The following is a 68479-nucleotide window of genomic DNA, read 5'->3' as shown; positions in this document are numbered from 1 at the left end:
CCTTTGCAATGCAAAGAAACAAGTTTTTTTTTTTGGCAACTGACCTTTTAGTTATATATATATATATATATATATATATATATATATATATATATATATATATATATATATAAAAACATCGTTATGTACATCAACATGATGATCTAGTTCATACTTTTTGGAGTCATTTAAAAATTCATTGTTTTGGTGATTTTGATTTATTTGAGTACTCTTAGTATTGTAGAGGAAGAGTATATGATTTTAAGGAAGACTAAAGTTCTCAAAATACAAGTGATATAATAGAAGAATAGTTTTGAATATATATATATATATATATATATATATATATATATATATATATATGTGTGTAAACATTTATTAAAAAGAAACATGATGTGTCGGTATGTAATGAAGACTAGAGTCCTTAAAATACAAGCAATATAATAGAAGAATAGTTTTGAAAATTGTTAGATATCATATAAGCTAATGGCTTTGATACCGGGAAGTAGGTTTTAAGCCTAATTCAACCCCACAAAATCGGCTTGTAAGTGAGACGGGATGACGAACCAAAAAGAAAAACGAGTTTGAAATGAGATTTGGAGTCATCACCATAGTTATTCTGGAAAACTATGAAAAATCATGAAAATAAAACAAGTATGCAAAAAATCAAATTTTTGGGTTCGGAAGTCGTTTACGTGAAGGGAAAGTGTTAGCACCCGCCCAAGGGCAGTGCCCTTAATTAAACACGCAAAGTTAATGTGGTTTTCAAAACATTAATTTCCCCAAAAATAATAAGACAAATAGTGCTAAAAAGAAACCAAAAAATTTGTTTGATTTTTTTGGTCCTACTTATCTCATTAAAAATGAGAAACAATGGTCTAAAGATATTTGAAAAACTATTTAGAAAATGATTTAATGTTTTTGAGGTGAACCTAATAAGGACTGACATTGCTCATACGTATCTCGTCTTGAAAAATCAAGGATCACGTACTTCTTAAGAAGCTTGTTTGTTTGGAAATGTTGATATCTTTATATTTTGAATTTTTTTTTTATGTTTTTTAATTATTTGAAAAATAGTGTCACACAACGCGAGTGGTCGGACAGACACCCAAAAATTGAAAGAGAAAACTATTTTCGATATTTTTGAAGATTGAGTATCACACGGTGCAGGCGACCGGACAGGCACAATTAGGGATGGCAACGGGGCGGGGCGGGTACGGGTATCATGATCCCATCCCCATCCCCATAATAAAAATTCATCCCCATCCCCATCCCCAAACCCAACGGGTATACAACTTTTGACCCATCCCCATCCCCACCGGGTAACGGGTATTTTCTTATACCCATACCCATACCCATTTTTTTATTGTTCCATATATCAATTAAATATTTTTTATAAAAAAAATTTAAAAATCACACCAACGGAATCATGATACTATCAAAATATTCAATATTAAAATAGCATACTCTTTTTGATTTTCATGATGTCAAATATTAAGAAAAATATTATAATAGTATAAATCTCAAATTAAAGTATCAAATAACAACTAAATAAAATTCAAATAATTATATAAAAGCTAAAAAATTACACATTACTAAAATTTTATAATAACCAAAATATTTATTAATTTTACAAATGATCAGTGGTTTCATTTGCATTCGATCCACCTACACATAGAAAAAAAATGAAAAATTAGATATGATATAATAATTGAAATTGAAAATTTTAATTACTAGAATATAATGTACCTTCTTCATCAGATTCATTTTCACTCATGAGAACATCTTTTCCTTTTAATTTTTTAACACCTACAAACACCAAATGTAGAATATTAGATGAGAATTCACAAAAAATACTAACAAAAAATATTAATAAATTTGAGTAACTTACCTAGATGGTTTGAGTTCCATATCCAACTTCTTGTACACATCAAAGCCTCTATAGTAATATGATGAAGTCGACTACGGTGAGAAGTTAATATCTGACCACCAGTACTAAAAGCAGATTCAGAAGCTACAGTTGTTATTGGAATAGCTAAAACATCCCTTGCAATTGCTTGAAGGGTTGGAAACTTTAACCCATTTGTTTTCCACCATGATAGGATATCAAATTCTTGTGTAACCGGCAAATTATCTTCTTCCAAGTAATAATCCAACTCTGTTTTCATAACTGTAGTTCTAGATTTTTTCTTTTTTGCCATAAACTCTAAAAATTCATTCGCATCATTATCAACATCCTTTCCCAACTTCAATGATGTAGCTCTATAAGAAGAAGTTTCATTCTTTTTTGATTGATATTCCAAAACCAAATCATAGCACATTTGACGAATCCTACTAAGTTTCAGATCAAAATCATTACCATACAATTTATAAAAATAATATTCTAACATGTCCATCTTGTACCTTGGATCTAAAACTGAAGCAATTGTCAATATGTTATATAACAAAAAACAAAGAGAATGAGAAATATGTTATATATATATATATATATATATATATATATATATATATATATATATATATATATATTATATTATATTATATTATATATTATATTACTATGTATATATATATTATATGTGTGGATATCTTATGTTTATATATATATATATATATATATATATATATATATATATATAATTATTTATATATATTATATTATATTATATATTATATTATTATTACTATGTATATATATTATATGTGTGGATATCTTATGTTTATATATATATATATATATATATTTATAGATATATATTTATTTTAAGTATATATTATATTATATTATATAATAATATAAATATAATAATATATATTATATTATTATGTATATATATTATATGTATATGCGTAGATATTTTATGCTTTTATATATATATATATATATATATATATATATATATATATATATATATTTCTTTTAAATTTTTATAAATTTGTAATGTTATAAATTTGTTTATAAAAGATCTCACTAGTTAAATGATTAATTTGTTTTATACGTATATATTATATATATTATATTATATTATTATGTATATATATTATATGTATATTATATTATATTATATTATATTACATGTATATGTGTAAATATATATATATATATATATATATATATAAAAGTATATTTTATTTATATGTATATATACTATATTATATTATATTATATTATATTATATTATATTATATTTTATGTGTAAATATATTATTTATTTATATATATTTTTTAGATTATTTAATAAATTATAAATAGTTTAGTAATTTAAGCGGGGACGGGTATTTGGGCGGGTATATATATATATATCCCCATCCCCATCCCCAGTTGAAAATTTCGGGTATTACCCATACCCATACCCATACCCAGTCAAAGCGGGGATTCCCCGTCAAAACGGGGACGGGTTCGGGTGATACCCACGGGCACGGGTTTATTTGCCATCTCTAGGCACAATAAGGTGGTAGAAAACATTTTTCATTTTTAGATTTTTTATTTTTGTAATTTTTGTGATTTTTAAATATTTTTTGGTTTTTTTCAGAATGAAGGTAAAAAAATACAAATAATAATAATAATAATTAAAAAAGTGCATGGAGGGTGTAGGCATAAAACATAGTGGGGTGCGATGAGTAAAAATCTAAAAATAGATTAAAAAATACAAGGAGGGTGTAAATTCTGAAAATTTGGGGTGTAGTCAGCAAATACAAATTACATCCAAAACAAGATCAATATAAACAGGGGTGCAAGGTTATCAATTATGGTGATGTGCAAAGTAAAACATGAAACAAATGTAGCACGAGTGTGAGGTTAGTAAACATCAGGAGTACTCACAGCATAAAATTAAAATAGCGGTGCGAGATAAAGAAAAGGAGTATGCAAAGTAAAACATGAAACAAGTGTGGTAGAGGTGTGAGGTCGGTAAACATCAATAGATACTCGTAACATAAAATTAAAACAGAAATGCGAGATTAAAAAAAAAAAAGATGTGTGAAAAGATAAAATTTAAGGGTGGCAGGATATTAAAGATGGGTTTAAAACCACACTAAAATATTACATGTTATATTTATATAAAAATCACGCGCTGCTCTAAAATCATTTTATAGGTTGTCACAATTTACTATGTTTGAATTCAGTACTTTGTTTAAGAAGAGTGACTGAATACTACTCGAACTAACAAAATTGGAAAATGAGAACGCTAAATCAATAAAAATAAACATATAGATAATTTTTTGTAGACTAAATCATCAATATTTATTTGCAACTTGATATGAGCTTATAATAATTATAAGGTTGAAACATGAATTGCAGTGTCTCTGGGACTGGACCAAGCCCTAGTTGAACACATGTGTGGCAGATGTAAGAAATAATAACATAGGAGAACAAATAAATGGGAAACAATTTGATTTTGTCGTATCCATTGGACCTTATTATTAAGTATATTATGTAACCCTATTTCAACTTACTATATACTATAGTATTATTGGACCATTATAATTCTTGGCCGGCGTTAAATTGATGCTGATTGCATTTCTATTTCAAATTATTTTCACCACCACACTAAATACTAAATGATCTAGAGCTACCCTTCTTAATTAATAACAATTATTTGAAAATTATGCTACTAACTCTTTTTATTAGTTTACACTGTATAAATGTCCACACTAACAATGAATGCGTGTACATTTCAATTTTTAAAAAAAGTATCACTACATATATGATTTGTTTAACAATGTAATGTATTGGATTATAATTATTAATGAAAATATTCTAGTATCATTTTGTTAATAATATTAGTCTTATCATTAACTTTATCATTTATAAAAAGAATTACATATATTAAATTATCAATTGTAATTAAAACGTTATAAAAAGTTAATAAAAATTTTGATTTTAGAATTATTTTGTCTATATTAATTTTTCTTATAATTTTAATAACGAATTTTTGTTTCAATAATCATTATAATATTTAACTTTTTAATTATCGTGGAAAAAAAAAACCATTTACATAACAAATTTAACATATGATATGAAAGAACCTTATGTAAAAAATCATTATGGTATTTTTTTGTAACTTTTTTACATTTTTTACATTAGATGTCCTATAGTACTGTTAAAACTTTGAAATTTATGTTGTATGATGTCTAATGATTCCATCTTCAAGCTTGAAATCTATGAACAAATGATGGGAGACTCCATAGAAGGATGCAATGCATGAAAGCTATATAGAATTAGGAAGAAGTAGTTCGGCTATGGTGAGGGTAAGATACTCTCAAATGAGGTTTAGCCAACGGTCAATGAAGTAGGCTAGAAAAAACTACTAAAGAAAAATCTAGCCTAATAGTGTGTTTGGTTATGCTTCAGATAATTAATTTTGAGCTGAATCGATTTATTGATGGAGAAGCAATAATTAGATGCTTTTGTTTAGACGTGAAATTTTGGCATTCAAATTAATTTTGAAACCAAACATACAATGATTATGTGGTGAAAAATTAATTTTGCATTAGAAAAAAGTGAAACCAAACACACACTAAGTTGATTTACAAAGAGAGAGTAATGTGGATGCATTTCAACAACATAACTATACTAAATTCATGAATGAGTTTACAAAACCTATAGCTATGTATTTATAGGAGAAAAGGAGAGTTAGATTGCCTAAAAAGAGAAAAAAATGGTCTAAAATGTTGTAATCAAAGTAAAAAAGAGTGCATCTGCAAGGTGTGAGTTGCCACATATGCAAGACACATGCTCCTTGCTTCGGTGCGTTACTTAGAGAAGCTTGCACACCAAGCTTGGCCCAAATTAGGGTTAAAACCCTATATGAGATGTGCACCACTCCAAGGCCCAACATGTAGCCCAACTATTCTTGGTCCAAAACTACTTCTAAGGCCCACAAATCCTCTAATGCCCAAATACATGGCCAAAGAAAGTTCTATACTACTAGGCCCCACAAGGTCCAAAATTAAATCTTATTCTAATATTTACACACATAGAGTCCTAGGTTAGGTCTTCACATCCTCTTTAGCCCACATGAATTTTCACTTGGGACTAGCATGGTCAGAGGATGACCAATCTTCTTGTATCCTCCTAGGCATAACTTTTGTTTTATGTCCCTTAACTATAGACATTTCATTAATGCCTAACGTATATTTCTTTATAAAATATGCACACATTTCTTCTTCTTCTTCACAATTTAGAGTTTTTCTTTTATTCTTCAATGACATTCTTCATTGAGGTTAGCGATATAATCTCATTTTGTTTTTGAAATTATACTGTAATTTTTTTTTAAGATTAGTTGTATAAACTTTCATTGACATCAGTGATACTATGAGTCATTCATAGAGAAAACTGAAACGCAAAAGTGAGTTGAACTGATAACACTAAGTTGATATGCACCAAATACTTTATTAGTTCATCAAAACTTCCAAACAATTTAAAAATCATTGAGACAAAAGCAAGCAAGATACAATAATTGAAAGAAAAGATCTTTAGTGATGTATGTGTGTTATAGAGACATATAGAACAATGTCTTTTAAAGAATGATCGGTGCCCCAACTTCATTAGGAACTTGTAATGCCATCTTCAGATATAGAAACATTGCTAGTTTGAGTAAAAAATCTATGTAAAAAATTGTTTAGATTCAATATAAATTTAAGAAGAGATTTATGTCCAATTTTAATTTACATTTATGGCATAGTATTATCTAACAAAAAAGCAAAAATATTCGATATAAAAATGTTCTTGTATACTAATGTATATTTTTATTTTTATCATGATAAATAAATAGATACATATGCTTATATGTGATGTATTTTCCGTATACTTTTTTATAATAATACTATAAAATTTATAATAATTATTTTTATAATTATGTACATAATACTTGTAAACTAATTTGATTTTAAAACTTAAGTGACCATACAAGAAATATAGTTATTAAAAAATAAAAAAACTAAAAAATATAACCAGGAAATCGAATGAAACAATAATATAGATTAAAGTTACGTTTTTCATATTTTTAAATACTCAATTCAACAAACTGCTACCGTAAATAGTTCAAAATAATATAAATTAATTAATTCTATCTGAAAGTAGAAAACCATATGAATTTAAATATTTTACTACTTTGATCAAATCCGAAAGTTGAAGCTAAAAAAAAACATTTACAAAGATTTTACCTTATCATTATCATATTTTTATGTATGAACACCGCCAATAAATAACTGTAATTCAAATTAAAACCATGGTGACAACCAAATTCACAACAAAAATCACATACTAATCATGATATACAATAAAAACCAGGCACATTTAAATATGTACTTCAATTCTCAAAGATTTTTTTTTTTCGAATTTAATAAAAACTTTCAGTTTGAACATTGAAAATAGAAATAAATTATCTTCCACTTTTTCACCCATATAATTTCTCATACACTTTTGTACAAGCAATATCTACAATCTTCAAAATAACAGTTAAAACATTACCCATTTTAAAGATTATATTCGGTAAAAAGTAAAGAAAACCTTACTCCATCATAAAAGTGTTAAAATTCACATAAGAAATAAAAATCTGCAATTTTTTTAAATAAAAGCTAAATCTTTTGAAAAGATAATTAGGAGAAGAAAAGTGAATAATAAAATTATTAAGAAAATTAAAAAAAGTATACACATGAGGAGCAGTGGGACATGTGTACAGGCTGCACAAACACAAATTCAAATATGCCTTTTGCATGCAAGATTTGGGTTAACAACTTAAATTAACCTCATAAAAGTTAAATTGAGTTGAGATGAGAAAAAAAAAGAAAGATATAAAATATTTAGAAGCAACACAACACAAACATAGAGCTTTGGTCCACCATCACCATTCACCACCTCAATTCATCAGCAGAGGTAGCAGGGAAGGAAGGGACAAGAGAACGCAGCGTACCCTCTAAACCCTTTACGAGCAAAACAACAAACAACACACACCCTCTGTTCCCAGGTGTTTTTTTCTATGCTTTTATTTTTATTTTTTAAATTCTCATTCATTTGCCGTTTTAATGGGACCCCATTTGCCCCTTTCGTTCCAGCAGAGCCTGGAAATTTGTTCCGGGACGTAAATGCCAGATCTCGATGGCAATTGGCAATTGGGGTTTCCTCTGAAAATTCCCACTTTGCAAAAACCTTTCTTTTTTGTTTTTATCTTCTGTTTGGTGAAAATTAGTGCTGCCCTTTTCGTTGATTGGTGCTGGGTGTTTGGGGTTTTCTGCAGTGGCTTTGGATCGGTGATTGGGAAAATCTCGATAAGCTTTGGTGTTTGCGGTATTTTCTGGGAACATCTCTCCTAGGTTTCGTTGTTTTCAAGGAACAAAAAAAGTTGACAAATTTATTGGCTTTGGTCGCTGAAGATTTTTTGTTCTGGAGGAAACAAACACTTATGCTTGCGGTTTTGTTTCGGTTTTCTATTTTATTCAGGTATAATACAAACACAAAGGTGGCATAATGCCACCACTTTGTTATGCCTGATACGAGGTAAGCTTTTCGATTTCTCTTCAACATGTTCAATTTTTTTTTTCTTTTGTTTGTTGCAGTGGAAATATGTATTGCCTTTTGTTTTTTTCGAAGTCTTTGTTTTGAATGAAAGCTCTTTTGGGTTTTGCCTTTTCTGAAGCTTTTTGTGTGTTTTTGTTTGGTGGGTTGAGTTTAGGTTGGCAGGGGCTTGATAATGGCAGACACAAATTCAGTTGAAGTGATTTTGGATTTTCTGAGGAGGAATAGGTTCACCCGAGCTGAGGCGGCTTTGCGTAGTGAGCTCAGTAACTGCACTGATGTAAATGGTTTCTTGCAAAAGCTTACATTGGAAGAAAAGGACTTGCGTGGCGGGTTGCAGAGTGATAAGGGGAAGCCTGTTGTAGAAAATCATGGGTTGAATTCTCGTGACGGGGTTGAAGTTTCTAAAGAACTGATTGTGAAGGAAATAGAATGTGGGACTGGTAGAAATGCTGCAGAAGAAAGCAAGTGGAAAACTGTTGCTCCCACAGGGGAAAGGAATAAGTCTAGTGAAGTGGTTGGAACGAGTGAAAAAAACTTTACCTTCTCAAAGAGTTCGGAGGACAGTGTTCTTGATTTGTACTCATGGAAGTTTAATCCCACCAATGGTCCTGTTGAACCTTACCAAAATGATAGTGGAAGTAGGCCTAGTAATGCTTTGAAGGCACCGGTATCTCAACAATCAAAGTATCAAACTGGTGAAGTTCCTGCTGCAACCAACAGTAATGTGAAATCTGGGGAAGGGGAGGTAAATAGTATACCTGCCGAAAAAACAGCCTTGTGGCTTGGAAGTAGTGGTAGATCCTCTACAGAACCAAAGTATGATCTTATGCATAACAAAGAACCTAAGGAACTTGATATGCAGCTCAATTATAATGCTTCATCTCTTAAAGAGAACTTGACAGATAATCACTTGTCAAGAACTGATGAGAATGTGAATTCATCTACAGATCTATGGAAAGATTGTTCCGTGAAGACTGTTTTCCCTTTCTCAAAGGGGGATATGTCAACAAGCTACAACGGTTCAACTTTTTCTGACAGACAAGAGGAGAAGAGAAGGGCAGAAAACGGTGATGTTATGACATCAATAAAAGAGCAAGTGGATGAAGTAGGAAGAGCTCTTTACTTAGGAAAGTTGCAAGGCAGTTCTGGCAGCTTAAATTTTCCTCTTGATCTGGAGAATCCAAAGGAAGAGTTTCCTAGGCTTCCTCCTGTAAAAATCAAGTCAGAAGATAAGCCCTTGACTTTTAACTGGGGAGATAAGTTTGAGTCTGACGGACTGGCTGTGAAACTCACTGGTGCAGACAACTCCTTTCTTATAGGGTCATATTTGGATGTCCCTATTGGACAGGACATTAAAACTACTGGTTAGCATTTTACATTCATTGTTAACTTATAAGTTTTCTTGGCATTTCAATTAGTTGTTTACTGAGTCAATTTTTCTGTTTCATTTGTTTGTTTATCATGCTGATAGTTTTCCATCTTCAGTGGTAATTTTCGTCTTTTTTTTGGCTTGTATATGTTCCTTTAAGAGTGTTCCTATTTGGCTTCTTTATGGTATTAAGTTTGTATGTTTGACAAGTGTTGACACATCAGGTTTTGGACTATTCCTTACCATTTTGTCTGCTGTTAAAAGAGGATAAATTTAATGTTTGGTGTGGCTATGGTCTTTGTGTTGACTTGACTTAATTCAATGGATGATTCGTCCAATTCATGCTATGGATCCTTTCTGCAAATTTAAGTTCTCTTGAATATGTTCATGTGATTTGGACTCCTATTTCAATGATATTTAGCTTGTGGAAATGATTAGTGGCCTTAATGTCAATGATTTCATTTGTTCTTGTTACAAAATGTATTGATTTGAACAAAGTAATTTAAGCATTCAATATTATCGTATTTTATCTTCTGAAACTTTTTCTTTGTCCTTTATCTGTTTAGATAGGAAGATTTTCCCTCTTTGCTAAATGGCAATGACATTAATGCTTTTGCATGGGCTGTTTTGCCAGAATTAATATCAACAATTTGTGCATATTCAAATATTTGACTTTTTCATATATTTTCAGGTGTGAGGAAGTCTATTGGGGGCAGCTGGCTGTCTGTAAGTCAAGGGATTTCTGAAGATACATCTGATCTTGTATCAGGTTTTGCAACAATTGGGGATGGGTTGAGTGAATCTGTTGATTATCCAAATGAATATTGGGACTCTGATGAATATGATGATGATGAAGATGTTGGGTACATGAGACAACCCATTGAGGATGAGGCCTGGTTTTTGGCACATGAAATTGATTACCCCAGTGATAATGAAAAGGGGACGGGGCATGGAAGTGTTCCAGATCCTCAAGAAAGAAGTCCAGCCAAAGATGAAGAGGATGATCAATCTTTTGCTGAGGAGGATTCTTATTTCTCTGGTGAGCAATATATTCTACCAAAAAATGTTGAGCCGGTCACTTCAGATGATCCGATTGGTCTAACGATTACCGAAATGTATGGAAGAACCAATGGTAACGATATAATGACTCAATATGATACACAACTGATGGACGTTGAAGAACTGAATCTGATGCATATAGAACCTGTCAGGCAGGGCTTTGTTACTCACCAAAATGATCTCATCATGCTGGGAGATGGGCGGGTTCTGAATCATGGTGCGAGGCCACGAATTGAGGACATGGAAGATGATCAGCATGGTTCAGTTAGATCAATTGGAGTGGGGATCAACAGTGATGCTGCTGATATTGGTAGTGAAGTGCATGGAAGTTTGATTGGTGGTAGTAGTGAGGGGGATTTAGAATATTTTCGTGATCATGATACTATGCACAGTGGCACCAAACACACTCATCAGGATTTGGACAAGAGTTTTTGTAACAAATCAGTTAAAAGTAACAAGAAAACTGACAAGAATGAATCAAATAAATATGTCATAGACAGTAATAAAGATGCATGCTCGCAGATAAAAACACATACTGATGGGAACTTTTCATTTCCCCAATCTCTTAGAGATGGCCAGATGATTCAGGCTGGCTCCAGTAAGTCTCCATGGACGAGTAATGGTAATGTAGATGAAACAGATGACTGTCTTAATGCCTTTGCGGGCTCTGATGACATGCTTTCATCTTGGAGGCGGAAGAGTAGTGATTCTTCACCTGTTAAGAGTTCTAGGGATGATAATAATGCTCTCGTGGTAAGATCCAGAAACTCTTCTCCAACTACAGTCTCAAATTACGGGTATACTGATGGAGAGCATGTCAAGCTAGAAAAGGATGAAAAGGTAAGTGTTGTAAGGGAAGACGATATAGGTGCATCACTAGAGGATGAAGAGGCAGCTGCTGTGCAAGAGCAGGTAAGACAAATAAAGGCTCAAGAGGAAGAATTTGAAACCTTCAATCTAAAGATCGTGCACAGGAAAAACAGGCATGTTTTAAATATATCATTCTTACTATTTTTGTTAACTCACAAAGTAGTTGAGGAAATTAGCACTATAGATTCTTTTATGATATACATTATAGAAGTTTAAAAGTATTGAAGTATGCTATTAGCTTTGTGAATCGTTCCATTTTATTTTTTAACTTGACAACTATTCATTCTATCTCTCATCACTGGTGAGTTCCTATTATATTAATTGATTTTTTTTGTCACATTACAGACATCTTTGTGAAATTTTAGACACATGGACATTCGTAATAGTAAATGCAAACAACATTTTGTGAACATTTGGTTCTGTTAACAATGGAAAATAAACATTACCATGACAACAAATCTACTATTTCCTTTTTGAAATCTCCACCACTTTGTTAAAATTTGGAACAGGATATATTTTATGATTTGTGTGAAAAAAAATGCATTATTTGTCATTTTATTTGTCGTGCACATCTCTTTGTTCCTTCATGAGTAGTCATGCAATTAACTCAGTCAAAATGTCTGTGTATAATAATGCTGTCTTCTTAGTTGGCTATGCTTGATCATTTAATTGCATGCTCTAGACTTATTGATAATTGTTGCAAATACCTGAAGTTGTTTTAATCCTGTTATGCATACAATACAACATACATGCCTTTGTCTTGATAATTCTATCAAGCATTTTGTTTAGATGGTAAGATTCTTTCCCCCTTCCCATGGAAAGTTATGTGCTGATGTATACAGAGCTTTATAAGTGATAATTTTTGTGGTATGAGGCCACAATGAGATTGTCATTTTGGATACTATTAATATGTTTCAAAGTCAGCATTCTTCTTGTCATTGTTCCATGTTCATTTTGACCTTTTGAAATGCTATCTGAACCCAATTATTATTGCTCAGAACTGGCTTCGAGGAGGACAAGAATTTCCATGTTGTTTTAAATTCCGTATTAGCTGGGCGCTATCATGTCACTGAGTATCTTGGATCTGCTGCATTTAGTAAAGCTATACAAGCTCATGACCTGCACACAGGCATGGATGTTTGTGTTAAGATTATAAAGAACAACAAAGACTTCTTTGACCAAAGCCTTGACGAGATCAAGCTTCTTAAGTATGTCAATAAGCATGATCCTTCAGACAAGTTCCACCTTCTAAGATTGTATGATTATTTCTATTATAGAGTAAGTGATTTTGGATGTGCTATTCTTTTACTTATTATCATCAAATTTTTCTTTCAATCAATAGTTGATTTATGCATATTTGCATATTTCTGGGTACTTTCTACTACTATAAAGAGTATACATCACCCATGAATAGGTTTAGTTTATAGTGGATTCTAATGGTATTTATTTGCCACTTTCTGCATATTTTTGAGCACTATGTAGCGATAACACATTTATTGATTTGTCATTTTTAACTAAAGCCTCCGAACTTAATGTTTGTAGCTTTGCTAAGTTGCATTGCTTTCCAGGATATGATGTTTAGTATAACTATCTGCTCTGTCTTCAAATTTTAATAATTTAAATCATTATGAGGGCCTAACCTTTTAATCTATAGTCAAAGTGATGTCGAGAAGTATCTTTCATCATCTGACTTTACTATCCCTTGGAATGCAGGAACATTTGTTAATAGTATGTGAGTTGCTCAAAGCCAACCTATACGAGTTTCACAAATTTAATCGAGAATCAGGGGGGGAAGTTTATTTCACGATGCCAAGGTTGCAGGTTTGTGGTGTGCTGTTTGTAATATGATCTATGGTTTTCATCCTTTCTGCTAGTATAATACTGTCATCATAAACACATTTCAACTTATGTGTGCAGTCAATCACCATTCAGTGTTTGGAGGCACTTCAGTTTTTGCATAGTCTTGGACTAATACATTGTGACTTGAAGCCAGAGAATATTTTGGTTAAAAGCTATAGCAGATGTGAAGTGAAGGTTATTGATCTCGGGAGTAGTTGTTTTGAGACAGATCACCTTTGCTCGTATGTTCAGTCCAGGTCTTATCGTGCTCCTGAGGTTATTTTGGGGCTTCCATATGACAAGAAGATTGATATCTGGTCACTTGGATGCATCTTGGCAGAACTTTGTACTGGCAACGTAAGATCAATATATGGATAATGTTACTCATTTCAAAATGCTATGAAGTTTTTCATACTTAATTAAAGTGTTCCAAATGTCCTGTGAGAAGTGCATAAAAAAGGTATAAAATGTTTTGTACTAGATTTTGACGAAGTTGAGTTTGCCCTGCAATCAACCACATTATGGTGTTTGGTTCAGCTCTTGGAGTAATAATTGATTTATTAGTTTCTTAGGAGAGCTTTTGAAAAGAAAAAGTGGTTATTTTCCCCAAAACATTATATCCCACATGTGCTCAATGCAAATAACTATACGTCTAAATCTCCCTAATGATGGGACCTTTGGAACCTGATATAAACTTTATCTCTTCTGTTGAAGTGCATTTTCTTTGCTAAATACAAATACATGCATACTACTCTCTTTCCTCACTCAACCATGTGTGATATAGGTCCTCTTCCAAAATGATTCCCCTGCAACACTACTTGCTCGGGTGATCGGGATCATTGGCCCAGTTGATCAAAGTTTACTTGCCAAAGGACGGGATACATATAAATACTTCACAAAAAATCACATGCTTTATGAACGGAATCAGGTGAGAATTTTATTTCTAATTTTCTTAGTATTTGAAACAAACTTGTGGTAAGTAATCTGAAGTCTTGATGCTTAAGGAAATGTACCTTCTCTTATGCTTGTCTTTGAAACTAGAGAGAGGTTCCTATGTTTCTACCAAAGTATTTTCTATCATCTGAAACTTTGGCTTTTAACTAAACCAAATGATATCGTGTGATCCACACCTTGGTGATCTCACCTAGTATAATACTTCTACCATACTATTTATCCTCTTCCTTTTGCATTCTACTTTCTTCAAATAACTTGACAGTACTATTTGTTTATGATACACAGGAAAGCAACAGGTTAGAATACCTGATTCCAAAAAAGACATCATTGAGGCATAGATTACCGATGGGAGACCAAGGCTTCATCGACTTTGTTGCTCATTTGCTCGAGGTTAACCCAAAGAAGCGACCGTCTGCGTCTGAGGCCCTGAAGCACCCATGGTTATCATACCCTTATGAACCAATATCATCTTAAAGAATTTGCAGGTTTTTCTGTCTTCTCGGTGATAATGTCCAATTACCCTAAGCCGGGTAAGTTAAGTTGCTGAAAGGGAAAGGCACCACCATATTCATGCTTGCCGCTTTTCATTATCTATTTTAGAGATGATATGGAAAGAGTTGTGCACTCTCACATTCCTGCATGATTGATGATGCATTGAAAGGTGTTTGATTTTGTGGCCAATACTTGTCTTTCCCATCAATGATGTAATTTAGCATGTAAGATGTAATGTTATTATGCTGTTGATTTCTTTTCCTTGTTTGGTCTTGTTGAAAAGGGAATCCTTGAAATATTGATTGTACATGACGTGGGACAATTCATTTAGTCATTAGTAGTATTTTTAGCATATTTGGTTTCACTTTGCGGATGCGATTTTTTAACGTTGATCAGAAGCTAGTTGGTTCTTATAGCTTCTACACGTGAGTTTCCAAACACGCAGTTTTTGACATAGCACTTATTAGTTTTGATTCCACAGTTGAAGCACCAGTTAAAAGAAAAGCTGGTGGCAATGTGAGACTCGAGACTCACTTGAACACTTGCTTTTGTGGCAATTGAGATGCAAATTTTCCTTTACCTTCTTGTGTTGGAAGCAACTAAAGTGTATCTTGATGGTGTTGTGAAGCTTCATTTGGTTTAATGGTAGCAAATGGGTTCAACAAAGTGTGATCTGTGAATCTCTTCTTCAGGAATGAATGTGGTGGTTAAGCATTTTTGGTGCCTTTGGGAACACAACTTCTGAATGGGAACACAACTTCTGAAGTTGCTGTTCCTTTGTTTTTGTTCCATCATTCATTCTTTTCACCGACCTACGTGTTTTTGTTTAACGTTATTTTCTTTGTAAATATTCACTTTGCTGTATAATGTTTGTTTTCTCTTGAAAAGTAACCCTTGTTCATAATATACAAAAATAAAATAAAATGAAAGAAACAATTTCAAAATTATGTGTATTTATCATTCGTCATGAATCCTAATATGTGGTGGAAACTTACCTTTTGATCCAAAACTAAAATTTCACTTTTTTTTTAATGTTTCTACAACTCATAATGACGTTAAACATGGCTATCATGTTTCATTAATCTAATTTAGAACCTCCTTTATTAATATTGAAATTAACAAGTCATTACTTCAATATCGAAAGCGAATAAAAAAACATGGAATAATAGGAGCAAGACATTAAAAAAAATGATCAGTCCCTATTTATATGGAATATGTTATATATCTTTTGAAAGCCATATAATTTTCATCCTTACATACTTATTTAAATAAATAATTGACATTAGTTTTAAATTAACATATAGATTTTTAGAATGACTTCTAAATTAAACAACCCAAAAAAAGCAAAATAGGAAAAAAAAATTGTGAGGATTAGGAAGAAAGTTGTGGAAGTGCAAGAAGAATCTCTCTTAAGAGAAAATTCTCCAACTCAATGTCTCTCCATGATAGTTTCTTTGTGCACTTCTATATATTTTCCTTGCACCTATATAAAAGTACTTCTCATTTTGCACTTTTTGGACAATGTATTTTAAATTGTACGGTTCAAAAGTTATTTTTGACTCTTGAATTGACTTCCTGCATAATCTAAAAGTTATTTAATTTATTTTTAATTTTTAAATTCTACGATTCAAAAACTAAAATTAATTTCTAAATTATATAATCTGAAAGTAAAAATGACTTCTAAGATAGGAAAAGTTAAAGAAAAACAACTTATATATTACTTAGTTAGGTTATTATTTAGCTTTCAAATTGCAATATCCGAAAGTCATTTTTTTAAAAATTTTATAAACCAAATTTTTTTTTAATTCAGATTACACAAACAATAAATCAGAATTTTATTTATATGTGAGTGTATAGAGGTGCAAGACGAAGTTATTATTTCAATAGTGGCAAGTGTAATTAAGAAAATATAGAGGTGCAGTAAAACAATTTCTGATATTCAATTCAAAATTGAGTCCGACCCATTAACCCATTTCCAGTCCAACACTCCTGCTAGTATACACTGCTTTACTTTCTATCACGTTTCGGACAGTATAATTTCTTCACATATATCCGCCGTTAAAAAATTCAAAATGGAGCAAAACCCGCCGTCGCCGGCGGCGGCGGCGCCGTCCTCCGACGAACAAAAGCCTTCTTTATTCCCTCTGTTCCCAGCCTCCTCGTCTCTCCAAACCACCACCACTTCTTCGAATCCTCAATGGCTCTGCAACTCTAGCTTCACCACCGACATCTCCGTAATAAACGACGCCGTTGCCTCACAACTCCACCGCGAAGCGACGCTATCGCCGCCACAAAATGATGAGGACGACGAAAATCGCGCTGAGGCGCATCCTCTCCCTTCTCGGTACGAGATTCTCGAATCTTCTGAGTCCGACGGTGGCGGAAGGGATAGAGAGAGGAAGAAAAAGAAGAAGAAAAAGAAGCGGAGGCGTGGTTCATCTGCGGAGAGAGGCGGGTTCGACGGTTTCGGTTCGCGGAAGTCGCGTGTTCGAGTTTGGGCGGATTCAGAGAGCAACGTTACCAAAGATTATTACTTTGATTCTCAGGGAGATCGCGATAATCTGGCGTTTGGATGCATCTATAGGTATTTTAGATGGAATATTTTGAAATGGGATTGAATTTAATGATTTAGTTGTTGTTGGACACTAATGGCTTCTCGGTTATTGCTTGGCCTGTATTTATTTATATGCATTTGTGAAGATTTGATGTTTCGTTATATTTAGCGAGTTTTTGCAGTGCCTCATTTGGGACTAAAGAGGAAGTTTGGGTAGAATTTGAGTTATTGTGGCCTAAAAATTAAAGAAAATTACTTGTTGAAGTAGAGGAAGAAACGGGGTAGGCAATTAATGTCGTTGTTGTTCTTAGACTTATAAAATTTAGGGATTTAAGTGATGTGGCAGAAAAAAGGGAGTTTAGTTCTTTTTAAACTTTGACATCTTGATCACGGGTTCTCCCTGCTTCATTGGCTTTACAAACTGATTGTGGGTTCATGGTTATTATTTTTTGTTTCATTAGCGATGAATGACAATTCTTTGTAAATACTGTGCAGAATGGATGTTGCCCGATACAAACCTTACAATCCCTTGAAACTGTCTGGGTTACACACTCGAGGTTTGTATTGGTGGAATAGGAGCGGTTCACTGTTGGATAGAGATGGTGATGTTGATGCACTAGATGCTAAATTGAAGTCTGCTGGTCGTTACTGGTCTGGAAAGTATATGGCTTTGGAGAGACATAAGAGCTTTAAGCGTATTCATCTTGTTGCTTCAAAATTGTCTCCTGTCACTATGCAAGATGAGTTTATACCTTTATCTGAATCAGATGCTGGGTCATCTCATGGAGCTGTTGACAGTGATTCTGTCTCAAAAACTTTGGCACCTCTTGAAGAATCTTGGGAAGATGAAATGTTAAACAAAACTAGGGAGTTCAACAAACTAACAAGGGAGCACCCCCATGATGAAAAAGTTTGGTTAGCTTTTGCGGAGTTCCAAGATAAGGTTGCAGGGATGCAACGGCAGAAAGCTGCTCGATTGCAAACTCTTGAGAAGAAGATTAGCATTTTGGAGAAGGCAGTCGAGCTTAATCCAGACAATGAAGAGATATTGCTTTGCCTTTTGAAATCTTATCAGATGAGAGACAGCTCGGATGTGCTAATTGCAAGATGGGAAAAGATACTTTTGCAACACTATGGTAGTTGTAAGTTATGGAGAGAATTCTTGCTCACAGTTCAGAGAAATTTCTCCAGATTCAAGGTTTCAGAGGTCAGGAAGATGTACGTTCATGCAATTGAAGCTCTATCTGCTTCATGCAGCAAGCACTCTAGGCAGGTTCTCAACATTTATGCTTTATCCTCTTTTTTTGGTTTGTCCACAGAAGTGAATCTTTTCTGTTTATATAATGTATTTTCTTGTTTGCACATGTGATGTTATTTTCTGTTTAGTGAATAATCTGATTCCGTATTTAGTTGCACTGCGAGAGAGAAAACTGAAGGAGGGATCCTGTTCACAAAGCTGCTACTTTTCTTTGACTTTTTACTTCCCTCTTAAAGTGGTTGGAATTTGAAGGCAAGGGAATTAATGGTTTGATAATAAAACTTATGTACAATCATTTTATGTGCTGTCTGTACAAAAAAAAGTTGAAAAATCCTTCCATTTTTTATTTCATTTTGAATGTGTATAAAATCATAGGTCACGTAGTTAATATGTTAGAACCGAACAACTAGACATAACTTGCGTGACTGTTTTCACTTTTCAATTTAACTTCTTGTGAGCTCCTGAGATTGTTCTAAAAGGAAGTAGAATTTGTTTTCAGCAGGTCCTTCAAGGTGCTGATTCTTCTTCATCAGATCCTGCAATTGTTCAATTAGAACTTGGTCTTGTGGATATATTTCTTAGTCTTTGCAGATTTGAGTGGCAGGCTGGTTATAGAGAATTGGCCACTGCTTTATTTCAGGCTGAAATAGAGTTTAGTTTGTTTTGTCCTCCTTTGCTGCTCACTGAACAGGGTAAACACAGACTGTTTGAGCATTTTTGGAACAGTGGTGGTGCTAGAGTTGGGGAAGAAGGGGCTCTTGGTTGGTCCACGTGGTTGGAGAAAGAGGAGGAAACTAGGCAAAAAGTTATAAACGAGGAACTCTCACGTGAAAGCGATGGGGGTGGTTGGACTGGTTGGTCAGAACCTAGGTCCAAGGATAACGAGGATGTTACTATGGTTGAAAATGAAGACAACAATGATGTGGTTATGGAGGATACTCAAGATGAAGAGGAATATAATGAAGTTGAGACAGAAGTTGATACTGAGAATTTTCTGAAGATGCTGGGTATTGATATCAATGATGGGGATGGTGGTGAAGTTAATGACGCTGCCACTTGGATCAAATGGTCAAAAGAAGAGTCTTCTAGAGATTGTGATCAGTGGATGCCTGTTCGTAGGAAATCAGGTAGGACCATCTGTTGTTGCATTAACTAATATTCTTCTCTCTAACTGTACTTTTTGTGTGTCTACGGCTTTTCTTGGATTTTGCTTTATGGCTTTGGAAGACAATTTAATTTCATTGCAAACAAGCTATTTATACAAGTGTGCTACTTAACCATGAACAGATACAACCTCTAGTGAGGCGCAGAAAACAGATGAGGATGACCAACTTTTGAGAGTTGTATTGTATGAAGATGTGAATGAATACCTATTCTCCCTACGAACAACAGAGGCTCAACTATCTTTGTTGTCCCAATTCATTGACTTCTATGGTGGGAAGATGCCTCAATTGTGAGTTTTCTAATGTAGATACCTTTTGTGCACCCTAGTTGATGGTAGGAATCAGTTTTTAAAAGTTAGGATGGATTAGTATGTGTTCTAGTATACTAATTGGCTTGGAGTCCATGTGCCATGCGGACAAAGGTTCAAAATTAGTTGGTTAACACAAATGTGTGTTGCTAGAGTCACAAATGCTTTTAGTTCTTCAATCCTTCCAATGTGATTTATGGCTTATACTTATTTGTGTTATTTGAATTGATGACATTGCTTTTGTATCTTCTTTCTTTTGTAGGTTTTCCTCCAACAGCCCAACAATTGCATACAATATCCGTAGTTTGGAGAATCTGCCAGATTCTGTGTTAGAGAAGTTGAAACGCATCCATGAAGTTTTGACTAAAACACAGAACACTCCAACTGGTTTTAGTTTTGAATTCCTATCAGACAGTTTCTCAAGGAATGCTGATATCATGAAATTTATACGGAATGCTGTTTTACTTTGTTTAACTGTTTTTCCACGTAATTACATGTTGGAAGAAGCTGTTCTTATTTCTGAAGAGCTATATGTTACAAAGATGAATTCTTCTAACAGTATGGTTACGCCGTGTCGATCTTTAGCAAAATCTCTTCTAAAAAGTGATCGCCAGGTATTGATTTTCTTTGCTCTCTCTTGCTCCTTATCTATAAGATAAATAAATGCGCTTTTAGCAACTATAACTATTGAAATGTTGTGATATAACCAAATTGATATTTTCATTTATTATATCACAATATTTCTCAAAATTTTCTTCGCAAGTGCTTTACTGACATTTCTGAAATTTTAATTGAAAATAATATACGATTTCTTTTCTGTTCCGATGGTTTAAATTGCCGAGAAGGTCTCATGGAGGGAAAAGAGAGGGCCAAATGGAATAAGTGTAGTTTGTCGTGATGATTTTACTTTATATAATATTTTAGAGTAGTTTTGGGATATAAATCCTTATAGGATAAAAGATAAGCATATTCTTATTGGAGACCCGTAATAAGTATTTATGGAGAGAATATAATGATATTGTACAGGTTTTAATGTTTAGAAGAGAAATAGGTGCCTATATAGACAACTTTTTGTGCATGAGCACAAAATACAAGTGAGGTATCTAGTGACTAGAACTAAATGGTAGCTTGCTGCTATGCTATCATTTATGAGGAAATGACGGAAGAACTATTTTTGTCGGATTAAGATTTACATATGATGCTATTAATCTTATTCTTTGTCATGATATGTTTGCTTCTCAGATTATTTTATTCTTTTTATTTGGTCACTGTAGGATGTATTGCTATGTGGTGTATATGCACGAAGAGAGGCTACTTATGGTAACATTGATCACGCAAGGAAAGTGTTTGACATGGCATTGTTGTCTGTTGAGGCACTTCCTGGGGTATGTATATATTTACTGCTTCAATGTCACTTTTTATTTTCGGAGAGAGCTTTTTTGCTAGTCTTTTTTTTTTTTTGTGGCAATTTGAAATGCATGTTACCCTTTGGTTACATAACCCTTTTAATAAGATTTATCTATCAAATATCTCTTTCCGTCTATTGTTTTCTGTTTTTTCTGTAGGATTTCCTGACTTCTTTTCCCGTTTTCATATTATGTCTATATTAACAAGTCTTTTTAAGGAAAAAAAGATACGTGAAGTGTGGATGTTTGCTTTTACATTGTGATTGGTTGGAGGGGAAAAGGGAGCAAGGTAGGGCAAGATTTTTTCTAAAATTAAATTGTTTGGTTCAAAAAGTTGGAAGGAAGGGAAACAAGGGATTCAGTACCCCTCCCCTTTTTTTCTCCTCTCCAATATTGGAAGAATTTGGAGGGGAGGGAAAATACTTGAAGTTCCTGGATTGTACTGTCTAAATTATCTTTAGTGTGAACTTTAAGTACTTCTGCTTAATGGTTTCATTCATCTATTATAACAGCATAATAATGATTTACTAATTTTTCCCCACCTTTGAAGTTTGAACTAAAACAAGAGTGGGTACAATATCCAATTAAGATATGGAGGATGCTAACCTTCACATAGAGGTGAAATAGTTAGGCATGCTGTGCATATATGTACAGTCACGTCCATTTGTGCATACAAAATTGTAGCACTAGCATTCTTATTTGTACTTGCATGTGTGTGTAGTCCCTAAGATTTTTTGTTTGTTTGTTTAACTTTACACAAAAAAATGGATCATATGATACAGTTTTTGTTGTTGTTTTTTAAGAATAAACTATTTTTAGCTTTTGAGAAAAGCATTAAGACAAGTTTTTGATCTTTTTAAAAACTTACATAACATGATTATTATAAATTTTTAAAGCAAATCTTATAATTAAACTTAAAAGAAGAGCACAAACTAGCAGTCTCTTTGTTTTTTAATTAAATAGCTTCAATACATATTTTTAATGTCACAATTCTGCCTGAGTTTTGGATCTTTTTTGATGATTGCATTTCACTTTAATGGAATAGGAACTACAGTCCAATTCTCCTCTTCTATATTTCTGGTATGCCGAGGTGGAGGTTGCAAATAACACTGCCGATGGTAGTGAATCTTCATGTCGTGCAATACATATATTATCATGCTTAGGAAGTGGTACAAAATACAGTCCCTTTAAAAGTCAAGCATCAGGTGTGCAACTGCTTAGAGCACATCAAGGATTTAAAGAAAAACTAAGAACAGTATGGTCATCTTGGGTTCGTGGCGTAATAAATGACCAGTCTGTTGCTCTAATATGTTCTGCTGCACTGTTTGAGGAGCTGACCACTGGATGGGATGCGGGTATTGAAGTTTTGAATCAAGCTTTTTCGATGGTGCTTCCAGGTTATGCCTCTTCAGTAATGGATCTTTTTAGAAAACATGAGACATTTAAGACAAGTGTGATTTATTTTAAAGTTTAAGTAGACGATCTTAACTTTTCTTAACATTATATAATTTTCCCCATGACGGTCTTTGTCATTTGTTGGCAACCGGTAGAAACTATAATTGTACTATTCAGACATCCAAAACTTCTAAGTCTACATCCTGAACATGATGTTATCTGTAAAGTTAAGTAAAAAATTTAGGTTGCTCACTTTTGGTGGTAGGATTGCATGGAATTGATATTTGCTGTATCTTGATGCTCTGTTGCATGCCTATTCCTCCTAAACGTTGTTATTTCAGTTTGACCTATAGATACATGAATAGACGTTTTTTGTATCTTCAATGGGAAAGAATTAAACATGAAGGCAATTGAAAAATGGTATTTAATAAATAATATTTCCATTGGCCGAAACGCAGAGGAAGTGCAATGCCATGTACTAAATTGCTCTGATATAGTATCCTGTAGAAGCAGTTTGTATTGTCACCTGTCTTTGCTGCTTCATAAATGGTACTTATGATGTTTATCTAATGCTTGCAACCTGCAGAAAGAAGAAGTCAAGGTTATCAGCTTGAATTTTTGTTTAACTATCATATAAAGATTCTTCAAAGACATCAGAGAGAATCAAGTCTCATGAAAGTTTGGGAAATCATCTTGCATGGCCTCCAGATATATCCCTTCAGTCCTGAACTTCTAAAAGATGTAGTAGAGATCGGCCATTATTACACCACATCTAATAAACTGCGGCGGATTCTAGATGACTGTTGTTACAAGTATGTTTCTTTCCCGTGTAACTTCACCATTTTTTCAAAGTATGTCATTATCTGATTAGACAGAAATTTCAAGATAATGGTGTTGTGGATAATGATTAGACAGAAACGTGCTCGCCCGGGTTAACAGGCACAAGTTAATTGTCATTTCTTGGGGAAGATATAGACAATTAATGAAAAATGTAACTTCTATATATCCAACCAGTGAATTTATTCTTAAAATTAGACTTATGTTAATAGTGTGATGCATGTTTACAATTTTTAATTTTTAAATAAAAATGACATTCAAAAACTATTCCAGAAACTTGATGGGAAATATAAAGCGCAGTCCTTTTACTCTCACCCTGCCTAAAACATTTGGCGAAATCAAGAAATCGGTTTGTTAGTTAAATTTTTAGTTTTTTACTTCCGAGCATTACACTATGATGTAGTAAAGAGTGCAAGTGGGGTGCTTAAAAACACTTCGAAGGTTTTTGTACATCAAAAGTCCTGTTTCTGAAAATGATTGACCCCTATCTCTTAAGCTATTATTCCCCCTCCCCTTGTTTTTGGTTTTAAGTAATCTGTTTCTCCTCTTTTAATAGCAGTAATATTTGCTTTGTACTCTCGACATACAAGTCACTTTTTTCTAGGAAATAAATATTTTATATCCTGTTATTTTAGATTCCTGTTTCCTTTTTATCGCTGTTACAGTTTTACGCGTGTTTTCTGTTTCCGCACAAGGATACGAATGGTAATTTTGAATGTTCAGTTGGTTTCTGCAGATTTTCTCGGATATCAACTAAGAAATAATTTATTCTTTTGTGTACATTCTCAGGAAACCATCTGTAGTTCTCTGGCTTTTTTCGTTGTCATTCGAAATGTTTAGAGGTGGTTCACAACACAGAATCCGTGGATTGTTCGAAAAGGCATTGAGTAATGACAGTCTTAGCAGCTCTGTTGTACTGTGGCGTTGCTACATCATGTTTGAGATGGAGATTGCAAATGATCCTTCTGCAGCTCGTCGTGCCTTCTTCCGGGCTATCCATTCCTGCCCCTGGTGAGAACTATGTTTTAAATGATTGAATGCTATTTCCTTAGTAAATTGAGTTTGCCACATTCTAAGCTGAAAACAATCCATTTGAGATTTTAGATTTGGAGTGTCGTGTACCTCAGTGGTTTAGCCCAGAAGTAGAAAACAGGGTGAAAGAAGAAAAGCATTGACCGATAAATTGTTGTTGGGAAACATTTAACAAAAGTAGGTGATTTGCATGAGAATTTTTTGGTTACGCCAAAGTACATGGCAATGTATAGGGTTGTAATCTTGTCTCTGTCCAAGCTGCCAACACGGCTTTAGAGCCTGCTGAAATGTGATAGAGAAAGTTGAAAGAGTTGGTTTTTTAGTTGGCGATTCCATAAGGAAGTTGGTAAATCTTTTAGCGACATCAAATACTCATATTTAGTTGGTTTTTAATTTGTGGTCGCCAAATAGTGATGATATTTCAGATTGGTGCTTTACGCAACATAAAATAAACAATTAATCCATTGGCAGTAATGTTAGTTTTCATGATAGTATAATTGTGTCCTGGTTTAGTTAATTTATTTTAGTTTCCTTTTTATTTGTTCTAGTGTATATCCTCCATGTCCTGTATATACACATTTGTTCCTGTTTTTACTATATTACTATTATGGCATTATTAATGTTAATATGCATACCAGGTCAAAAAGGTTATGGTTGGATGGCTTTCAGAAGCTTAATTCTGTCCTTACTGCAAAAGAGCTATCTGATCTACAGGAAGTTATGCGTGATAAGGAACTGAATCTAAGAACTGACATCTATGAGATCCTTCTGCAAGACTCATGACATCTACACTCCCAGTGCTTCTGTAATATTGTGTGAATTTGGTACATTTTTTAGATTAAGTTTACTTGCATGGTTACAGCTTGTGGAATTCATACCATTGTAGTATAAGTGTAAACTTAGGGGTATATCTGAAGTTGCAATGCACTTGTAAATAAACATTGGAATTCAAAGAAAAACTAAATATCAGGTTGCTAGCTTATGTTTGTTCAATTATATTATAAAATTAGTATAATAATACTATAAAAATTAATATTTATACTTAACATAAATTTTCGATAAGCTTTCCAATTTTTTTAGAAGGTCTTTTAACAACTTAGGTTTTTATAAAATTTGATATGATACAGGTCTGTCTCTAGACTGAATTGATAATTTACCTTTCAAAAACTATATATTATCACAATTAATAAATATTAAATCAGTTGTTGTACAGCAGAGTTAATGCACGTCACGTATTGTTTAGGATTACGCAACAATTTATTTATTAAGTTAATCATTCTTTAACACAACAATTACAAAATGATTGAATGGTCAATGACAAGGAGTTGAAAAGGAAACAATGACTAAAAATAAATTGATTCATTTTCAATGCTTACATTATCATTTATTTTTATGAATTAAAGTATCATTTAAAGAATTTAACACCAATATAATGTGGTAGGTGTATCCTAATCATACGACTAAATATAACACGTGTAAAGCTCCTAGTCGTGCTAAAATATCAAGATTTTAAAAATTAGCAACAACATTTTAAAAAAATCGAAAAGGGAGGAAAAAGGTATTAAGATATATTTTTCTAATTTCATTCAGCATTAAACATGGACAACATTATGTTTTATGTTAGAAATATGTCTCTTCTCTAAAATACATTTACTAATGTATATCCTCTTATTTGATACAAAAATACAAATTAGAACTATATTTTTAAAATAGGCCCCACACTAACAAAAATTAAAACATTACATATAAAAAATGGCGTGTTGACAAATTTTCAGACTTTACTAATATACTTGTTCTTAGAAGAGATATTTCAATAATTAAAATTTTAATTTGCTTAAAATATATGTAAAATAAATATTTCTCTCATCCATGACTTTTGTAGTCTAATTATTTTAACAGGGAATCACATGCTACATCTTATGACAACTATTTTCTGTTGAAACTATTTTTATTTTATTTTTCAAAAAAGCCATAGTTATTATGTTGTTAACTGGCTCATGACATCTGGATATGTTTGAGACTATGTGAAAGACATGAACTATGATATGAAAGTGTTATTTATTCTCTGATAATGTAATAGTACTTTTGTTTCTTCCTCTTTATGATGTTGACAATGCCAACGAGGATTTGAACCAACTAATTAAGTATCTTTACAAGAGTTCTTCAAACATTACAAGACCAGTAACATGTGATGCTAATAATTCAACCAAGAAAGATTACAAGACTTCTTTAGACATTTTTGGGTTAAATATGTTTTTGGTTCTTCAACTTTCAGTAAAAATTGGAATTAGTTTCTCTTCGAAACTTTTGACCAATTTAGTCTCTTATCTTTAAAATGCGTAGATTTAGTCATTTTAATAAAATTTTGTTAAGTTTATTTAACGTTGCAACCACTTTCTAAGTTAACATTGAAGTGAAAATATATCAAACCGTGTAAACAACTCAAATGCTATTATGAAACGTCAAATAATTTAACAAAATTTGGTTAAAAGGATTAAATTCACACATTTCTAAAATTGGACGATTAAATTAGGTCAAAGTTTTGACGAGAAACTAATTCTAGTTTTCACTAGAAGTTAAGGGACCAAAAACATATTTAACTCAACATTATTTATCAAGTATGATTTAGTCTCTTAATTTTTCTTCTTACATTGATCATCTTAACCCATCAAACATTGGTCACCACTTTTCTTGCACCATGGTTTTTTTAGTGATTATCACTTTGAAGCTGCTCTCTACATAACTTTCAACATATGATATCTAAATCATAAGTCAAATAAGAAGACACAACAAACATCAAGAAAATACCTTTTAAGTGCAAACACAACCAACAGTTGAATATCCAATAATTACTTCTCAAACTTCGCTGGCTGGTCACTACATGCATGCATATCACTAATGAAGCCATGATGGCATCATTATATATATAATCACAACATGCTTGGGCTAAACACACAACTCCACACCAGTTACCAGCTTATCCTTTTCATAAACCTCTTCTCAACCATCCATGAAAATCCCTCCAGAAAGTTTTGTTTTAGGAGTAGCACTTTGGGTGCTGTTGGTCTCAGAACCTTGTCTCACAGTGTTTGTAAGCATTGATTGTGGATCCTCACAATCTTCCACTGATGAAAACAACATAAGATGGATTGGAGATGATGACTACATTCAGCATGGTGAGTCTCATCAAGTCTATCTTGGTTCTAATCCATTGAGCACTCTGAGGGTGTTCACAGATAGAAAAAAGAATTGCTATTCCATCAGAGTTGGAAAAGGAGAGAAAATTCTTACAAGAGCAAGCTTTTACTATGGCAATTATGACGACAAATTCTCTCCACCAGTGTTTGATCTTCAGTTTGATGGCAACTACTGGGCCACTGTGAACAGCTCAAGTTACTATTATGTTGATTATGAAGCAATATATGTAGCAAAGGGAAACTTCACCAGCATATGTGTTGCTCAAACAAAGCCTAATCAGTTTCCTTTCATATCATCCCTTGAAGTACGTAGCTTGGACCCCACAATGTACAGTCACGTTGATCCCAATCATGCATTGATTTTGCAATGGAGATATGCTTTTGGTGGAAATCAAACTATAAGGTATGAGGAATTACAATACTGATACACACACCCTTAATGGTAGATTTATGAACTATGGTAAGTAGAAGTATATATTATGGTATTTAAACTCAAAGTTTGAATTTCCTCACTCTATATAGTACATAGAAGGATTTCCTTATTCTAACTACAGGGAGTTCTGAAACATTATTGTTGGGAATTCAAGTATGAGTTAGAATGAGAAAGTTGAACTTTGTATAAAGAAGAAGACCTATAAATTCATTATCTTAAGATTTTGAGTTAGGATGGTGTTAATGCCTTATGCAGGTTGGATTGTCTGGTGTTGTATCTTTTCAGTGAATTCTCCGTTGTAAGACCCATCACTCTTTCCCTTAAATAAATTTTGATGAATGGTAAACTTGAACTGTTGACTTGAAAGTTCTTTTTTCAGAGTTGAACTAACTCCAAAAGTTTTTATATAGCTTTAAGAAGAGTTTAATCTTCATATAGAGACTTTTAAATTGTAGACCGAGACCAATGCAATGTTAGTTGAGAGTTGTAATTACTATTTACAAAAGTTAACAAATACAGTATGATATTTGTAATTGAATAGTAGTATAAAAGCTCTTCACATTGGTGAATCAGATTAAATGACATTTGGGTGCATCACTTCATTTTATTTTATTGTGTAATACACTTTCCAGTAGAAAAATGTTTGCTATTGGATCTGGTGTTTGACATTGTTATTGTTGCATCAACTGGAATATGGTAGGTACCCATATGATGTTTTTGATCGAATATGGGCGCCATCATATGGTATAGGCCTTTCTGAAGTGAAAAGTGAGCCTTCAGGCATTGATACTAGTACAGCTGAAGATCATCCACCACAAGCTGCACTTGAAAATGCCATTATTTCCTCAAGCACCACACAATACATGCAGTTCATCAATAGGCTATCCACAAAGGAGCTTCCTATTTACATCACTGCTTACTTCTCAGAAGTGAATGAAAGTGCAGTTGGCAAAAGATCCATTCAGATGTACATAGACAACAAGCCCTTTTTAAGTCCAATAGTTCCTCCTTTTGGAAGTGTGAAAGAAGTGTTCATCACCAACATGACAGCTTCAGCAAAGACTTCATTTATTCTGCAGGCTTCAGAAACTTCCACCCTTCCTCCTGTTCTCAATGCTCTTGAAGTTTATACCTTAAGTGATGCATTAACAGCAGGAACTGATAGCAGAGATGGTAAGTGTGTTCTGGTGTTATAAAAATATGTACATATCTCTATAGGGAGCACATAATTTGATAACTCTATCATGAGAAATGAGAGTTATTGATACAAACCAAGTGGTTAAGATTAAACAAATGCACACTACTTTTTAAAATGATTCTGACCACTAACTTTTGTTTGATTACATACATGGTTGTTTGATACAAATTTACTAGAAGTTCTACAAGTTAGCATGAGTTATTTTAACTTGGTATTTTTTGTCTGTGTTTTCTTTTGTCAATTTAGTGGAAGGTTTGTTACAACTGCAGTTGGCATTTGAAGTGCTTGTGGAGTGGAGTGGTGACCCTTGTCTACCATATCCATATAACTGGGATTGGATACAATGCAACACTGATGTCAAACCTAGAGTAACTGCATTGTAAGTCGATAACCCTTCTTTCATACAGTGTTTAGATTTTTATTTTTTTTTTATCAAAACAATGTTTAGAAATTATACACAGCATAAATGCTAACTTTGTTGTATATATATGGTGGAAAAAAATAGGTATCTTACTGGTTATAATCTGCGAGGCACACTTCCTGATTTCAGTTCCATGAATGCACTTGAAATCATGTGAGACACAAAATCCAGAAAAAAATTTGTTGCATCTGTTACGTTGAAACATTAGCTTTCTATTCATTAGTTAAACTTCTCTATGAATTGCAGTTATTTGCAAAACAATACCATAGAAGGTCTCATTCCTGATTTCCTTGGTCTTCTCCCTAATCTCAAAACATTGTAAGTTTCATTGTTGAACACATTATGTTCCAACCAATGCATCAGTGCTTTGAACTCTATACATTGAAAGCAAATTTTTTTTCCAATTCATTGTGCAGGAATTTGTCTAACAACAGGTTCAATGGTTCCATACCCACATCTCTAAAGAATAAGAGTATTGAACTAGTGTAAGTCGATTTTTTTTATGCTTTCTTGATAGTGAGAATAAACATTAGAATGTAACTTCTTTATGGTTTTTCAAACAGCTTTTCTGCCATTTCAAATATGGTAGTGTGCATTTTCTGACTTCCATTTCCTAATTTCAGCACAACAAATAATTGCCTCTCGGGAATGTATTGTCAACCTCTAAGTGATTCTCCAAGTAAGGTTCTTCCATCACCACCACCACCACCATTAGGACTTCAATTTGTTTCAAGCGATGAACCTTTAGGAGGTGGAACTGAGAAGATTAATAACAATCTAAACATGGCATTCATAGTAGCTATGCAAACTCTGCTGTTACTAGTTAATACTGCTATGCACTTTTAGATCCATTCCCATGCATTGTTGGTATTAATATCTATTTTAGAAAAGTTCTAAATCAGTGTTTATTAGAAATTTGTTTTGAGTGTACTTTGTTTGTTATGAATATATTGTATCTTTTTGTCGTTACGAGTGAAGAAACAAGATTGTTAATTTTACATCTTTCAATGGTAGAATTATTAGGACTAGTGACAGAATAGTTATCAAGTGCAGAGCGAATGTTTATTTGGTTTATTTATAATTTAAGTTATATATATATATGTTTGATTAAAATTAAATCATGAGTGGGTTAACGAATTGGGTTCACGAGTCTAAAAATTAAAAGTCTTGACACAATATGTATGTAGGTTTTAATAGTTTTCTATGCTTATAAGTTTTTACACTATCATCCTATCGTAAACTTTCGTAGTCATAATTATCTTAATTTATAATTAGTGGATAGTATTAAGTTTTTTACGTCAGCAATACATTAAAACAAAGAATTAAATAATATAATATATTTTATGTTAGTCGTATAATATAAGTTTAACTTGAAATCGTTAAATAATATTTTTCATTCAATACTTTATTGCAATTAGAAAAAATAAATGATAGAGAATATCATGGTCAAGAACTTCAATCTTGAATTGTTGAATACAACATAAGAGAGATAATTTAAATACATTCCTATCTATAATTTACAAGTCTAAAATGCTTCAAAATATTGTTGATCATATTATTGTGAGATTACACATACACAAAATGTTTATTTGTTTTATTTTTGCTACAAGATATACAGAGAAATCTTACAAGAAAGCCATGGGTCCGAGGCTGTACTCATGTATGACTTTTAAGGTAACTGTTCTTCAAAGAACGAGGGTTAGAAGGTCCAGAATCACTTATAGGAACGCCATAGTTTATGAAGTTCATAATTTCATCTGCTTCATCCACAGTGACCATTTAACTGCTTCTAAAAAATTATCATTTCGTCGCAGTGCAGTGATAAGATTTGTGTAGGTTTTCTTGTCGGGTTCGATTCCATTTTTTCTCATTTCCTTGATCAAACCTACAGCCTCTTCAACCATTCCTGCAATCCCATAAGCCTTGATCAATGTGTTATAGCTGCACAAATCAGGTCTGAGTCCGCATTCTTTCAATTCTGCAAGCACGTTAGCTACTTCATCAATCCATCCTTGTTCTCCATAGATATTGATCATAGTGTTGTATGTGTAGTGGTCAGAGGCACAATTTGAGTCCTTCATCCTTTGCAGCACAGATCTAAATGTCTCCATTTGACCATTTTTCCCATAAGCATCAAGCATTGAATTGTATGCTTCAAGGGAAACTGAAAATCCATCAAATTCCATTTTCTGAACTGTCAATGACATGTTGTCGAAGTCTTTGTTTTTACCATATGCAGCTATGATTGTATTGTAAGTGATCACATCAACCAGGCCTTCTTTCTTAGCCATGAAGTACAGCCTTCGAACCTTCTTGAAAAGCTTGGCTTTCCCCAAGACATCAAGCATGACATTAAAGGTAATTGTGCTCGGCACAAATTCACGCTGTATCATCTCATCAAAAAGCCTAGAAAGCTCATCAACTGGCAGAGCCTGAGCACAGCAATTTATGACACAATTATATAGTTCCTGGTCAAAATCCTCTCGATTTTTCGAGATTTTGTAGTATAAATCAGACAATTTATCCACCATGTTACATCTTTGATAAATACGCAGCATGTCACATAACAAAAATTTGTCTGGAACAATATCTGATCGCTTCTGAACAGCATCCAAAACTGCGCAAGCATCATTCAAAGATCCAGCTTTGACATACATTCTTATAACAATGCTGAAAGCAATCATATCCAATACAACTCCCGAAGACTTCAACTTCAGATACAACACTTCTGCATCCTTGAAGAGGCCCATGACACTGTAAATGTCAATCATGGTGCACGCTATGTGCAAGTTTGGGTTGTCATCACATTTGGGCATTTGAGTGTATATCTTCACAGCATCGTCCAGGAAACCTGCCTCTTTGCCCGAGCAAATCAAAAGATGATAGAGGTTATCCTCATATCTAGGATCTCGCCACTTTTTGTCATTCAACACTTTCAAGGCATCATCCACCAGCCGATGCTTCACATAAGCCATGACCAGAGTGGAACAAGAACTCTGGTTGACCAGCACATGCTGATAAAACACACCTTTCAGCAGATGTGGCACCTTATGAACCTTTCCAGCACTCTCATACACATGAAGAAGAGTACCAATTATAGATGAATACTGGCATCCACACTCCACCATATCATCAAGAATCTCTACCACAGCTTCATCATCTCCATATTTAGCTTCCAGCTTAATCAATGTAAACAAGTTGGAGGAACTGGGCTTGAACCCCAACTCTTTGAGCTCCTTATAATATCTCGTGGCATACTCATAATTATCAGCTCTACCCCAACCCTCAATCATGGATCTGTAAGTAGTTTCATCCGGATCCAACTGTAGACTCTGTTGCATCCTCATGAACAACCTCTGTGCAGAATCCATTTCACCAGCCTTCCCATAACCAGTTATCATAGTATTGTAAGCAATGATATTAGCAGAAAACCCTGCCTTTTGCATTGCCTCCAACACTCTCTCAGCATCCTCCAATTTTCCTTGCTGGCTATAAGCATTCAACATCACCAACCAATTCTCCAAATTGGGCACCACCTCGTCCTTCCTCATCAACTCGATCACGCCTAGGGCCTTCTCGTACAACCTGAAACGCGTGTAAATTGTTATCATTGAAGAATACGCAGATTCACAAACAATTCCAAACCCTCTCATTTGGGAAAACGCAAATTCCGCCTCCTCCAGGTTCCATCCCTTCCGATAAAGACCCATGAGCATCCCAATGGTCGCCACATTGGGCGCCACGCCACAATCCAACATCATTCGGAACCACTTTGTCCCCAATTTCACCATGTTCCGTTTGCAGCATGCGTATATAACAGTGTTGAACACATTGAAGCTCAATTCGGAACCGAAACTCACCTTCATTTCAGAAATCAGCTTCTCCGCGCCTTCCCAATCTCCTCTTCTGCTCAACACCCGAAGCATTACACTGTAAGCGCCGGCGTTGCGTTCCAGCTTCCCGGTTTCCCTCATCTTCTCGAAAAACGACAGCGTTTTGGCGTCGTCCTCCGCGTTCTCTTCCAGCCGTTTCAGAATCGCGTTGCACTGCGCCGCGCTCAGTTCGGAAGAGAAGTCCACGTCAGCATCGGGTGAGAGCAGTTTCGGGTGGTCTCGACTTTGCTTCGGAGCTCGCTTCGAAACCCGAAGCTGAGGCTTGTAATTGAGCTTTGCTTCGGGGACCGAAACGCGCTTCTTGGCTTTGAACGCAGAGAAGCTAAGTTGGAACTGAAGGCCACCGGAGAAAGGTAGAATCTGACATGAAGGTAGCGGTTGTAACCGCTGCTGCTGGAAGCACTTCTTCATTTTGTTTTCATCTTTTCATGGAGAATGTTATGTAATCATGTGTTGTGTGGTGCGTGTAACAAAAAAAATATCATCCAAATAAATTATTTATCATAAGTTCAAAATATGATTTATATGTTAACAAATACTATTTATTGTAAATTTAAGTTAAATAAAATATTGAATTTTTCTAAACAAGTATTTTAAAAGTTGAAATAATTAATTATAAATATATTTTATTATCCTTTATATCTTTCAGCCTGATGTAAAGCCTCCACCTTATTTTGTTGTTGGAAGTATTAATAAAACGAACTAACAAAATAGTTAATTTAAATTATTTAAACTATAAAACTTTGGACTATATTAAAAAGTAAACTCTATTATCTTTTTACTTCAATTTTTAAAATCTGAATAATTAAAAGAATAGGCACTATACTTCTTAAAATATTATGAGTATTAGTAAAAATAAATCTAACTTGTAAACCTTGTCTATTGATTTTTTTTTTCTTTAAATATCCAAAATGTATCCTTGTTATTTATAATTACATTACACTACTATAGATAAAATGGCAAACTCCAACTAGAGTTTATCTTATTTTGTTTCCTTATTAGAAATTATTTTTCTATAAAAGATTGGTTCGTTATTAGTAAATAAATTTATGTGTACTTTTTAGTGGAAATAAATGAAGGAATAAAGTATTCTTGTCTCTTGTTTCCATATAAACTAAAATTAATATGATTAAATTAAGGTTTGAATATCTTAGTAGTGGACATTTAATCCACCTACATCTACTGAAATTTTAGAAAGTGGAAAATATGCTCTAAGAATTCTTTTTCATTGAAATATTTTGATCCACATGGATCCTGTTAACTGAAGTCTGGGAGAAGTTAATATGAATCCAGAATACATTTTTATAAACTGGGTCGATAACAATGAAGAATCTATGGCATGAGTTGCATAGGTAAATATGTAGAAACAGACACATTTTAAGGGTCTCAATCCCAAAACTCTTCCAAGGTTTTGTAAGGTCCATTTTCTGATACAAAGTTTATTCCAGAAAACAACCTAAGCTGGGGAATGTGCCTGAATTTCTGTGATTCTTCCTCACTCAGTTCCCAATCAAATAACTCAAGGTTCTCTTTCATTCTCTCCTTGTTGAAGCTTCTCACAATTGCACTTGCCCCTTCCTCGTATATCCATCTCAGAGCAATCTGCATCACCATGCATGTCATTGCCCCTTCACAAAACACTTTTAATTTGCTTCATTTTCAACCATCAACTATTTCTGGATTGGAATAAAATTGGCCACACAAACATACAAGAGGTTTTTGATAACTTTTTTTGTGAAAGACATTTTTCTATTCTGTTAACACCAAAACTCTCGAAAATAATTCAAGTATCAGTCGAAGTTTCACTTAAAGATGACAAAGTTATACCGGTATAAGATGAAAGACTATAAGTCCAATGCTTCAAGGTAATGAGTTAATGAGTAAAAACAACAATAACAAAACCATAACAACAATAACACAAAACTCAAAAGTGCGAAGGTTTTAAGTTAAAAGTGTTATCGATCCCTTATTTATCATGGTATCAGAGTCGGTTGTTAATAACTGCTTAGATCGTTATAAAATCAATAACAACAAAATACAACAATTACGATATAAGCTGACCAAGTTATACCAATAAATCCAATACCTCCAGATGTGATGAAAATAAAATGATCTCTTGGGTATTTTCTTTATCTAAATTTAGAACTTCATGGTAAAAAAAGTAGAGCTGTAACGTGGTGACAGTTTAAGTCTGAGATAGTAAGAGAACCTGAGCGATGGTCTTGTGTCTTGCACAAGCGATTTCCTTAAGGATTGGGCTCTCCATAACTGCATTTGTACCATAATCACTTTTGTAAGATCCCAGTGGTGACCATGCACTCACATGAATTCCTTTCTGTTTGCAAAATTCTCTGAGTTTAGCCTGTTGCCATGAGAGATTCATTTCCACCTAAAACCAATGGAAGGAAGGAATCACCAATCACCAACATCAACAAGTGTTTCATCACTGTTTGAATATAAATCTGCATGTAGTTGCTAAATCTTCATATACCTGATTGACAGCAGGAGGGATGGTTGCATTTTCCAAGAGCTGGTTCAGCTTTTTGATGCCAAAGTTGCTGACACCAATAGACTTTGCTAAGCCTAATCTGCAAGATTCTTCCATAGCTTCCCATATTCCTTTCATGTCAAAAGAGGGGATCACATTCTCCTTTAACATATCATTTTGACCTCTGGCTTCAGGTTTCAGCCTCACTGGAAAATGAATCAAATACAGATCTACATACTCCAACCCCAACTTCCTAAGCAGTTTCAGGGAAATTTACACAACATGCATAAAGAGAAACAAAACTGGTTAAGAGGATGATCATATAAGGTTTTGAAAAGTAGATTGTAACAATTAAAACAATAGTTTTCAGATGTAAAAATCAAATAGTAAAGTTTTTATAAGGTTTAATTAGTCATTTGGTCTCTGTTTTCGTTCAAAAATGTTAAGTCAGCTCTTTAGTTTGATTTTAGTTTCAATTTGTGAAAATTGATGCATTTCGGTCGTGTTTGTGAAACATTGATGCAATTTAGTCATTTTGCTTACATATCTTGAGATGGATTAAAGGTTTTCATCAAAAGTAAAGCGATTAATAAGAATGATTTATTTTGTTGGTGTAATTAACAATAATTCTAGTGTTAACATTGATGAAAAATCATTGACGCATTTTAAGAGATTTAACGTGCGTACCGCATTGCATCAATTTCTTACAAATCAAGACCACATTGTATCATTTTTCATAAAATCAGAACCAAATTGAGACCCAGACAACCAGAAGGATTAACTTGACATTTTTGAACGATAACAGAAAGCAAAATGACTGGTTAAACCTTTTTATATATATTGGAAGCAAGTGAGTAGACAAAGCTGCTGTGTACTTACTGCAGTGAGGTCCTGAGAGCTGGAAGAACAAGGTGAGGGTGAGCATCAGATGGCCATAGTTTTGAAGTGATGAATACTTCATCTCTGCTCTTTACAATGCCTAACTCCAAAGGCTTTTCCACGGCATTGCCCAGAGGCTCCTCACTTCCGTACACAGAGGCAGTATCAAAGTGTCTGTAGCCAACCTCAAAGGCATCAATAAGTATGGAGGTGAGAGTTTGATGTGGTGGAAGAGGAATTGATGCGGTTCCAAGGCCTATCAATGGCATCTTTTTCCCCGAGTTTAGTATCACTTCTGGGATTCTTTTTTCTTCCATATTTTCTGCTGGTTTTGATGAGTTTTGAAATGTTCTTATAGACCATATAAAAGTGATAAGTCAAAGGCTTTCGAAGAAAACTAGACTTATCACTATTAAATGTCAAACTGTGACGCATGAAGGAGTTTGTAACAAGTATTTTGTTGTGACAGTTGCATATAACCTTTACTAAATATGTGTTACAAAACCTTAAATAAACCTTAACATGTAACCAATTGGTAGGAGAAACTGGTTCCATGTTCTGTTTTGTTCCACAGTTTACAATTATGATGTGTTGAGTTTGAGACTTGAGTTGTGGCTATATTATGTCCATACGTTAGGCTGCCTATCTGAGAGGCAGGACCAGCACAAGATAAGAGAGGTTTGTCTGGCTATGTATTAAACAAATAAAAAGAATGCTACTCTCAAAAAGTTTTGTCTGACAAACTTTGATAACTTATTACTTTTGATAAAAAAAAATTAAAACTTTATTATTTTATTTTTGTAACTTTCATAAATAAAATAAAAAATTGTTTTATTTAGTAATTTTATCAATTTTGTCAATAAAATATTTCTTTTTCAATAAATTCTGCAGATTTATAAATTATATCCATGGGGATGTTCTTTCTTTGCTTTCCACAATGCATATATGCATTTAACAAAAGGATAAAATGGCAAGCTCCTACTAAAGTTTATCTTATTTTGTTTCCCTATTAGACATGAATTTCTATAAAAGATTGGTTATATATATATATATATATATATATATATATATATATATATATATATATATATATATATATATATATATATTAGTAATGATAAATTTATGTCCTTTTTAGTGAAAATAAATGAAGTAACAAGATCTTTTTGTCTCTTGTTTCAATATATACTAAATTTAAGATGATTAAATTAAGGTTTGAATATCTTGGTTGTCCTCTAACAATTGTAATTTATCGTTTCAATTCCTGTTATCTTTTGCTTTAGTTTCTTATAATATAAAATTTTAGTTGTCCCTGCAACGAGGTTTTGCCATTAAGCAATGACATGAATATGATTAAGAAGCTAAAATAATAAAAATATATATTGTAGAAACAAAATGATCGATTTTTTTTATAAAAATCAAAATATATATAAATACATGAAATGCGTGATTTACTTAGATTATTTAAAAAAGTTTAAATATGATTTTAGTCTATAAATCTTTACATGAAATTGGAATTTATTTCTTTTTTAAAATTTTAATATATTTTTATTTTTAAATTTTAAAAATTAATGAATATATTCATTTAAAGTCAATTACGTTAAATTTTGTTACATATAAGGTTAAAGAACAAATTTCAATCTCACAACAAAAATTAAGGAGTAAAACATATTTAATCTTTTAAAAAACGATGTTTATTATTTTATGTTATTTATACCCAAAGTATTTATTTTAAGTAATTTATATTTTTCTCAATTTCAATCTAGTTTCACACTAATTAAAAATACCAATGTAAATTAATTTTCTTTAATCTTCTTGATTTTATAGAATAAAAAAATTGTATATATCATAAACGAATTAATGTACCCATTTAAACATAAGAAACAATAAGCATATCTCTTAGCTTAATGTTTTTATGGATCTAATTGTTGATTAGCATAAGAGGTAATTCTTTTAGAGTAACAAATATTAGGAATCTAAATATGAGTTATAAGAAAGTGAAGTGAAATATAAAAAAAAGAAAGATCCACGAAAACTTTGAATTTTAAGATTTTACGTTGTGATATTAAATCTGGCAATTGATACCTTAGAGGTAATTAATCTCCTCCATCTATCTTAATAAAAATTCTTCAACAATAATATAAAAGTTTATAGTTTATCTTCATTTAAGGACATATAAAAGAATCAAGTTAAATGATTAAATTAATATAAATAAAGTAGTTTAAAGAAACAAAGATTTGTTTAATGAAATTTTAGAAAGTGAAATATGCGTAGGTTCAACTAAGAATACTTATTCATCGAAATATCGTGATCCACATGGATTTATTGAGTGAAGTCTTGGGGAAGTTAATATGAGTCCAGAATACATTTTTATAAAATCTTGTGTGTCTTTCCATTGTTAGGATAAATAGGTTCTTCGATGAACAACTTATTCACTTTTTCTTTTTCTTCATGTTATTCATGTTATCAACAATATAATTTACAATTTTTATCTGTTGCACTTTCAATAATTATAAACTATTAGTACATTAACTATCTAACGATTAATGATTAATACATTAATTATTCGACAGCTAATACATTAATCACCCAATTAACCACCCAACGACTATAAACGACTAGTATACTAATTAACAATAACTTTATTCTATCTAAGTTTACCCAACACAAGTTTACCTAACACCCTTTGGGTTGATAAGAATGAAGAATCCATGGCAAGAATTGCATAATAGGTAAAATATGTAGAGACAGACACATTTCAAGGCTCTCCATCCCAAAGCTCTTCCAAGGTTTTGTAAGGTCCATTTTCTGATACAAAGTTTATTCCAGAAAACATCCTAAGCTGGGGAATGTCCCTGAATTTCTGTGATTCTTCCTCGCTCAGTTCCCACTCAAATAGCTCAAGGTTCTCTTTCATTCTCTCCTTGTTGAAGCTTTTCACAATTGCAATTGCCCCTTCCTCGTATATCCATCTCAGTGCAATCTGCATCACCATGCATGCATATTATTGCCCCTTCACAAATTAAACACTTTTAATTTGCTTCATTTTCAACCATCAACTATTTCTGGAAGACATTTTTCTCATTGAGCAAGACTAAAATCGTCGAAAATAATCCAAATATAAGTTTAAGTTCCAAGTTGATGTCAATTTCTTATTGATCATAGGTATCTGAATCATGGTTAGTGACTACTTAGACTAAACTGTTATAATAACAACAACAAAAATACAATAATACCATAATCACAACAATAATGGTATAACTATGACAAAGTTATTCACCATAAAAGATGATCCATAAACCCAACCCAATGCCTCGAGTTCTGGTGAAAATAAAATGATCTCTTGATTATTTTCTTTATCTAAATTTAGAACTTCATGGTCACAAAAGTAGGTTGTAATGTGGTGACAGTTCAAGTCTGAGATAGCAAGAGAACCTGAGCGATGGTCTTCTGTCTTGCACAAGCGATTTCCTTAAGGATTGGGCTCTCCATAACTGCGTTTGTACCAAAAAAATTTTTGTAAGATCCCAGTGGTGACCATGCACTCACATGAATTCCTTTCTGTTTGCAAAATTCTCTGAGTTTAGCCTGTTGCCATGAGGGACTCATTTCCACCTAAGACCAATGGAAGGAAGGAATCACCAATCACCAACATCAACAAGTGTTTCATCACTGTTTGAATATAAATCTGCATGTAGTTGCTAAATCTTTATATACCTGATTGACAGCAGGAGGGATGGTTGCATTTTCCAAGAGCTGGTTCAGCTTTTTGATGCCAAAGTTGCTGACACCAACAGACTTTGCTAAGCCTAATCTGCAACACTCTTCCATAGCTTCCCATATTCCTTTCATGTCAAAGAAGGGGATCACATTCTCCTTTACTATATCAGCTGGCCCTTTGGCTTCAGGTTTCATACTCAGTGGCCAATGAATCAAAAACAGATCTACATACTCCAACCCCAACTTCCTAAGCAGTTTCAGGGAAATTTACATAACATGCAACAAGAGAACAAAACTAGATAATAAGAGGATAATCATATAAGGTTTAAAAAGTATATTTTGTAACAATCTAAACAATAGTTTTTGTTAAACAGTGAACTTTGCAACCACTTATAAATAAACTTGTTTTATCTCTAGTCGATGTGTAATCTACAAAACCGCTTGTAAGGTAAAGTTTATACTCACTTATAACTAAACTTGTCTTATATCTAGTCGATGTGTAATTGACACTTCAATATCGGTCTGATAGCAGGTGACACGATAGGCCCAACAAACAATAAATCTCCCGATAGGGGTGGCACAATAGGCAGAACAACAACAAATCTCGTTAAGATAGTTTCTAACTCATGACTTTGATAGTGATAGCATGTTAAAACGTGAACTGTAAGCCTAATTCAACCCTACAAAATTGTCTTGTAAGGTGAAGTTTGCACCCATTTATATACTATAAACTTGTCTTATCTCTAGTCGATGTGAGATCTTCGACCGTTTTCAGATGAAAAATATTAAAAGGTAAAGATTTTATGAATACTGGAAGGAACAAAATGAGTAGACAAAGCTGCTGTGTACTTACTGCAGTGAGGTCTTGAGAGCTGGAAGAACAAGGTGAGGGTGAGCATCAGATGGCCATAGTTTTGAAGTGATGAATACTTCATCTCTGTTCTTTACAAGGCCTAACTCCAAAGCCTTTTCCACAGCTTTGCCTAGAGGCTCCTCACTTCCATAAAAAGAAGCAGTATCAAAGTGTCTGTAGCCAACCTCAAAGGCATCAATAAGTATGGAGATGAGAGTTTCATGTGGTGTAGGAGGAATTGATGCGGTTCCAAGGCCTATCACTGGCATCTTTTTTCCTGAGTTTAGTATCACTTCTGGGATTTTTTTTGCTTCCATATTTTCTGTTGGGTTTGATGTGTGTTGAAATGTTCTTATATACCATAAAAAAGTGATAATTCAAAGTCTTTCGAAGAAAACTAGACTTATCAACTTGGGATGAACCGGTCCACATAAATACAAACACATGTAAACATCACGGCCATAAAATAACTTATTTTTTCCCCTAAAATCCTTTTTTTGTTGCTTGTACCCAACTTCATATCTTGTTTTTGTTGTTTCTTGATCGTCTAAATTCAAACCTTTAATTTTGTTCTTGTTTGAATTATCACTTTGATATGGTCTAATGACCATATAAAAGCATTATTGGCTGATTACATGTTTCTTTAGAAGAGGTTTGGCTGATTATATATTAAATAAAGTTGGACAAGGTTTGTAGAAATATTGCGAATTATTTCTTTTTTCAAAAATGCCAATTAACCAAAATCTATCCAAAACCATCTTAGTGTAATCACATTATGCTATCTGATTCACTACAGGATAAATTGTGGCTATTTCCAAGATTTTGGTGAGTTTTTTGGTACCATAATTGCAAATGCCAATAGACTTTGCTAGTCCCAACTTGTAACACTCTTCCATAGTTTTCCATGTTCCTTGGAAAAAAAGTTGGATTTTCAAGATCATGTCTCAACCTCACTGGCCAATGAATCAGATAAAGATCCACATACTCCATCCCCAGCTTTCTAAACAAACATTGTGTAGCAGATGAAGTATTTAAGCAACATTAGTGATAAAATTTTCAAGCAGTTTCATTAGTACTCTAGGTTATCTAGATAATAAAAGTTTTCTATCAAATGTTAAAATACTCTACTAAGATCATTAGTAACAAAGTGAGGAGATTAAGGTTACTTTAATGTGGTCTTGAGAGCTGGAACAATAACATCACAGTGTGCATCTGTGTTCCAAGGCTTTAAAAGCTTGTTTATTTGAAAGTTAAATGATTAAATAAACATAAATAAACTAGTTAAAAGAAATAAAGATTTGTAGCAGTGGACATTTAATCCACCTACATCTACTGAAATTTTAGAAAGTGAAAAATATGCTCTAAGAATTCTTTTTCTTTGAAATATTTTGATCCACATGGATCCTATTAACTGAAGTCTCGGAGAAGTTAATATGAATCCAGAATACATTTTTATAAACTGGGTCGACAACAATGAAGAATCTATGGCATGAGTTGCATAGGTAAATATGTATACACAGACACATTTTAAGGGTCTCCATCCCAAAACTCTTCCAAGCTCTTGTAAGGTCCATTTTCTGATACAAAGTTTATTCCAGAAAACATCCTAAGCTGGGGAATGTGCCTGAATTTCTGTGATTCTTCCTCACTCAGTTCCCAATCAAATAACTCAAGGTTCTCTTTCATTCTCTCCTTGTTGAAGCTTCTCACTATTGCACTTGCCCCTTCCTCGTATATCCATCTTAGAGCAATCTGCATCACCATGCATGTCATTGCCCCTCACAAAACTCTTGAAAATAATTCAAATGAGTCAAAATTCCACTTAAAAGTAACAAAGTTAAATACTATATAAGATGAAAGACTATAAACCCAATGCTTCAAGGTAATGGAATAATGAGTAAAAAAAATAACAGTAGTATAACCATAACAACAATAACACAAAACCTAAAGTCTTGAGGTTTTTGGTTAAAAATATTATCAATCCCTCATTGGTAGTATCAGACTCAATGATTAATGACTGCTTAGACTTCTAAAAAATCAACAACAATATCATAACTACAACAATTACGGTATAAGATGACAAAGTTATACCAATAAATCAAATATCTCCAGTTGTGATGAAAATATAATGATCTCATGGGTATTTTCTTTATCTAAATTTAGAACTTCATGGTCACAAAAGTAGAGCTGTAACGTGGTGACAGTTTAAGTCTGAGATAGTAAGAGAACCTGAGCGATGGTCTTCTGTCTTGCACAAGCGATTTCCTTAAGGATTGGGCTCTCCATAACTGCATTTGTACCATAATCACTTTTGTATGCTCCCAGTGGTGACCATGCACTCACATGGATTCCTTTCTGTTTGCAAAATTCTCTGAGTTTAGCCTGTTGCCATGAGAGATTCATTTCCACCTAAAACCAATGAAAGGAAGGAATCACCAATCACCAACATCAACAAGTGTTTCATCACTGTTTGAATATAAATCTGCATGTAGTTGCTAAATCTTCATACCTGATTGACAGCAGGAGGGATGGTTGCATTTTCCAAGAGTTGGTTGAGCTTTTTGATGCCAAAGTTGCTGACACCAATAGACTTTGCTAAGCCTAATCTGCAACATTCTTCCATAGCTTCCCATACTCCTTTCATGTCAAAAGAGGGGATCACATTCTCCTTTAATATATCATATGGCCCTTTGGCTTCAGGTTTCATCCTCACTGGAAAATGAATCAAATACAGATCTACATATTCCAACCCCAACTTCCTAAGCAGTTTCAGGGAAATTTACATAACATGCATAAAGAGAAACAAAACTGGATAAGAGGATGATCATATAAGGTTTTGAAAAGTATATTGGAACAATTAAAACAATAGTTTTCAGATGTAAAAGTCAAATAGTGAAGTTTGTATAAGGTTTAATTAGTCATTTGGTATCTGTTTTCGTTCAAAAATGTCAAGTCAGTTCTTTAGTTTCCTTTTAGTTTTAATTTGTGAAAATTGATGTAGTTTGGTCCTGATTTGTGAAACATTGATGCAGTTTAGTCATTTCGTTTAAATTTCTCGAAATGAATTAAAAAATTTTGATCAAATTTGAAGCTGTTAATAAGGATGATTTGTTTTGTTGGTATAATTATCATAATCCTAGTGTCAATATTGATGAAAAATCATTTATCCGTTTCAATAAATTTAACGTGATGAACTGAATTGCATCAATTTTTCACAAGTCAAGATCAAATTGTATCAATTTTCACAAATCGAAACTAAATTGAAACTGAAAAAAGCTGAAAGACCAATTTAACATTTTTGGACGAGAACACAAACCAAATGAGTAATTAAACCTTTTTATATATATCGTATCCAAGTGAGTAGACAAAGCTGCTGTGTACTTACTGCAGTGAGGTCTTGAGAGCTGGAAGAACAAGGTCAGGATGAGCATCAGATGGCCATAGTTTTGAAGTGATGAATACTTCATCTCTGCTCTTTACAATGCCTAACTCCAAAGCCTTTTCCACAGCTTTTCCCAGAGGCTCCTCACTGCCGTACATAGAAGCAGTATCAAAGTGTCTGTAGCCAACCTCAAAAGCATCAATAAGTATGGAGGTGAAAGTTTCATGTGGTGGAAGAGGAATTGATGCGGTTCCAAGGCCTATCAATGGCATCTTTTTCCCTGAGTTTAGTATCACTTCTGGGATTCTTTTTTCTTCCATATTTTCTGCTGGTTTTGATGTGTTTTGAAATGTTCTATAGACCATATAAAAGTGATAAGTCAAAGGCTTTCGAAGAAAATAAGACTTATCAACTTTGGATGAACCGGTCCACATAAATACAAACACATGTAAATATCACGGCCATAAATTAACTTATTTTTTCCCCTAAAATCTTTGTTTTGTTGCTTGTACCCAACTTCATTTCTTGTTTTTGTTGTTTCTTGTATCAGTTGTATGTAAGCTTTACTAAATACGTGTCACAAAACTTTAAGAAAACCTCAACATATAACAAATTGGTTGGAGAAATTGGTGATAAGGTTATGCTGCAGATTGCAGGCCTACCAAGTTGACTTTGAGACTTGAGTTGTTGTTGTTGCTATATTATGTCCATACGTCAGGCTGCATTACTGAGAGCTTGGACCAGCACAAGATAATATTATTGTATCATTGAGTTTCATTTGTCCTCTAATGACCAAAGCATGATTGAGATTGCAAGTTTCTTCAGAAGGGGTTTGGCTGATTATATATTAAATAAAAAGGTTTGTAGAAATATTGTGAATTATTATTTTATTTTTTCAAAAATGCCAATTAACCAAAATCTATCCAAAACCATCTTAGTGTAATCACATTATGCCACCTGATTCACTGCAGGATAAATTGTGGCTATTTCCAAGATTTTGGTGTGTTTTTTGGTACCATAATTGCAAATCCCAATGGACTTTGCTAATCCCAACTTGTATCACTCTTCTATAGCTTTCCATGTTCCTTCTATATCAAAGGGCAGCAAATCTTCCTTGGAAAAAAAGTTGGATTTTCAGGATCATGTCTCAACCCCACTGGCCAATGAATCAGATAAAGATCCACATACTCCATCCCCAGCTTTCTAAACAAACATTGTGTAGCAGATGAAGTATTTAAGCAACATTAATAGTCAGAAAAGTGATAAAACTTTCAAGCAGTTTCATTAGTACTCCAGGTTATCTAGATAATAGAAGTTTTCTATCAAATGTTAAAACACTCTACTAAGATCATTAGTAACAAAGTGAGGAGATTAAGGTTACTTCAATGTGGTCTTGAGAGCTGGGACAATAAGATCACAGTGTGCATCTGTGTTCCAAGGTTTTGAAGTGATGAAAACTTCATCTATGGCTTTTGCAATAGCTACACCAATGGTTTCCTCTGTTCCATACACAGAGGCAGTGTCAAAATGGCGATAACCAACCTCAATGGCATCAACAAAGATAGAAGCAAGGGCCTCATTTGATGGAACATTCTCAACTGAAGTTCCCTTGCCTATAACTGGCATTTTGTTATTACACGTACCTTAAAAAACATTATCTTACAACCGTTTGGAGAAAGCAGCTACCACGTAGAGAGAATGATGAAAATGATGGCAACGGTTGAGAAACGTGTGGTTATTAGAATATTACTGCATACTAAATTCATGCCTATTTAGTTCTCAACACTGATAAATTAAAATTATGCTAATGAGAATTAAACTGTTATTTAAAAGCTTGTTTATTTGAAAGGAAAGGTCTTAGAACAAGCGAAACACAGTGTTTTCCACTTGGAAACAGTGGATGAGAAAGCAGAAACAGCATTGATGAGATTGATGTGCATTCATTCCCAAAGATCTTCGAGAGTTTTGAAAGGGCCAAACTCAGAGACAAAACGTTCACCTTTGAAACCCCTGTGCTGTGGAATTTGTTTAATCTTCTCTGAATCACTCTCACTCAGCTCCCAATCGAAAATCTCAAGATTTTGCCTCATTCTCTCACTGTTGAAGCTCTTCACTATTGGAGTTGCACCTTCCTCTATAATCCACCTCAGTGCAACCTGCAATTGCACACACTAACCACTAAGTTTCACATCACATAATCCATGTATATTGTCTATCATGTTTTATGTTTAACTCACCTGTGCCACACTCTTGCCTGATTTCAATGCAATGTCCTTCAGAATAGGACTGTCCACAACAGCAAGGGAACCCCACACAGCCCCATTGGCTCCCAGAGGAGACCATGCACTCACATGTATTCCTTTCTCTTTGCAGAATTTTCTCAGGTTTTCCTGTTGCCATGCTGCGTTCATCTCCACCTGCAGAGGATGCATTTTTACAAACACATAAGCTAAATTTCATACACAAACTAGTTCCTTTGGCAACAATTCAAAACATTGTACACTGCTATTGAAGAAGGATGTGATTTCAACTGAAAGGTCTAAGAACAAAATGGATTGTGAAGGTTTCATTTATGCAGTTGATAACATGAGAGTACCTGGACAAGAGCAGGAGTAATAATCGCATTCTGGACAAGTTGTGAAAGCTTTTTGACCCCAAAATTGCTTACACCAATGGATTTGGCCAAACCCAATTTAGAGCATTGTTCCATGTCTTCCCATGTTCCTTTCATGTCCAAAGGAAGAATGTCTTCTTTGCCATACTTGGTTCCTTTAGCTCCTTGTCTCAGTCTCACTGGAAAATGGATTAGGTAAAGATCCACATACTCTAGACCCAACCTCCTATAAAAAATGTAACATTCAAATCATTGCACTTTTAGTCTTTGGATGAATCTTGCATAAATCACATCATCAGAACTCATAAGAAGTCAAAACATTTGAACTTTTAGAATAAGATCAATCAAACCACTAGAACACAGCAGTGTGACACGCAAAAATGAAAAAATAGAAGACTTACAAGTTCATATCTTTCATCTCAGACTTACAAAAATTAGGTTGAATGCAATTACACTAAACTAACAAGTTCAGAGATAGTAAAATGATGACAGAAACTGAATTGAAAAATACAAATAAAGTAAAAGAAGAAGTTCAATTGAACACAATCTAACTTGTATTGAAGCAAAATCTGAAACAGCAGTAGCATTACAAGTTGTGGAGAAATCTGACTTGAACTAAACTAAGACTAAAAGAAGTTTCTGAATTCTAAACTAAATTATCTAAGACTAATATTATAAACTTTTATTCTTTGATTAAATTGAAATTTTTCTCAATAAGCTTTAGAATTTGGATTTGAGAGGATACGAAAAGGTAAAAAGAATCAAAACTATTCCTCATTTATATACGTTGTTATCACAATACTAATATATATAAGAGATTCTTATATTTCTTACCAAGAACTGAATCTATTGAGTGTTAAGTAAAATCTATATATCAAGACATTTATGAATTATCCAATAACAAGTGATTTGAAGAACCAGTAACCATCCTTAAATAATATTTGATGTCAATAATTTTAATTTGGATAATAAAATGTTAGTTGAGGATTATTTACTAACTTGTATTAGTTACTATAATTATATCATTACTTCACACTATATTCTTATCTTATGTGATTTGGACAGAAAATATTATAATTTTTAAAAAATTTAATTATATTAAATTTAAATACTTAAATTGTAAAATATTTTTTTAATATTTTATTTAAACAAAAATAATATAACTTTATTATATATGTTTTATGTGCTAAAGTATCATATGCAATAATAATTATTATTTATTACTAGCGTGTTTATTTTTTTATGATAACAAAAATAATATAATTATTATTATTATAATTATGAAATTAAATATAAATAAATTATTATAGATAAATTTTATTTATTTTATAGATACACTACTAAAAAACCTCATATTTCATGTCAATTTTGTTTTGAAATTTTTTTTGTAAGAAATATTTATAGATTTTATTATGAAAAAAATTTGCAGGAAATTGCTGTCAATTTTTTTAAAAAATATTTTGTATAAAAAAATTTTTACAACAAATTTTGTAAGAAATATTTACGAATTATATAATTTTATAGGAAATAATTATCCACGAAGAAATATATGTCATTTAAGATTCTTAGAAAAAATAACAAGAAAAAGTTTTATCTTACAAATTTGTTTAACAAATTTGCAAGAAAAATCTCGTATAATATATAATATGAAAATTTTTATTAGTAATAGTTTTATAATTTAAAAAATGTTAAATTTAGAAAAATGACTGTTAAAAAAAGTAGTTAAATTTAAAGAAACAATAAAATTGTTAAATAACTATTTTAATGTTAAAAAAAAATTAAAAGTAAATTTGAAAAACAAATGTAGTATATATATATATATATATATATATATATATATATATATATATATATATATATATATATATATATATATATATATATATATATATATTCAAATAGTGCCAGTGAAATGACTGAAAATATACTCATACCACAAATAAATACAACATTTTTTACTAAATGACACTACTAACTTTGATAAAATGTAATTTCAAATAAAATACTAACATAAATTTATTTTATTTAAGAAGAAAAATAAAATAAATTAATAAAATTTAGCAATTTATAAAAAAGTTATAATTTGAAATAAATTAATAATAAATTTAAATTTAAATTTTGATAAAAGAATTAATTGACATCTAAAAAAACAATCTTGGTGACATTAATCAATAGTACTCTAATAACATCAATTGACCTTAAACATAACTTTATCAAATTCTTTATAAAAATGAATTATATCCTAAGCTATTGAAAGACCTCAACTTTTCTTTAGATTATGGAATGAAACTAAAGAGAAAGAAGGAAAAAAGAAATGACAATAGAAAGTAAAGTTATTTAGATAAAAAAAAAGAAAATGATAAAAAATGAAATTATTTAAATTAAAAACGTGAAAAAATATATAAGAAGAACAAATAAGAAGTTTGTAAATGATTTCATCACAATGAAAGTAAAAAGATATGTTTTAATGATACAAAACAATCAAATTATTTTTTATTAAAAAAGAATAAACACTCAAACCTTATGTGAACTTAAAAAGTTTGTTGCATTCCGACGGAATAACTTCTTACAAATTATACAAGTTTGCAAACAATTTTTAAGTAATTCTCTTAAAAGTATAAACTAAATTTAAAACTAAATTAAGAAGAAAAAAAAAGTGACCGTAAAATCTTTGTTGTGTCGAAGGACAAAGGAAGAAAAGACATAATAAAAGATTGAACACGGATGTATATGTTCATAACTGTGCATGATTTATTACCTATGAACACGGATGGAAAAGACATAATAAAAGATCGAAGATGTGTAACCTAAATCTCACAATTTTTTTTATAATATAAAAAAAATATAATAATATTTCAATCTTATAAAAAAAATTATATATAAAAAAAGATATAAAAAATATTAGAAATAAAAATGTATACAGCTTTGTTATACATAAATGAAATAGTGTAGGTCTGAAGAAAATTATAAAGTAATCTAGCAATCAGTATCAACAAACTCAAGTAATAAGAAAAGTAAAAAGAAAATTTAGCAATCTTATAAAAAGGATAACAAAATTACTGTAATGAACGGTGGAGTGCAGGGAGCACAAGGCCAGAATGAGCTTCAGTGCACCACAATTTAGTAGTGACAAAGATCTCACTGCGACTCTTGATGAGACCTTGATCCAGTGCTTGCGCTATTGCTTCGCCAAGAGGCTCTTCGGAACCGTAATAAGCTGCAGTGTCAAAATGTCTGTAGCCAACTTTTATGGCTTCCATGAATGCAGGAATGAGCACATGCGGTGGCGGTAATGGCACTGTTCCTGTGCCAAAACCCAACATCGGCATCTTCTGTCCTGAGTTCAGCACCACCTCTGGTATTGTTTTTTCCTCCTCCATTGCTCCTGTGAATTGGAATTGAAGAAAATAGTTTCAGAAGTTAATTGAACTATATTGTTGGTGCCATATTCTTATAACTTATAATAATACCCTCTCTAAACCTACACATAAATGGAGTGGTCCACTTTCAAACATCCAAACATAATATAGACAATAAATGGTCCAATATTATATATATTATTTATTTATAGATTTAATTAATGTAACAAATCTAAATTTTAATATTTGATATTTTTTGTTTGTTTTAAGCTTATTTTCGTTTTCCATTACTTTTCTCGAAATTTTTTTCGATAAAGTATACATGTATTATTTTTTATTATTTTGTTTGAGAGCTTCTCCAAGGTACACAAATATCACTTTTCATCATTTTTTTTTAGAATTTTTTCAATAAAATATAAAAGTGTCACTTCTCATCACTCTCCTTAAGAATCTCGATGAAGTTTCTTCACCACCTTTCGTCGAGTCATCACACACAAATATACATCTAGGTTTCCAAACAAGCACATATTAACATGTCATTGCAATCCTACAAAATAAAATTTACTCCACATTTACAATCATATAAAATAATACATTACATAAAACATTGTTGAACTGATAACCAATGCACCTAATCTAAACCCGTTGTATGAATACACCAACATAAAACTACTCCCATATCATATAATTAAACTCTGAATTTATTTCATTCAATTCTTACTATCACTCATCAATTTTCTCAATTGATTCAACTATAGTTATCTTAACATAAACTTAACTCATCTTTCTTGTAACCTTAAAAAATTCATTTCACTACATAAAAAAAAAAACTAATGAATCACTCTTCAAATTTAATCACACTTTCATTTACACAAATTCACTAATTATAATCCTTATTAATCCTAAATTATTATATATTTGTATATTTATCATTTTATATGCAACTAAAGCTTAACTATAAAAATATATATTACAACATAAAAAAATTATATTTTATAATTCTTCTTCACAATGTCATAACATTAACTATGAAGAACTTCAATTGGTAAAGATGAAAGCAGCCTTGAAATAAGCAAATGGCTCAAAACATTGTTGACTTTCTCAACTTTTAATATATTTCAGTCAACAGTTAAGACATTGATGTTTTATTAATCCAAGAGCTCATAATGTGGTCTCACATTGCAGTGATATACAGGTGTTCTGTCCAATTTCAACAGAACAATTAATAAGCATATTAAAACTGTAAACGAATTATTTAAAATATTAAGAGTAATATCTTAAAAAATAAAAATTAGAAAGTTTTAGAGATCAGTGAATGTTTCGAACTGAATAGTTGTTTATAATTTTTTTAACTTAAATTAGAGTAGAAAAAATTTAATTTGTATTTTATTTTGAAAATTTTAAAATTATTAAACTTTGGTATCAAGTAGTTTTTTAAGTTTAAGACAAGCTGTAACATGTAGATAAATAAGATATGTTCGTGTTAAAAAATAAACATTATACTTTTAATCATCATTTCAACAATACTTCTATAGAAATTATCATTTTTATAATTAAGAAAAAGTTATTTCAAGAAACTCTTAGAGTTTTTTCCTAGTAAATAATGTTTCTCTTTGATCTTTGCATAATCTTATGAACATTTTTGTACAAAAATTTAATCTAAAATCCTCAACCTACAAAAGGATTCTCTGCTTCAATAACTATACATTACTATAATTCTCTGTTCTTAATTGAAAATATGCTAGAGTAGGCTTCTAATTGAAATCAAATGAATAAATTATAAAATATATAATTAACGATTTAGTTCAATATTCATACAAATATTTTATAATTTTTTACTTTGAATTAAACATATGTAATGAAGATGAATTATAAATACTAATACTTCATTTATTATAATAAAATGATATAACAACTGTTCTGATTTTTTTTTCATCTACTTTTCATTATGATGATAGGAAAGATGATAAGCCTCCCAATTTGAAAATGCAAACAGGCTAAGAGTGGGAAAATAAACTTTTCTGAGAAAAACAAGAAGAATATATATAACATATTTGTTATGTCTTAATTAGTACGGTATAATAATATCCTACTTTTTATTATAATTTTATTAAATAATTAAAACTAATATTACTAATCAATAAATTATTAATATAAATAAAAGTAATTTTTCCATTATTTTTTTATCAAATTAATTTTTCTATTTATTTTCTTCCCCTTCTTTAAGTCATATTTCCCTTTTTTACCGAAGCATATAGAAGTACAACAGGAATATCAGGAAATCAGAGAATCTGCAAAGAATTATATATGATTTTACTATCTGCATATTTTAAAGACCGATTTAAATGTTGATGTTCTGTCCGAGAATGGGAGAATGGGAGGGACCAATTCCAACATTGTTTGTATGGTGTTCAGATTGAGGGCACCAAAAATTATTAATTAATGTAAATGCCTTGAAATTGTCAAATGGTTTTAAATACCTAGGGATGCGGTGAAATTACGTGTGATGTATTTATTGAAACATATATTTGAAAGAGATCGAGCATATCGAAAGAAGGAAGAAAGAAAGTTGTTTGTTGTTAGGGATATTAATAAAATTTGTATCAATAAATATTCACAGATAAAATGTACAATGAATACAAAATAGATGGTGTAAATGTAAATGAATAATTATTGGTAAATATTTTTTATACCATATATTAATAAGGTGGGTATAAATATCATAATATTCGTATCTGTTTATATTCACATTTGTTATAGTCTAATTTAAATTAAAAAAAAAAATATGATTAAAATATTAATATATTGATCTTGAATAAATTATTTTTTATCAATTGGTTTTAAAAAATTTCAATTTCTTTATAAACTATCATTCAATAATATTTAACTAGGTTTTTTACACTTTGTTTGAAATTCACGAATGTTATGTATTATATTTTATTTGAATTTACTATCAAAATATTTTATTAAATATTTTATTTTTTTAATAAAATATGTAGGTACCCGCATAATGGATATCTGCATGGATACAAAAATAGGTACGAGACATTCATTTATCTAGCGGGTAGGGTATAAGAAAGCTACTACCTGTACTTGACCTGTCCTGTTGACATCCTAATTGTTAGAGATGAAGAGGTGAGAGTGAAGAGATTTCAAAGTAAAATATTTTAAAATTTACTTTATAAGAGAAGTAACTAATTTTAATAACCAAAAATTGTTAGTCACTATAGTGATCAATTTAAATACCAATTTACAAAATAAAAAAATTATTGGTTATTAAAATAGTCACTATTATGAGTAAAAAATTATAATTGATCGTTAAATTGGTCACTAATTAATTAGAGACTAATTTAGAGACCAATTCCTTTGGTAACAAAAACTAAGGTAACTAATATTCAGTGACCAACTTCCTTTTGTATCTAAAACCTTGGTAGCTAAATTTTAAAAACCAATTTAGAGACTATTTATAATTTTTCATTTATAATAGTAATTTTTTGTTTTATAAATTGATCACTATAGTGACTAACAACTTTTAGTTATTAAAATTGGTTACTAACGAGACATTTACTTTATACTTGTAGTGTTAAGAATAATTTGATGAGTGTTATAGATAAAAAGAATGTTTTAATAGATAAAATTCTTATATTAAAATTACACTTTTATAGTTAAAATTAATATAAAATAAAATTTTATTATTATAATAATAATTATTGTTAGTATTAATATTATTATTATTATTATTATTTCCAATGATTTTTATCGATTAATATTATTATTATCATTATGGTAAATACAAACACTATTCCACCTATTTCTACGTATTTTTAAATACTTTGTTATTGTAATTTCTCAACTTCAGTTAATTTGATTTATAATTGGTAAACTGAGATGTCAAAAGTATTTAAAAATAATTATTAATTAATGAAATTATTAGAAAAAAAATGCAAATTTTCTTTTTAAATTATATATATATATTTTTTGAATATTCAACCTTTGTAAGATTTGATTGATTTTAAAAAGTAATTATAATATCTCGTATTTCTTTCTCAAACTAAGTACTCTATATTATACTATAGAGTACTTAGTTGAATACGACCAAATTTCGATTGTGACCGACTCATTTGAATACAGTCAAATTTCATCCTAGACCATCTTCGTCGAATACGACCAAATTTGGGCCAGGGTCGACTCGGCCAAATCTCAACTGGGCCAACTCGATTGAATTCGACCGAATTTTGACTGGAGCCAACTAGGCTGAATACAGCCAAATTTTGGTTGCGGTTGTCTCGGTCGAATACAGTCAAATTATGTCTAGGTCGACTAAGCCCGATGTAGTCAAATTTGGGTCGAGGTGAACTCAACCGAATACTTCCAAATTTTGTCCTGGACCAACTAGGCCAAATTTCGATCGAGACCGACTTAACAGAATTCGGCCAAATTTTGTATAGGTTCACGCCAACTCAATCAAATACGACTAAATTTGAACTAGTCAGTCTCAACTTTTAGTCTAACCTAACCAAAAATATAAACTGGAAATTTGGATTGGATATTTTGGATTATCCATTTTGAAAATCTAGATTTAAAGAATGAATATCCAATTCATAAAATATATATCAGATTGATATCCATATCCAATAAAATGGATTTTAAATAGATTGAATTTTTAATAAAATAGATATTAAATGGATTAGATCATAGAAAAAATAGATTGGATTATAAAAAATGGATTTTTTGCCCACCCTTGATTAGAATTTTATGACACATCTCTTTGCATATTGAATGTCAGAACAGAAAACCAATAAAAAAATATTGTCTGCAGACATCTAAACACTTTTCTAATATCATCCATGTAATGATAGCAGACATCTGCAAAAACTTCAAATTACTATTGTTGTATAAGGTTAACTTTCCTATTTTCGATAAAATAATGTCCTTTCTCTTCCTTCTTTCGATCAATAAGAAGCTATTATCTAAAGAAGGATAAAAAACAAAGAAGAACCTTAGTTATACTGCAACTAGTAAACTAAAGCACCATTATTTTATGAAAGAATCAAGTATTTCGGTGCAATAATGTGAGACGTGCGATGTGGGACGTGAGACGTGGGCGTGATACGTGGGACGTGCGACGTGAGATGTCAGATGTAGGACGTGAGACGTGAGACGTAGGACGTGAGACGTGAAACGTAGGACGTGAGACGTGAAACGTAGAACGTAGGACGTCAGACGTCAGACGTGTGACGTGAGATGTGGGACGTGAGACGTGAGACGTGAGACGAGGGACGTGAGACGTGAGACGTGAGACGAGGGACGTGAGACGTGAAACGTGAGACATGACACGTGGGACGTGGGACGTGGGACGTGAGATGTGAGAGATGTGGGACGTGGGATGTGGGATGTGGGATATGGGACATAGGACGTGGGACGTGAGACGTGGGACGTGGGACGTGGGACGTGAGACGTGAGAAACGTGCGACGTGAGACGTGAGACAAGAGACATGAGACGTTAGACGTGAGATATGCGACGTGCGACGTGCGACGTACGACGTCCGTAAACACTAAATCTTGAAATTTATATTCATAAACTTTAAACCTTACAATTTAATGAAAAATTTTAGAAGTTTAATAAAAGAATTGTTAATGTATCCATAAATTTGTACTAACAAATTTAAATTATATTCTTGTAAAAAAATGTATTAATAAAAAGAGATTAAATACATATAAAAGTGAAAGAATAAAAATATGAGGGTAAAAGTAATAATTAATGTTTATTTAACACCTAAAAATAAAATTTATGAGGATAACAACGATAATTTATATTTATTGAACTCTTAAATGAGCGGAAGGAAGCAGAGGATGATCTGAAAAGTTAAACTAAGGATAGGCAAAATATCTAATTTTCATGATCCAATCCATTTTTGCTATGATCCAATCCATTTAATATTCATTTTATTAAAAATCCAATCCATTTTATTGGATCTGGATATTAATCTGATCTACATTTTATATATTTTATGGATTGTATATCCATACTCTAAATCTAGATTTTCAAAATGGATAATCTAAAATATCCAATCTAAATTTTCAGTTTATATTTTTGGTTAGGTTAGGCTAAAGGTTGAGACGGACTAGTCCAAATTTAGTCGTATTTGATTGAGTTGGCGTGACCCTATACAAAATTTGGCTGAATTAGGCCAAATTCTTTCAAGTCGGTCCCGACCGAAATTTGGCCTAGTTGGTCTTAGACAAAATTTGGAAGTATTCGGTTGAGTTCACCCCCACCCAAATTTGACTGCATTGGGCTAAGTCAACCTAGACAAAATTTCACCGTATTCGGCCGAGAGAACCGCGACCAAAATTTGGCTGTATTTAGCCTAGTTGGCTTCAGTCAAAATTCGGTCGAATTCGAGTTGATCCGATTGAGATTTGGCCGAGTCGGCCCTGACCCAAATTTGGTTGTATTCGACTAAGACGACCTAGGATGAAATTTGGCCGTATTCAAATGAGTCGGTCACGATCGAAATTTGGTCATATTCAACTGAGCCGGCCACGATCGAAATTCGGCAGAATTCAGTCGAGTCGGCTCCGGTCAAAATTCGGTCGTGTTGGGCTCAACCAAAATTTGACTGAGTTGGTCCTAATATGAATTTGGTCGTATTCGGCAGAGTCGATCGCGACCGAAATTTGATCATATTTAGGCGAGTCGGTCCTGACCTAAATTTGGCCAAATTCAGTCGAGTTGGTCATGACCAAAATTTGGTCGAGTCGGTACTAGCCCAAATTTAGCTGTATTCGATCGAGTAAGTCCCGAACGAAATTTGACTACATTCAACTTAATCGGTTGTGATCGAAAATTGGTCATATTCAGTCAAGTCGATCCCGGTCGACGAATTTAGTGGAGTCAACCCTGACCGAAATTTGACTGATCAGGTCCTAGCCAAGTCCTAGCCCAAATGTGGTCATATTTGGCTAGGTCGATTGTGACCAAAATTTGGTCGTATTAGGCAAAATCGGCCCTGGTCGAAATTCAGTCGAATCTAGTCAAGTCGATCTCGACTGAAATTTTGTCAAGTCGACTTTGGTCCAAATTTGGTCACGTCGTCCCCGACCGAAATTCGTTCGAAAGTCATCCAAGTTCATCCCATGCTGAAATTTGACCTCGTTGGCCCTGACAAAAAATCTACAAAAATTTAATTTGAATTTATTTTATGAAAAATGGATTTTGGATTTTGAACTTGATCCAAATATTTAGATATGGATTTAAACTTGATCTAAATATTTGGATCTGGATTTTAAAAAAATCCAATCTACTTTTTTTGAAAAAATGGATTTGGATCGAAAATTTAATCCAATTATTTGGATCCAAAATAGATGTGGATTGGATCATTAAAAATCCAATCCATGATCACCCGTACTCTATAGTATAAATATGGTCCTCACAATTATGAAGAATCACTATTGTAGGTTGGACTTTCAAGCAATCTTGTAACAACAAATTTTAAACTATTGTTGTTTTTGTTGTTGTTAAAAGTTTAAACTAATGATGATGATTATTAGAGTCGTCGTCAAAGCTTAAAACAACGACGATCAACAAGAACCATAAACCCTTTATAAGATTGGATTATTTTTAAAAAGTAATTATAACATCTTTTTGAAACTAAGTTCTCTTGTGTTGAGTATAAACATGGTCTGCATAATTATGAAGAATTTCTATTGCAGGTTGGGCTTTCAAGGGACAATTAAAATAAGCTTGTAATAACAACTTTTAAACCATTGTTGTTTTAGCCATCATTAAAAGTTTAAACTAATGATGATTATTATTGGAGCCATCGTCAAAGCTTAAAATAAACGACGATCAATAAGAATCGTCATTCAAAATAGAGCAAAAATTACTTGTAATACGACGATAATTATTGTAAGCAATCGTTGTTAAAATGAGAAACGATGACGGTTTTTGTAAACAATTGTGTGTGTTTTTTTTAATTCATATTGATTTTTTTGAAAACCACAATTGCATAAATTTTCACTAACTTATTTTATAATCATTCAAGACATTAATTCAATAAAAATAGTTCTAAACAACACCTTACAAAATAACTACTTGTCTACAACCATAAGTTGTTACATAAGTTAACAAAATGCTCACAACAAAATATTCAATATGAAAAATGAAAAAAAACAAGTATTTCTTTAAAAAATAACACTTTTAACGACGATTGGACATATAACTGTCGTCATATGTCTTTGCAAGACTTTTAACAACGGTTGGTTATAAAACTATCGCCATATGTAAGACTTTTAATGATGGTTCTCTATAGAATTGTTGTCGTATAAATTGACAAGACTTTTAGCGATGATTGAATGAGAATCGTCATTAAAAAACTTCACAATAATTACAATATTACCACTATGACTTTCTAATGACGGTAGTCTTATAAGTGTCATTAATTAACATCGTGGATAACAATATTTACACTAATGAATTTTAGCTCAACATGTATTAGATATTGTGTAAAGGTAACCATATTATGGAGTATGAGTTGTGTTATTTGTTGTTTTTAGACTAATAAAGAAGTTTTTACATATATAAATTTATGGAAGGTTTTGGATTTGTTGTTTTGTGATTTCGCTTATAATCAATACCTCTTTGGTCTCTTTGGTTAGATGAGAAGGAGGCTACAATGACTTTCTCCTTAAGTTTTTTTTTTCTTCTTTCTTTTAGGCAACCTTTTACTTATTTTACTAGTGTAGTTTTAGCTTTTTAACTCGCGATATAGGTCTTAGTTGTTGCTTAATCGAAGCATAAAATGAAGCAGTGGCATTTTTGTAATTTTTTCCAAGTTTTACGCCTCGGTTCAGCATATATCCGAAGCAGAAAATGCCTTTTTGCTTAGGTTATCGGTGCCAAAAAGTTGGCCACTATTTCAAAAATGTCACTATGGTGATATTTGGCCTCAGGTGAAATTGAACTAGTGCCAAAAAGGATTTTTTACCTCGGTTAAAAATTGAACCGAGACCAAAAAATTGGCCAGTATTTCAAAAATGCCATTAGGGTGATGTTTGGCCTCGGGTGAAATTGAACTGGTGCCAAAAAGCTTTTATGCCTCGGTTAAAAATTGAACCGAGGCCATATCCTTTAATTAGGGTTCAAATCGTGAACCCATTTCACTCTTCTTCTTCCCCGCACCTGCAACTTCCATTCTCTCTTTTCTCTCTCTCTCTCTCTCTGAAACTAGCATCCACCATAGTGCCACCATTCTACTCCGATGAACACGACCACTACTTCGACGAGCCTCTGCGGCACCTTCTTCCCCACTTCCAGCCACCATCGTGTCGCCATTTCTCACAAGGGGTAAGTTGAAAATTCGTTCCCCTTTTTATTCGTTTTGAAAACGCGTTCCACTTTTCTATTTCTTCCATCACTAATTGCCAGCTCCTACACGTCGTCATTTTGGGTCGGACCTTGATCAGACCGACGCACGTCACTTTAGGGGAGGTTGGTTCCATGATTTTCGAGCCCATTGACTTGGTTTTGGTCCATAAAAAAGGACTGGCTTGGTCTTCGAGACCGCCTTTATTAAAGGATTTCTTACGGTAGTGGTGGCTGTTATGGTGGCGTTATGGTAGCAAAAAGAGGCGGTATATGGCCTCGGTTCTCTGCAAAACTGAGGCAAAAATGGGGTTTTCTGCCTCGGGTAACACCCAAGGCCAAAAGGTTATCCTTTTTTGCCTCGGCCTTATATGCCTCGGTTCTAGAACCAGGGTAGAATAGTAAAAATAACCGATGTCAAATACCATTTCTGCACTGTTTTTAATATAAAAAAAAATTTGAAAGTTTAGATTTGAAGTGACCAAAGTTTTAATATATTCATTATTAGGATAAAAACATCATATTTTATAAAATATGATATTTTTTAATTTGTCGCATTGCAAGAAGTGATTGTTTTAAACTATCGTCATATTAAAATTGTTATTATATCATAATTTTTGTTGTGAAATAATTGTGAAAATTTTGGGTTTTGAAAATAATAAGATACAACACAGTGATATCAGTATATTGAAAAATGTACAATCATTCTTTAAAACATCATAAATATATGATTATTATTGTATAAATCCAAATCAAAACCATATGTATTAAAATTGTCTATATAAAAAATTTATAAATTATTAGTATAATAAAAGTATTACTGTTTTATATATTAGATTTTTCATTGATAAGTGTTAGTAAAGTATCTTCAAGTATTATACACGGATATGACGGACACAAATACGTGTCGGACATGATAAGTAACACAAATTGAATTTGTATTCATGTACACCTAGCAATCCAAAGTTGATGAGTTACGTTTTAGTTTTCTTCAAACCACTTAGAATAACACTTTTCTTATATTCTATAACATATCTCAACAGAAAATATGGAAGTAAAACGAATGCCAGAGGTGATACTAAACTGGGGGAAAAAGATGGCAGTGCATGAATTCCTCTTCCACAGTTGCTTCTCTTGTTGCATGTTACGTAAATTTCTCTGACACTGTTTAGGAAGCTAGGTTTCCTAAACCCTAAAACAAAGACACATTATATATGTATTATTTTTCTATGACTGATGCAAAAGGAACATCTTTGGAAGAAGTTTTAGATTGGGTTACCACCCTAATCCATTCATATACCAATTTTATAATAATTATATAACAAATTATATCTATCAAATTTTCAATTGCTTGATAATATAAGAATATTGCCTTAAAAATGTATAAGCATCAAACTATTATTTAAGAAAAAAAAGACCTTGTTTATTTGAAAGGAAACATCTTAGAAAAAGCAAAACAATGTTTTCCACATGAAACAGTGGATGAGAAAGCAGAAACAGCATTGATGAGATTGAAGTGCACTCATTCCCAAAGATCTTCGAAAGTTTTGAAATGGCTAAACTCAGTGACAAAACGTTCACCATTGAAACCCCTGTGCTGTGGAATTTGTTTAATCTTCTCTGAATCACTCTCACTCAGCTCCCAGTCGAAAATCTGAAGATTTTTCCTCATTCTCTCACTGTTGAAGCTCTTCACTATTGGAGTTGCACCTTCCTCTATTATCCACCTCAGTGCAACCTGCAATTGCACACACTAACCACTAAGTTTCACATCACATAATCCATGTATATATTGTTTATCATCTTTTACGTTTAACTCACCTGTGCCACACTCTTGCCTGATTTCAATGCAATGTCCTTCAGAATAGGACTGTCCATAACAGCAAGGGAACCCCACACAGCTCCATTGGCTCCCAGAGGGGACCATGCAGTCACATGAATTCCTCTCTCTTTGCAGAATTTTCTCAGATTTTCCTGTTTCCATGCTGCGTTCATCTCCACCTGCACAGGATGCATTTTACAAACACACAGAATTTCATACATAAACTAGTTTTTAATCATGGGATTCAAATGAAAGGACTAGGAACAAAATAAATTGTGTGAAGGTTTCATTTATGCAGTTCATCAATGTTGATAGTAACATGAGAGTACCTGAACAAGAGCAGGAGGAATAACAGCATTCTCAAGAATTTGAGAAATCTTTTTCACCCCAAAATTGCTTAGACCAATGGATTTGGCCAAACCTAATTTAGAGCATTGTTCCATGTCTTCCCATGTTCCTTTCATGTCCAAAGGAAGAATGTCGCCTTTGGCGTAATTGATTCCCTTACTTCCTTGCCTCAGCCTCACTGGAAAATGGATCAGGTAAAGATCCACATACTCTAGGCCCAGTGTCCTACCAAAATGCAACATTCAAATCATTAACAATGAACACATACAATGAAATAGTGACAATTGTGCATATCAGCCAACAACACATACAATGAACAAAACATAGAGAATTTCAAAAATCAAAATTTAACAATGAAACAAAAGGGTAACAAAATTACTGTAATGAACTCTTGAGTGCTGGAAGAACAAGACCAGGATGAGCCTCCGTGCACCAGAGTTTGGTGGTGATAAATAGCTCACTACGATTTTTAATGAGACCTTGATCCAGTGCTTGTGCTATTGCTTCACCAAGAGGTCCCTCAGAACCATAATAAGCTGCAGTGTCAAAGTGTCTGTAGCCAACTTTTATGGCTTCAATGAATGCAGGAATGAGCACATCTGGTGGTGGTAAGGGCACTGTTCCTGTGCCAAAACCTAAATTGGGAATCTTATGCCCTGAGTTTAGCACCACTTCTGGGATTGTCTTTGCCTCCATTGTTACTGTGAAATGGAATCAAAGAAAACAGTTTCAGAAGATTAAAACAGGTTTAAAGTGATCAAATCATAGGAAGAATATATGTTTCTATTATTCTTGGCTAATACAGGATATCATTGAAACTGTGAAACAATGTTACCTTAATGAAACTGAATTAAACCCGATCTGTTCCAAGAACAGAAGATAACACAAAGAAATGGGTGACAGAACTGATATATATATCAGCACTGATCCATCGAACATTATATAGTTGAACAAAGGCAGAAAAGAAATCATTAAAAGTAATTAATTTAAAGATAAAATCATTAATTATTATATTAATTAACTTACACATCATTTATAAAATTAAAAGTTATTAATACATATGATAGTCTTTATTATTAATAAATATTTACAATTAATTTGTTAATTAAAGTTTAAATTAATCTCTAATATCGATTACTATTAAATTTTAAATTAATTTTCTTTCGGTAAATATTAAACCAAAATTCATTAATTAATTAATCACACATTTTTAAACATTTAAACAAAGTTTTAAAACTCTAATATAAACGGATGACATTTATTGCTTTTAAAGAATTGCTAATATAAAATCAATGAAACAATTACTTTCCATGAAGCGTTACAATCTGTATTTATTAATACTTCAATTATTTTTGTAGCTATCTCAGTTTTGAAAAATAAAATTGTTCTTTTCTATTATACCTTTAATCTTTATAATATTTTCAAAATAATTTTTACATGTATTTATTACGTCAAATATATAGAAAGTTAAGTAAATGAAATTGTGTCTAATTACTTTATTTGTTTCAATAAAATTTATTGTATTTTGAATTTATTTAAAATAAACTTGAAAATAGATGTAAAAGTAAAATGAGAGAGTATATATTTTATGTATGTAATAAATAACATTTATATCAAAATACATATAATGAGTTAAATTAGAAGAATTGATGATTTATTAATTATACATTAATGTTACATTTTTTTTATGGAAACAAATATGATCTTAATTTTATTTTTGTATGTTCCATGTAATTTAAGTCTTAAGACATTTTTGCAATTTTTATTAATGAGGGTCTAAAACTCTTTTATTTTTCATTAATATTTTATTTGATAATAAAATATATATTTCAAAATAAAAAAAATGTGTATATATATATATATATATATATATATATATTAGTAACTCAGTATTTTATGATATTGATCAGTTGATAAAGAATTTAATGATATTTTGAAAGTATTAACTTAAATTTTCGCATGAAGGATTCTAAATACATATTTATATAATTATGTTTCTTTATGTTTTATCATGCTTAAAGTAAGGTAATTTTAGTGAAGTAGAGTATTTCAAGTCTTATTATATCATACAGCCAAAAGAATAAAATTTATAATAATTATTATCTTTTTAATATCTCTAGAGGTAAGAAAAAACAGGTACATTTAATTTAGAAAACATTATATTTATTAAATTTGATAAATATATTATATTTATTAAATGTTAAACATAATACTATTCTACATTTTTAACATGTTTTTTTTTAAATAAGTTCAAATTTAATATTTATATTAATTTTAATATTATATATTTTGAAATAAAATAACGTTTCTTCTAAAATTTAAATTTAAATAAAACGTTAATGGGGCCACAATACTTTCACATTATGAAGCATAATTGGACTCTCCTCCACATTATAAAGTTCTAAGTAAAGTAAAATAGAAACATGTATCTAAATGGATGAACTTCCCTTATATTGATATAAATAACATTTGATCATATTATCAATATTAATTACATCATTAACAATAATATAAATTCTTTAACGGTAGTAAATAATAGAATTTAATATAGGGGAACGTTAACAGGTACTGTTTAATTATAATTAATGATTTTTTGTTTCATTACATTTTTTAAAATATAAAATAATTAACTCTATTAATTGAAATAGGATATTGCTAACCTACCCATAATATTAGACGATCTCATCTATAATTTCTTTGATACACAAAAAAAAAACATTAAAAAATAATAAAATAATTTTAACATAGTTGTAACATTAAAATAATTTAAATAATAAAATTTAATGTCATCAAAAGTTTAGCTTTCTATTCTATTTTCAATACACAATAAAATTATTTAATGATTTTTATATTATTTATGCATTAGTAATTTTCATTACAAAAATTATTATATAGTTATACATTTAATTTAAATATTATTGTATTATATTCTCTTAAACCACATCGGTGTTATAATATTCACATTTGTAATATAATTTTATTTAACTGCACTACAACTAGTTAACCTTATATTATTATTTAATTATTTTAACTTTTATTTCAATATATTAAATAAGATCAAATAAATTATCAATTACTATAATATTTATGAAAATTTTTGTTTTCTAAATAAATAAAAATTACATTAATAATCATTAGAATCAAAATTCATTTAATAACATACTTAACAATGAATTTTATGTTTATTAATAATACCTTAACCAGTGTCCTAACCTAAAGACACAGGTTGATTAAAGAATAACTAATAATGCCTATTGATTTTATTAATCTTCAAATTTTAAAATTTATAAAGACAAAAATATTTTTTGAAAATTTTAAGTAATAACTCTATAATATAAAACAAATATTTTTAAAATTTCTAAGAGCTCTATTAAAAAATAATAAAAAATACATATATGACATATTACTAGTTTTATGCATTTATAATTAATTATTTCAGATATTGAAATATTGTCTATTTATTCTTTAATACAAGTGATTTTGTTAAGTTACGAGAAATGTTGTTAAAAAGGTTATTGAGAAGTAAGAGAAAAGAGAAAAGAAACTCAATGAAGACTCAATACTTTAATTTTTTGTTTTAAACTTTTTAGATGTTTAACATTATTTTTTATTAGTTTTTGTGTTAATTTAAATTTGTTTATGTTTAATTATATTTTAATTTTTAACAACATTAAAAAATAGTTATTTTATTATTTAATTGTTTTTTTAATTTTGATGGGTGAGCATTAAATAAAATATTAAACACAATTGTATAATATTGGACATTCTTGTCCTTTAAATAAAATAAATTTGCCTTAATGATTATTAGATCAGATTTCATTTAATATCACACTTAATTATACACATTTGTAAATTCAATATGATTAATTATCCTTAACCAATGTCTTAATAATATAAATCCATAAATCTATGATCATGTTTAAGGTATAAAGAATGATCCTTAATTACAATACATTTATATTGAAATCTGAAATAATTAACTCTGATAAACATAGTATAATTCATATAATAGATTATGTAAAAAAAAAATCGTTTTTGTCTTTTATATTTACTATCTATTCTAAACCCAAAACAAACACTTTTCTTTTTGTTTATTGCCTTTTATGTTTATACGAGATTTCTTTACATTTAATTATATTTAATTTTTAACAACATTTAAATGAAAGAAAACAGTGATAATAAGATTAAAATTATTTTTTTTATTTAATCATTTTTTAAATTTATTTTATGGTGTGGATATATAGGGATACCATATGAACCCGTTCCTTTGGCCCGAACATGTGACAATAATAGTATTCTACATTTATATACATTTTGATAGCAAAAATTGATGAAGCAATATATAAGTAGGGTTTAGAAGGGGTTGGGTTGCCTTCTGGGTCAATTGTTGGAGGAAATGAATGAAAGAACAACCACGGAGAGGAAGGTGACGAGAAGAAAAGCAGAAGAAATGAATCCTCGAATCAAAATCTTGTTGTATGTGCCCTTAAAATCATCCGAAGCTTTCACATGATCCTTGATGAACTCCTTTAACTCCACAGACAGTGCAAAACCACTCCCAATGGCTACTCCCAGACACAGACTAATTACCTGCAAAATTCACATCCATATATATTAATGTCGAATACTTTCTATTTTTCTATATTTTAAATGCATTTTCATTTCCTCCTACCGAGATAAAATGATATGTACATCTCAATTATGAACTTAAATATCAATGTGATCACGTAACAGTTCAATAGGAGATAACACACTAGATTCAATATTGTTAACATCATAAGAATTAGGTTTTAAATTTAAGGATTAATCCAAAGTTCAGTTATCGAACTTGTACTAACACAAAAAAAAAGCTTTTAACTTATGATATTTTTGGCCTTTGACGTTTGTTCAAACTTCAACAACGTATTGGATGACGTTAAAATTAAGGTCGAAAATATATACCGACATCGATTAACATCGGAGGATTGGACAACAAACGTGCATTTTTGCGTTGAAAGAAGGAAAAAATCTGCTATGTTTGAACACGTGAAGCAACTATGAAGTAACCATAATCAACTAAACCCGAAATGGGTATGGCATGGCCATTGAATGGGCAAAGCAGTCAGTCTTAGATGCATTGTAGATTTTGAAACACATCACCTAAAACTGAATCTCTTCATAAAAATAAACAACAAAGATGCCAAAGTGAGAAATTAACGGCAAAGTGAAAAAAAAAAATTGAAACCCTAAAAGAAAACCATTACTAATTGGAAGCTAAGGGTTGACAGGTGAAGATTTGAAGATCTAACATTTGAGAAAAGTGTTTTTAAGGTGGTCGTTGAAGGAGTTGCTCGTCTGTTGTTGTTGTTGTTGGAAGTCGTCGGAGGAGCGGTAGAACCTCATCGTTGCTGCCACATGAATCTTGGCCAAAACGATCGGTGAAAACGTCAAAAAATGTAAACCAAAGGTGTTAATCAAGTTTCATTCAAG

General features: G+C 31.8%; 10 protein-coding genes and 1 pseudogene across 14 annotated transcripts in view; 3 read left to right on the top strand and 8 right to left on the bottom strand.

Annotated features, from left to right (window-relative positions):
* Positions 1-7754: 7754 nt before the first annotated feature.
* Positions 7755-15447, top strand: LOC114182697 (uncharacterized). 2 transcript variants are annotated; one of them, XM_028069615.2, is made up of 10 exons: positions 7755-7949; positions 8220-8269; positions 8423-8479; positions 8655-9864; positions 10561-11911; positions 12797-13076; positions 13512-13619; positions 13716-13994; positions 14422-14565; positions 14877-15447. In XM_028069615.2, exons 4-10 carry the CDS (start codon positions 8673-8675, stop codon positions 15063-15065), a joined length of 3543 nt encoding a protein of 1180 aa, XP_027925416.1. In that variant the 5' UTR covers positions 7755-7949; positions 8220-8269; positions 8423-8479; positions 8655-8672; the 3' UTR covers positions 15066-15447. The 2 variants fall into 2 exon arrangements, with proteins under 2 accessions (XP_027925416.1, XP_027925417.1); XM_028069616.2 differs by lacking the exon at positions 8423-8479 and having other exon boundaries at positions 7779-7949; positions 8220-8422.
* A 1654-nt stretch (positions 15448-17101) lies between these two features.
* On the top strand, positions 17102-26029 carry LOC114181892 (uncharacterized). 3 transcript variants are annotated; one of them, XM_028068540.2, is made up of 10 exons: positions 17102-17667; positions 18133-18910; positions 19395-20022; positions 20183-20348; positions 20629-20980; positions 21641-21751; positions 22827-23169; positions 23754-23979; positions 24794-25015; positions 25675-26029. In XM_028068540.2, exons 1-10 carry the CDS (start codon positions 17156-17158, stop codon positions 25817-25819), a joined length of 3483 nt encoding a protein of 1160 aa, XP_027924341.1. In that variant the 5' UTR covers positions 17102-17155; the 3' UTR covers positions 25820-26029. The 3 variants fall into 3 exon arrangements, with proteins under 3 accessions (XP_027924341.1, XP_027924340.1, XP_027924339.1); XM_028068539.2 differs by having other exon boundaries at positions 17103-17667; positions 19398-20022; positions 22818-23169; XM_028068538.2 differs by having other exon boundaries at positions 17103-17667; positions 22818-23169.
* A 1978-nt stretch (positions 26030-28007) lies between these two features.
* LOC114182624 (uncharacterized protein At1g24485-like) lies at positions 28008-31326 on the top strand. The gene is made up of 7 exons (XM_028069526.2): positions 28008-28636; positions 29367-29839; positions 30111-30243; positions 30370-30438; positions 30532-30603; positions 30702-30770; positions 30909-31326. The coding sequence occupies exons 1-7, from the start codon at positions 28047-28049 to the stop codon at positions 31129-31131; spliced, it is 1629 nt and encodes a 542-aa protein (XP_027925327.1). The 5' UTR covers positions 28008-28046; the 3' UTR covers positions 31132-31326.
* A 490-nt stretch (positions 31327-31816) lies between these two features.
* Positions 31817-34659, bottom strand: LOC114182383 (Tetratricopeptide repeat (TPR)-like superfamily protein). Its single transcript, XM_028069257.2, has one exon. The coding sequence runs from the start codon at positions 34587-34589 to the stop codon at positions 32031-32033; it is 2559 nt and encodes an 852-aa protein (XP_027925058.1). The 5' UTR covers positions 34590-34659; the 3' UTR covers positions 31817-32030.
* A 726-nt stretch (positions 34660-35385) lies between these two features.
* Positions 35386-38078, bottom strand: LOC114181937 (methylecgonone reductase-like). The gene is made up of 4 exons (XM_028068622.2): positions 37546-38078; positions 36670-36919; positions 36388-36567; positions 35386-35780 (listed from the first exon to the last, which is right to left on the bottom strand). The coding sequence occupies exons 1-4, from the start codon at positions 37860-37862 to the stop codon at positions 35565-35567; spliced, it is 963 nt and encodes a 320-aa protein (XP_027924423.1). The 5' UTR covers positions 37863-38078; the 3' UTR covers positions 35386-35564.
* A 2004-nt stretch (positions 38079-40082) lies between these two features.
* LOC114181936 (methylecgonone reductase-like) lies at positions 40083-42465 on the bottom strand. The gene is made up of 4 exons (XM_028068621.2): positions 42119-42465; positions 41263-41512; positions 40981-41160; positions 40083-40528 (listed from the first exon to the last, which is right to left on the bottom strand). Exons 1-4 carry the CDS (start codon positions 42433-42435, stop codon positions 40304-40306), a joined length of 972 nt encoding a protein of 323 aa, XP_027924422.1. The 5' UTR covers positions 42436-42465; the 3' UTR covers positions 40083-40303.
* Positions 42466-43466: 1001 nt separating this feature from the next.
* Positions 43467-45881, bottom strand: LOC146886652 (methylecgonone reductase-like). 2 transcript variants are annotated; one of them, XM_085672732.1, is made up of 4 exons: positions 45504-45881; positions 44628-44877; positions 44348-44527; positions 43467-43907 (listed from the first exon to the last, which is right to left on the bottom strand). In XM_085672732.1, the coding sequence occupies exons 1-4, from the start codon at positions 45863-45865 to the stop codon at positions 43788-43790; spliced, it is 912 nt and encodes a 303-aa protein (XP_085528858.1). In that variant the 5' UTR covers positions 45866-45881; the 3' UTR covers positions 43467-43787. The 2 variants fall into 2 exon arrangements, with proteins under 2 accessions (XP_085528858.1, XP_027924421.1); XM_028068620.2 differs by having other exon boundaries at positions 43467-43870; positions 45504-45877.
* Positions 45882-46448: 567 nt separating this feature from the next.
* LOC114182035 (rhazimal reductase 2 pseudogene) lies at positions 46449-47266 on the bottom strand (annotated as a pseudogene).
* Positions 47243-51543, bottom strand: LOC114181938 (methylecgonone reductase-like). Its single transcript, XM_028068623.2, has 4 exons — positions 51175-51543; positions 48097-48340; positions 47738-47917; positions 47243-47656 (listed from the first exon to the last, which is right to left on the bottom strand). The coding sequence occupies exons 1-4, from the start codon at positions 51492-51494 to the stop codon at positions 47441-47443; spliced, it is 960 nt and encodes a 319-aa protein (XP_027924424.1). The 5' UTR covers positions 51495-51543; the 3' UTR covers positions 47243-47440.
* A 10681-nt stretch (positions 51544-62224) lies between these two features.
* Positions 62225-63935, bottom strand: LOC114181939 (methylecgonone reductase-like). The gene is made up of 5 exons (XM_028068624.2): positions 63846-63935; positions 63390-63711; positions 62992-63235; positions 62662-62841; positions 62225-62578 (listed from the first exon to the last, which is right to left on the bottom strand). The coding sequence occupies exons 2-5, from the start codon at positions 63704-63706 to the stop codon at positions 62363-62365; spliced, it is 957 nt and encodes a 318-aa protein (XP_027924425.1). The 5' UTR covers positions 63707-63711; positions 63846-63935; the 3' UTR covers positions 62225-62362.
* A 3353-nt stretch (positions 63936-67288) lies between these two features.
* Positions 67289-68479, bottom strand: part of LOC114182033 (CASP-like protein 4D1) — a 2279-nt gene continuing 1088 nt past the window's right edge. Inside the window, exon 3 of the mRNA XM_028068776.2 lies at positions 67289-67600. Within this exon, the coding sequence (XP_027924577.2) occupies positions 67391-67600 (210 nt within the window). The 3' untranslated portion in view covers positions 67289-67390. The remainder of the gene's footprint in view (positions 67601-68479) is intronic.

The sequence above is a fragment of the Vigna unguiculata genome, chromosome 4 (assembly GCF_037176805.1).
Source record: "Vigna unguiculata cultivar grain cowpea cultivar isolate G323 ecotype 2 chromosome 4, ASM3717680v1, whole genome shotgun sequence".
In the NCBI taxonomy this organism is placed as follows: domain Eukaryota; kingdom Viridiplantae; phylum Streptophyta; class Magnoliopsida; order Fabales; family Fabaceae; genus Vigna; species Vigna unguiculata.
Note: the sequence above shows the minus strand (reverse complement) of the source record. Positions and strands in the feature narration are given on the sequence as shown.

Coding starts and splice junctions, on each gene's coding strand:
- LOC114182697 (XM_028069615.2), top strand. CDS start 8,673: ATGGCAGACACAAATTCAGTTGAAGTGATTTTGGATTTTCTGAGGAGG. Junction 11,912..12,796: donor ATCGTGCACAGGAAAAACAG/GCATGTTTTAAA, acceptor ATTATTGCTCAG/AACTGGCTTCGAGGAGGACA. Junction 13,620..13,715: donor TCACGATGCCAAGGTTGCAG/GTTTGTGGTGTG, acceptor TTATGTGTGCAG/TCAATCACCATTCAGTGTTT.
- LOC114181892 (XM_028068538.2), top strand. CDS start 17,156: ATGGAGCAAAACCCGCCGTCGCCGGCGGCGGCGGCGCCGTCCTCCGAC. Junction 20,023..20,182: donor GCCTGTTCGTAGGAAATCAG/GTAGGACCATCT, acceptor AACCATGAACAG/ATACAACCTCTAGTGAGGCG. Junction 23,980..24,793: donor CTAGATGACTGTTGTTACAA/GTATGTTTCTTT, acceptor GTACATTCTCAG/GAAACCATCTGTAGTTCTCT.
- LOC114182624 (XM_028069526.2), top strand. CDS start 28,047: ATGAAAATCCCTCCAGAAAGTTTTGTTTTAGGAGTAGCACTTTGGGTG. Junction 30,244..30,369: donor AAACCTAGAGTAACTGCATT/GTAAGTCGATAA, acceptor GGAAAAAAATAG/GTATCTTACTGGTTATAATC. Junction 30,604..30,701: donor CTCCCTAATCTCAAAACATT/GTAAGTTTCATT, acceptor TTCATTGTGCAG/GAATTTGTCTAACAACAGGT.
- LOC114182383 (XM_028069257.2), bottom strand. CDS start 34,589: ATGAAGAAGTGCTTCCAGCAGCAGCGGTTACAACCGCTACCTTCATGT.
- LOC114181937 (XM_028068622.2), bottom strand. CDS start 37,862: ATGGAAGAAAAAAGAATCCCAGAAGTGATACTAAACTCGGGGAAAAAG. Junction 36,568..36,669: donor TCCCTCCTGCTGTCAATCAG/GTATATGAAGAT, acceptor CATTGGTTTTAG/GTGGAAATGAATCTCTCATG. Junction 35,781..36,387: donor GACACAAGACCATCGCTCAG/GTTCTCTTACTA, acceptor ATGGTGATGCAG/ATTGCTCTGAGATGGATATA.
- LOC114181936 (XM_028068621.2), bottom strand. CDS start 42,435: ATGGAAGCAAAAAAAATCCCAGAAGTGATACTAAACTCAGGAAAAAAG. Junction 41,161..41,262: donor TCCCTCCTGCTGTCAATCAG/GTATATAAAGAT, acceptor CATTGGTCTTAG/GTGGAAATGAGTCCCTCATG. Junction 40,529..40,980: donor GACAGAAGACCATCGCTCAG/GTTCTCTTGCTA, acceptor ATGGTGATGCAG/ATTGCACTGAGATGGATATA.
- LOC146886652 (XM_028068620.2), bottom strand. CDS start 45,865: ATGGTCTATAGAACATTTCAAAACACATCAAAACCAGCAGAAAATATG. Junction 44,878..45,503: donor GCTCTCAAGACCTCACTGCA/GTAAGTACACAG, acceptor GAAACTGCTTAG/GAAGTTGGGGTTGGAATATG. Junction 43,871..44,347: donor GACAGAAGACCATCGCTCAG/GTTCTCTTACTA, acceptor ATGGTGATGCAG/ATTGCTCTAAGATGGATATA.
- LOC114181938 (XM_028068623.2), bottom strand. CDS start 51,494: ATGGAGGAGGAAAAAACAATACCAGAGGTGGTGCTGAACTCAGGACAG. Junction 47,918..48,096: donor TTACTCCTGCTCTTGTCCAG/GTACTCTCATGT, acceptor CATCCTCTGCAG/GTGGAGATGAACGCAGCATG. Junction 47,657..47,737: donor CAGGCAAGAGTGTGGCACAG/GTGAGTTAAACA, acceptor GTGCAATTGCAG/GTTGCACTGAGGTGGATTAT.
- LOC114181939 (XM_028068624.2), bottom strand. CDS start 63,706: ATGGAGGCAAAGACAATCCCAGAAGTGGTGCTAAACTCAGGGCATAAG. Junction 63,236..63,389: donor GCACTCAAGAGTTCATTACA/GTAATTTTGTTA, acceptor GCATTTTGGTAG/GACACTGGGCCTAGAGTATG. Junction 62,579..62,661: donor CAGGCAAGAGTGTGGCACAG/GTGAGTTAAACG, acceptor GTGCAATTGCAG/GTTGCACTGAGGTGGATAAT.